This window comes from Callospermophilus lateralis, chromosome 1, assembly GCF_048772815.1.
Source record: "Callospermophilus lateralis isolate mCalLat2 chromosome 1, mCalLat2.hap1, whole genome shotgun sequence".
NCBI lineage: Eukaryota > Metazoa > Chordata > Mammalia > Rodentia > Sciuridae > Callospermophilus > Callospermophilus lateralis.
The window spans coordinates 98,685,649-98,757,737 of record NC_135305.1 but is presented as its reverse complement, the minus strand read 5'-3'; the positions used below and the strand labels follow the sequence as shown (position 1 = coordinate 98,757,737).

The window sequence follows — 72,089 nt, the reverse complement described above, 5'->3', positions numbered from 1 at the left end:
ACAGTTTTTGTTTGTGTACAATTTGACTCAATGAAGAGGCTTTTTAATCCAAATGACGGGAAATAGTGAAAAAACTCCTATTTCTACTTGAGAGTTACCATCTTTGGCTTTTATTTTTGGTAATTTTTTGGTGCTGGGAATTGAGCTCAGGGACCTGCATATACTAGGCAAGTGCTCTCTAAGCTATACCCTGGCCCTTTTAATATTCTAAATTTTGAGACAGTGTCTCACTGAGTTGCTCAGGCTGGCTCAAACTTTCAATCCTCCTGCCTCAGCCTCCAAAGTACCTTGGATTACTTGTGTGCACCACCACGCCCCACCAGGTGTTTTTTCAAGTTCACTTCCATTTATGTATATAGCATCTTTGTGGGTAATTCTGAACAAGCTGGAACTTGGTCATTGCAGTAGACATTGTCTTTCCTGTTCTTTAAGGATAGCAATGATGTGTGTTATACTTCCTGTATATCCTGTAATCACCGTGACTCAGTCTTGACTCCCATTAACTACCTCGATGATGTCCTGGATAATGCATACTGTCATTAGAGGAGAAGGTGACTTTTTGCCATGAGCCCAGTTGGAACAAGTGCCCCTAGCACATCCCATTAAAAAGAGCCCAGACTGGAGAAAGAGCTTTCGAGAACTGTCAGAATTATAGATGTGTGGAACAGTGTCCCAATTGGCCTTGAACTCTTAAAGGTTTTGATAAGCAGACATGATGGAGAGTGCCTTCCGCTGGGAAAAACAGCAAGAACAAAACGCCCAAGGAGGGCTGGGGATGTGGCTCAAGTGGTAGCATGCTTGCCTGGCATGCGTGAGGTACTGGGTTTGATCCTCAGCACTACATAAAAATTAAATAAAGATATTGTGTCCACCTAAAGCTAAAAAATAAATATTAAAAAACCACAAAAACACACGCACACACACACACAAACCACCCAAGGAGGCAGGCAGGAGCTATGTCTCAGAAGAAAGACTTCCAGTTTGGCCAGTGTTTAGGTTAGCTGTAAAGTAAAAGAAAAGGCTGGGAAGGTAGATTGGCCATAGTGTGAATGCCAGTGTTAACATTTGAATGTAGTTTGTGTCTGTCAGAGATTTTGGAGTAAATATTCTATTAACTGTTAATGAAGATTTCAGAGACTGAACTGTGCTGAATGTGTACTGACAGGACCTGTAGAACTCAGATAACTATCACAAATTTCATTGTCATTTGTTTCCATTTTCTAGAATTAGTTGGCTTTTGCCTCCAAATATTAGGTGAATATTAGTGAATATTCTCTATTCACTAACCCAGGGACTTGATAATACCTTAAGACAGGGTTTTATTATGCCCAGTTTTGGTAAAATTATATACCAAAGATGAAGCCGAACTAAATTACTTATATGGGAAACAGCCAGAACTTGACGCATGGTGTCCTTTGCTATGTAAGGAAGATACTCAAGCAGCAGTGCTCCAGGGGACTTTGAGGAAGCAAGCAGCTCTGGAAGTGGCCTTAGGCCATTGGACTACTTGTTTTTAGTTTGGTTTATCTATATGAAAAATATGAATAAACATTAACAAATCGCCTGCCTTACAGGTGAGGCAATCAATGTTTGCTTGTTGGATGTCCAGGCAAAAGTTGCTGTTTACATAGGAGGCTCACAGACTTGGTAGGGTGGGGGATTTCAGGGGGCAGAGGCTGATAGGAAAACCTCCAGGCTACTCCCACAGGAAGATTTTTGCCTCTTTAGTAAGCTGCTCCGTTCAGGCATGTCCTTTGGCCAACTTTAGCACAGTTGCTCAGTAGAAAGTACTGTCTGGAATGTGTGCGGAGAAACTCACATTTAACCAGCCAGGGTAGGAAAGTGGCAAGTGACAAATATTAAAAACATACTCCTAAGACACATGTTGGGTGCAGGTCTGTGAAATTTCGCTTTTCAGGAGAAGGTATTTTTCATTCCTAAATTCCTTCATTTTTTCCCCTCTTCTTTCCAGGAGAAATTTTCCAAAGGGACTTTTTTTTTTTTCTTTTTAAAAGGAAAATATTTTAATTTAGATGTAGTATAATATCAAAAGCCTTTTATTATTATTAAACAATAAGCCATCAAGGTACTTTTTGGGGGGGCGTGTACAGGGGATTTAAGTCAGGGGCACTACCTCTGCAGCCCTGTTTTGTATTTTATTTACAGACTGGGTGTCACTGAGTTGCTTAGTGTCTCGCTTTTGCTGGTCCTCCTGCCTCAGCTCCTGAACTGCTGGGATTACAGGCATGCCACTGGGCCTGGCAAAATACTTAACATTAGTTACTATGTGTCAATTACCTTGCAGTCTTACTCTTATGTCCAGATTATTTTTACCAAGTGAGAAACTATATAAACAGAGTGATTTCCCCTATGAAAGTTGATGGAAGAATTCTAAATAAAATATTAAAGCCCAATGACATATAAGTGGTACACTGTATTGTTTTTCACAGAATATTCTGGTTCTTCTTCTTTACATTGCTCAATCCTGTGGAGGATTATACATCCCTGCCTTGTTGAACTTATAGGTGTGACATTTAATTTGTTCTGTGAGTAGAAGTGACATGATTTCTAAGCAAAAGTTAAGGGAGAACCCTTGGTTCATAATATCATCTTTTCCTTCTTCCTTAAATAGGTAATGTTTCAGATAGCAGCTACTCAAAGGCCTTGAGTTCTGGAACAGCTGACCCACTATATGACATGTAGCATGAACAAGAAATAAATGCTTGTAAGCTCCTAAGATTGGGGGCTATCTGTTACCACACCTTAATCTAGCCCACCCTGGGTGTTAACAGGGACTAAGTGTTGTTTATTCCAGGAATGCAAGGGTAGTTCAATATTAGTAGATCCATTAATATAATTCATCATAGTAATAGAGCTTAGAAGGAAAATTGCTGTTGTTTTTTTAGATACTAAAAGACATTTGATTAAAAATTAAGTATATTAAAAATAATCAGAGGAGAATGGATAATTCCTTATGAGTATGATAATTCCTTATGAGTATGTATGGATAATTCCTTATGAGTATGTCTGGTCTCTTACAAAGCCACATGTATTAAATTATAGGGGTCCACCCTGATGACCTCATCTAATCCTAATCAATCTGAAAAACTGCCAGGAGCAACAGGGGTACAAACCTGTGTTCCTAGCTACTCTAGAAGTGGAGGTGGGAGACTGTTTGAGCTCAAGAGTTTGAGAGCAGTCTGGGTAACATAGTTAGAAACTGTCTCAACCAAAAAAATAAAAAACTCATAAAAATGCAAAAACATTCTCTTGAAAGGCAAAAAACCAGAACTGGACAAATGCAAAGATGTATCATGTTCTCAGATAGTAAGATTTTTCATCTTAAGTATATGTCAGTTCTCCCCAAGTTAAATTTAATGTGGTATCAATAAAAATATTAAAATTTTCAAGTTAGACAAGCTAATTATGAATTTACTTTATAAACATGAGTAAACAAAGGAAGACAGAATCCCTGCAAAGAAAAAAAGAGTGAGTCAATCTTATCAAAATTAAAAACAAAATACTGAGCTGGGCACCATGGCGAACATCTGTAATCCCAGCTACTTAGAAGGCTAAAGGAGGAGGATCCCAAGTTCAAGGCCAGCCTGGACAACTCAGTGAGACCCTGGGCTGGGGATACAGCTGAGTGGTTAAGTGCCCCTGGGTTCAATCCCCAGTACCTTGAAGGGGAAAAAAAAAAAAAATCTCTATGTCAGAGGCAGATTTGGATTCATTATGCAAACTCTAAAAGAATTTCAAATGAATCAAAGACCTAAATGTAAATGGATTATATGCCTAGACTTTATGGCTGATGTGCACCTCCACCTCCAGAGTAGCTAGGAACACAGGTTTGTATCCCTGCTGCTCCTGGTGGTTTTGCAGATTGATTAGGATTAGATGAGGTCAGTGGCTTTGTAAGAGACCAGACTGTAATATATACCTAGACTTTAATGGCTGAGCATCTCTAATCTGGAAATCTAAAATGAAACCATATAAGTACTAGCAGAAAAGAAAGTATGGATAAATTCTTTTGTAATCTGGAAATGAAAAAAAACTCCAGACCATGATTCAATGTTTAGAATTAGGAAAATTAATCAATTTGATTAAATAAAAAATTTCTGCAAGTATGATAGTAACAAAAGTAAAAAGACAAATGATAAATTATGGGAAATATTATCAATTTAAATAAAATATTCCTAATTTGCAAAGACCTACCAAAAATTGAGAAAAATAGCAATCCAAAAGGAAAATGGGCAAAAGACATGAATAAATTTACAGAAAAATGACCACAATTCCAGCATACTAAGAAGATACTCAACTTTGCATAAAGGAGATAACAGTTTTCTTCTGGAACTTGGCAGCAATATCTAAAATTTGACAACCTGTTTTCTTGGTACACTGTGATGAAACATATCCTAAAATTGTTGGTGGTAACAAAAAATGGTAAATCTGTGGAAGGGAATTTGACAGTATCTAGAAGTATTTCCAAGTGCACTACCTACCTAGCAATCTCACATGTAGGATTCCTTCCTAGAGATGTGCAGGCCGAAATATAAAATTCCATTTGTGCAAGATAATTCAATATAGTATTATGTGTAATAGCAAAAATCTGGGAGAAAAACCATTAAACATTTCTACAATATCCAGTGGTGAAGAAGTGGTCAAATAAACTTTGATACGTCCAAATAATTGGGGGGAATCTATACTTCTGAAAAGGGATTAAAATATACTTTACTGCTAGGGACATATAGGTTCTAGATTACTTATCCAATATGCTTGGGATCAGAAATGTTTCAGATTTTGGAATATATGCCTAGACTTTAATGGCTGAGCATCTCTAATCTGGAAATCCAAAATGCTACAAAATACAACTTTTGAACATATGTCAACACTCAAAAAGCTTTTGATTTTTGGCTCAGAGATGCTCAATACACACATGTACACACACGCATGCACACACACACACACATTTTAATTGGTTCTTTTTAGTTTGTCAGTGAATGGATAGATCTGGAGACTATCAATCTATATTTTTAAGTGAAGGGCAATGTGATTAGTAGGCAAACTTTCTCTTTTTAAAAAAGGGAGTTGTATGTTGGCTTCTACTTGCAAAAAGAAATAAGGGAAGTATAAAATCAAAAGTAGTTACTTTTAGGGAAGAAAGCAGGGGGAGTTGTATGGAATAGGGATGTTGAACTAGACCTTCCTAAAAATATACTGTCTTATGGTCTTGACATTGGGACCATGTTTACATAAGTTAAAAATGAACATTTCTAAAGTATTTGAAAAATTGAAACAAATGAGCCATATAGAGAAGAAATATTTCAAGTGACTGTGGAACTATTGACTTAACATGCTTGGTAGGATATATTCTGTAAGCACAAACTCCAAGAAACCTTCAGCTACATTCACTTGTCCTGTGTTAGCAAATATACTTAATAGGTTCACAAATACACACATTTGAGACCTCTTCTTCCCACATTCGAATGATAACTCTCTTCTCTAACAGTGGGAAACCTGGCTCTCATTATCCTAGGTATATGTCCTAGTCTGTTTAAGTATTATATATACAAAAGGGAGTTCCAGAATTGCTAACTGAAAAAGCAAAAAAACTATTAGAGATCAAAGTTTCAAATGTTTTTAAAGGTAAAATTTACATCTAGCAAGATGCACAAATTTGAGTATAAACAATTCCATGTGTTTTTACAAATGGTCGCACCCATGTAACCCATACTCTATTAAGATATTGATCATTTCCCTTTGCCCAGAAAATTCCCTTAGGCTCCTTCCCAGTCAGTTCTCTGCTTCTGCTCCACCACCGAGAGGGAACCACACATTTTTTTTTTTTTTTTCACTGTAAATTCCTTTTCAGTGCTTGGAATTTGCCTTAAAGTATTCCACACATCAATGAATCTAGAAGGCAATATTTAAAGTTTGAAGTTGGCCAATTGGGAGTTTATTTTACTCTTTTCTCACCTTTGTAAATTTCTGAAGCTTTCCATAAAAGTATTCTTAAAAAAATGTTAATTTTTCAGTGTTAATTTAGGGATAGTCTCAAATAATAGGCTACTAAAACTCTCTTTAAGATCCTCCATGAATTCTCAACATAGACCTATACTTTAATTAACAAGCATCAGGACATCTTAGGCAAAACATTTCTTTTCCCAATATCCTAACATCTTTCTCATCCTGAGATTTTTCTTATAAACCAAAATTTTATTTAAATCCAGAAGGATACTGTGGTAGAATTTACTTTAAGCACTTACTTTAATATGGTATTTATCCTAAAAATTCAAGAAAAGGTAGGGCTATAGCTCAGTGAGAGTGTTTGCCTAGCACATACAGGACCCTGGATTTGATCCACAACATCTCTCTTTCTCTCTCTCTCTCTCTCTCTCTCTCTCTCTCGCTCTCTCTCTCACACCACACACACCAAGAAAATATGCTTGAGAAAGTAGTAAGATTTAAATAATAATTAATAACTCAAGTATTAAGCATTTAAAATATATAATTGATAATAAACTACTTGTTTCAATTTTACCACTAACCCTTTACCAAGCTGGGGGTAGATTAAATAGGATAGGCCTTTTTTTTCCTCCTATAATTTCAGATGGATGATTAAAATGAGAATAAGAAATAAGAGCATAATCAGGAAAGATACTTTTAAAAGAAAATGACTAAGAGAATTATAGTACATTTTAAATGATACTTACAAATAACCCTTAACTAGCCAGGTACGGATGCCTGTAATCCCAGTTATTTGGGAAGCTGAAACAGGAGGATCATAAGTTCAAAGTCAGTCTGAGCATCTTAGACCCTGTCTCAAATAAAAATAAGAGCCCTTGCCTAGCAGGTATGAGGCCCTGAGTTTGATCTCCAATACCACACTAAGTGAACAATTGTCTTCACAAAAATATCTTTTCTTCTTACAGGTGAATTTTCCTCCTACTCTGTGTATCTGTCTCCTAGCTACTTCTCTCTGCTGTAAAGTTTGCTAGCCTTTTCCAAGTGGTCTCCTTCTGGGCTTGACTCATTTATTTCTGGTAAGCAACTCAACTGAGAATTCATGTTCTGGAAGTATGCTAAAAGGCTTGGTAAATGCATACCAGCAGCAGAAAGTTTGGAGTGGCTATCTGACATGTGAAAACTGTGATCTTATCAAGAAACCTGGCATATTCATAAGAAATTTCCAATAGCCAGCAGGTAAATACTTTTCATCTAAACAAAAAAGAAAAGCTGGTGTATTTCCCAGGTTAAAATTGAAATTTACTTTTTAAAAGCAGTTGTTCTCAAGCAGTTTCAAAAATGGAATTATTCTACCCCTAAGACAGCTTAGATGTAGGACTTGAATTTTAATTGGAGAGAAACACAAACCAGTGATTGCAAAACACATCCTTAGTGGTTTGACTGAACTCAAAAAACAGTATTTATAAAGGTATATAAAAGGTATGTTTACAAAAGTATAAGTGCAAAGTTAGCTTCTTTATAGGACTTCATTTCCAAAAAACTCACTGTTCAAAACAAAGTATGATGAACAAGATGGAGTGGGAGCACTTCTTCCTAATTCTTCCCTTGTGCCTCAAAAATAAACACAAGGGGCTGGGGATTTGGCTCAAGCGGTAGCGTGCTCGCCTGGCATGTGTGCGGCCCGGGTTTGATCCTCAGCACCACATACAAAGATGTTGTGTCTGCCAAAACCTAAAAAATAAATATTAAAAAATTCTCTCTCTCTCTAAAAAACAAACAAACAAAAAACAAAACAAAACAAAACACAAGATTATGTTGGAAAATGGAGAAAAAGCTGATGGGCTAGGAACCTCAGGACCCAAGGTATACAGCATTGAGTTCCCTGAGTTTTGTCTGTCTCCTATTTCCAGAACGGTGCTGGAGAAATACCAGCTCAGGAATGCCAAAAAGAGGACAATAAAAGCCACAAGAAAAGCCAGTTTTCTCTAGCCAAAGGACCAGGGAAGGGGCATCCTAGAAAGAATATTCAGATAGTAACCCAACACCATGGGAAGAAACCAGGACCCCAGCAACACACATCAGCAAAGCCAAGTGGAGGCCTAGACTTCCTTCCTTACCTGGCTGAAATGGGCCTCCTGGACTCTTGCTGGAGTGGTATCCCAGAAGGCCAAGAGAGGAGCCCAGACTCTCGCCAGCAGAGTCAATGTGCTCTAGTGAGAAGCAGCAAGGAAGCACACCTTGTGCCTAGAGGCTGAGTAAAGCCCAAACTTTTCCTGTCAGGCAGCAGTGAAGTGGTATCATAGCTCCATTTGTCCACTGACATGGTCTTAGAGGACGTCTACTAAAATGAGTTCAGTAAGATCCAGAGTCTTTGAACACTCCCCCACCCCCCCACCCCCTCCATGGAAGAAAGCCCCTCTACCACCTGTGCTTGCATCTGCCATTGCTCTTATTATACCATATGCATTGCTGGATGTCACTTGCTGTGTCCATTCCACTAGTCCCTTTGCTCCTAGACCTCATGTCACATGTGTTGGGCATAGACACTTCTTCCATGGATGCTAACTGAACATTACAGGGTGAAATGTTAACATCTGGCACTTAACAGAAGCAGAATTAACAAAATCCTAGAGTGCAAAAGGGTGGATCTCATTTGCTTTTCAGTTCTCCAATATTAAGGAAACTGAAAACAACTTTAATTGACTGGAGAAGAAAAGTGGGATCATTTCATTATTAACTGTATAGTTTAGAATAAAAAGAGGTCAAAGGAGTATTCACATTAAGAGGATAATGGCAACCTACAGCTATAACTTTTACTGAACAAAATAAAGTCATACAGTGGCAAAAAACAAAACCATAAAATCCAAATGCCCAGTATGATGGAAAGTCATGCTTTGATACTAAGAACAAGGCAAATTTCAACTTGAGTTAAGAAGAGACAACAAATGCCAATCCCAAGATGACACATAGATTACAGGTTTTTAGAACAGTCATTAAAAAAATAAAGTCCCGATGAGCAATTATGAACATTCTTGAAACAAATGGAAGTTTAACAAATGAAAAAAAAAAAAAAAAAAGAAAAAGAAAAAGAATAAAATGAAATGGTTCTGCAGTTTAGGAGAGGACAACAGTGAACCCAAAGGCAAAAAAAAAAAAAAGACCCAATCTGGCTGGGGGTGTGGCCTAGTGGGAGAGCACAAGCTTAGCATGTGAGAGGCTCCTTCAATCCCCAGCATCAAACAACAAAAACACCAACCCCTCAAAGGTCTTGGAACATCATGGAAAGAGCAAAACTATGATAAATACAATAGATTTTCCTTCTCTAGCTTCTTAAACTGTTTGATGGTGGGAGCAAAATGTATTAACATTGCTTGATGTGGATCTCACTGCATATAGAGGATATATTTAATACAATTAGGTTATAAATGGGGGACAGACAAGGGACATAAATTCTACATTTCACTCAAACTGGTAAAATGTTGACATTGACTGATCTTCAGAGCAATGACATAGTTCTCTAATTTGGCTGTGTTGGTGGGTACAGGAAGCTACATGTGATAAAATGCCATACACCCACATTACACTAATGTGTTTCCTGGTTTTGATATTGTATGGTAGTTGTGTGAGATGCATCTGTACTATCTTTCTAACTCTCAGTTATTATTTAAAAATTGAAACAGGACAAGGATAGGGCAAGAATGTGGCTTTAAAAGAGGTGGGGATGAGGTGATAATCTCCCTTTCCTGAATAATTCCCAGTTTTCTGAAGATTAAACATGCCTCTTCCCAGCCTCCCAAGTCTCTTGATTACTAAGCCCAGATTGATTTATGTTCTAGGTACACTTCTCTCACAATGTAGCAGAAAACTTGTTATTTTTAATAATACAGATAACTAAAGAGATATTTTTTTCACAGAATTCATCCCAATATATTGAAACTAAGAATATTTTTATGTGAAAAGATGAAATACTACTGTTAATATATTTGGTAAAAATAGCTTCTAATAAAATTCTCACTTAAGAATGTAATCAAAGTCATAAGAATATTCTGACATGCAAAATAAGCTATACCTCAAAGAATTGTGTTTATTAGTTTTATTTTTCCTCAGTACTGGGGATTGAAACCAGGAGCATTTTACCACTAAACCACATCCTCAGCCCTGCTCTTTTTTTGAGACAGGGTCTTGCTACTCAGGTTGACCTTGAATTTATAATCCCAAATTTCTGGGATTACAGGTGTACACCATTTTACCTAGCCCATGTTGGTTTTAAATAGAAAATGTCTCCCCTATTGTGAATATATTTAGATTAGAAAAGGCTGAGTGTTGTCAAGCTTTTTTCTGTAAAGGGCCATATGGTAAAACATTCAAGCTTCATGGGCCATAAGATCTCTGTCAGCAACTACTCAACACTGCAGTTTTAATGTGAAAGTATCTACAGACAAAATGTAAATGAAGAGGCGTGGCTGTGTTCCAATAAAACCTCATTTACCAAAGAGGCAACAGGGGCCACAGCTGCACTAGCCTAATCTTAGGTTACTTACTTATCCTCCACTTATTAAACAAAAAACAAAGGTAAATTAGATACAAATAAATTTTAACATATATTGTGTTATGGACATTAAAATGGAGCCAAAGGAAGACTTCATAGAGGCAAAAGCCCTTGACTAGCAGTCAAGGGTTTGAAACCTTCAAGAATTCTGTCCTTTGTTTTGCCAGTGACTAGCTGTAAAATCTTGGGCAGATCACACATTCCCTGAGATTCCATTATTTCATATGAAATTTGAAAAAATTTCAGGCAGGTAGTCTTTCCAGTCTAAAAATGAATTTCAGTTCAGCTGACTTATTCCCACTGTTTCCATCAAAAGTTTCAAAAGCAAACTAATTTCTACCTAAACAATTTAAAATGGTTAAGTTCAATGAACTAAAAATAGGCATTGAACGATTTGGAATATTACAATCAAACAAAAAAAAAAAAAGAAGGAAAATATGAAGCATCAAAAAACAAAGGATCTAAAATAAACAAAACAATCTTGAGAAAGGAATTAGAAAGCCTATTTTACCTGAGAGTTTAAAAGTTTTGACAAAAAGATGAACAAACAAATTAATGGGACAGAAAAGTCAATCCACAGATAGTTGGTCAAATGGTTTTATTAGTCAAAGACACTGAAACAATTTAATGAGGAAAGGAATATCTTTAAAAATGATACTGGAAATGAACATTCATACAGAAAGGTACTTGACCCCTACCTTCCTATGGGTCAAAAAAAATCAATTCAAAGTGGGTTGTGGTTCTAAACCAAAAAGCTAAAATAATAAAGTTCCTAAAAATAATATTTTCATAACTTTGGGGAAGGTGATTATACAGAAAACATTAAATTGAAAATTGATAAACTTTTTTTCAACAACATTAAAGCCTCCTTCACACTGAAAGAGACTGTTATGAAAATAAGCAAGCCACAGAGTGGCGGGGGGAGGGGAATAAGATTTGTAGCAGGCTGAGGTGTAGCTCAGTGGTAGAGTGCTTGCCTATACTGTAAGGCCCTGGGTTTGATCCCTGGCACTGAAAAAAAGAACTTATATGCAGAATGTATAAAGGAGTCTTATTAACCAATTAAAAAGGTGGGGAGGAATGGACAAAAGAATCATTTATAAGCACATGAAAAAAATGCTCATTAGTCATCAGGGAAATGCAAATTAAACCACCATGAGATACACCACATAACCAACCAGGAGAGTGGGTGGGATGAAAAAGATGGATAACAACAAACATCAGCAATTCTTTGTGCCACTCATACATTGTGTTGGTGGGAACAGGAAATAGTACAACCCTTTTAGAAAACTGTTGGGCAGTCTCTCAAAAAAGAATTAAATATGCGTTTATCCTAAGACCTAGTGATCCTATTCCTAGTTTTTCAATCTTAAAGTAACAAAAGCATGTTCATAAAAGTCTCTCTTCAAAAACATGTATAGCAGCTTATTCATAATAGCTCAAAACTAAGACAGTTCAGGGGTTCATGAATATAAATACAGATGCGTAAACAGTGGTGTATTCAAACAGTACTACACAGCAATAAAAAAGAACCAACCATCAATGCAAATGAATCTCACAGAGAGGCTGAGTAAAAGCAGAAGCGAAAGTCAAATAATTAAAAATAAATTTTATCAGTCTAATTCAAATTTCTTCAAATGTGAACTTAAAATGTATTTGCTGATACTCGGGCTCATTTTTCCCCACATAAAACTGTCCATATTGGTGTTCAATAAGGATATATATTACTTCTAAATAGCTGAGGCCTCTATGCACTGAGCCACACAGCATCCCACACACTACTGAGGACTGTAATTCACCTCTTGTCTAACAGAATCTAAGTGATTTTTATAACCTCCTCTCTAATAAATTTTCCTTCAAACTGAGGTCAGCTGAAAAAGTTTAAGAGAATCCACAATCAGCATCTGTCTTCCCTCTTGTAACAACTACAGAACAGCATTTTCTCCTACTTTGCATGGGAAAACGACGACAAAACACAAGAATAATTTTCTGGCTGGGTGCGGTGGCGCATACCTGTAATCTCTGGGCTCAGGAGGTGGAGGCAGGAGGATTGTGAGTTCAAAGCCAGCCTCAGCAATTTAGTGAGGCGCTAAGCAACTCAGTCAGACCCTGTCTCTAATAAAATACAAAATAGGGTTAGGGATGTGGCTCAGTGGTAAAGTACCCCTTAGTTCCCCCCAAAAAACTGTTGGGCAGTCTCTTAAAAAAATTAAATATGCATTAATCCTAAAATGAACCCTAGTTCCCCCCCAAAATCCCTGGTATCTGCCCCCAATTTTTTTTTCTAAATAAAAGTTACACATTTTACATTTTTCATAAAGATCTCATCACACTGAAGTATCCTGTTGTTAATTATAATTAAAACTGGGTTTATAAACTGTATCAATAAACTAACTACTGTTTAGTCCTTTATAAATTTGGTCATAGAAAAACAAGTATTAATAGCATTAGATGAATATAGTGCTGCTTGGCAAGTCATTAAGAGAAAGATTTTATTTGGTCTAATACGTGAAGGCTCTTCAGGCTCTCTTTGTATCATGCAAACCAAAAAGTACCAATATACCTTCATAAGTATATTCTGAGGGCTTTTAAAAAAAAGCACCATAAAACTTAAGGTACAAAAATAGCTAAGGGCTAGTAATGCCAGTGGCTCTGGAGCCTGAGATGGGAGGATCGCAGATCTAGGCCAGTCTGTAGCTCAGTGGTTAAGTTGTCCCTGGGTTCAATCCCCAGTACCAAAACCAAAAAGTAGCTAAGGATGCAAACTGGCTAACTAAAAGAAAAAACATTTTTTAAAATAAATGGAGTAATTACATTAAATATATTCACTCTGAATGTAATACCAAACAGTTTTTGAAAAAGTCCAAATGATTCTGGCTTCACAACTGGACAAATCTATCAAGTACATACAAGTGTCACTCAACAGCAATTTTTTTTTTTTTTGGGGGGTCACATATCCCCTATTTCTATGAAAGATATTTAAATATATTTGCCTCAAACTGTGTTTTACTTCTTTCAAGACTTACCTGAGTCTTAACTTTGTGACCATGGGTTTTCACTGAATGGCAGAGTTACATCTTTCCCATTTTAGAGCTTGTTTGGAGATGCTAGTTTCCTGCTGTGCATGGTGGTTCACACCTGTAATCCCAGAGACCCAGGAGGCTGAGGCAGAAGGATATCAAATTCAAAGCCAGCTTGGCACACTTAGACCCTTTCTCAAAATAAAAAATAAGAAAGGCTGGGGATGTAGCTCAGTAGTAGAGCCTGAGTTCAATCCCCCGTACTGGAGCAGGGGAAAAAAAGCTACTTTCCAAGAAACTATATAATTAAGCCAGTTTAGTGACAAAACAGAGCAACTGTTTGAACTACACAATCGATTTCATTCCAATGATGTCTAACAATACCAGGTACTCTGGCAGTTTTGCCTAGCCGGGCTAGATGAGATTATAGATGGTGTATAAATGTCTAGCACAATACACTATTATTATAAAACTGGAGCTTAGGTACTGTCAGTGTTGTGATTTTGACATTTGAGAAGTGCTAGGCAGAGAGCTTTGTGTGACACCCTAGTCAGACTACAAAGGGAAACATCTGAGTCAGTCCTAGTGTGGAGCACAGGTGTGGCTTCAGTGTACACAGTATACAGATGACAGACAAGCTGTATTAATGAGAATTTATATAAAACACTCAGCCTAAGAAAACATAAATAAGGACTCAGACGTTTTTGTGTGAGGATATTTAGTTACTTTAAGTAATACAGTATACACTTTTTTTACATTTCCATTTTTCATTATTTTTATTACTTATTTTGAGGTGGGGTCTTGCTCTGTTACCCAGACTGGTCTCAAACTTGTGGGCTTACATGATCCTTCTGTCTCAAACTCTATTGTGTGTCTTGTGTATGTATTCATATATATATATATATATATATATATATATATATATATATGTATATATATACATACACACACACACACACACATGGATTTTTTTCCCCCCTTTTTTGATCTTGAGGATTGAACCCAGAGCCTCACTACTGAGCTACATCCTGACCTAAAGTTAAGTCCTTTGGGATAAGGTACCTCCCTAATGACAAAATATCCAATGTCAGTTTTTTTTTTTAAATAAATGAAAGCAAAGGATTATAAATATTTTGGCATTTTATGTTTCCTGGTATAGTTTGAGGGCTGATAAACTCAACAGACGTAGAGGCTCAGTGACCATTCTGACTATGCTTTGTATCTCTCCTTTTTCCTCTTCTAGAAGATTTCATTAACTTTGGGATTAAAACAATATAATATCATCTTGTCACTGATCAGAGCAATCAAAGTGCTGATCAGATCACACTGATACCTGTGAGTGCCCAAAATTAAGTGATGAGTATGGGAGAGGGGCAAGGAGGTAGTAGGGGCATAGCCTGGGAGAGAGGACAGAAGAGAATGGTGTGACAACAAAGGGAATGGTTGAAGAGATGATACTTGTTTAGCATTCTTGGCTTACCAAGCCAGATCTTGGAGACCAGAATAATCTCAGAGGTAAAAAAAAGTCTCATATTGTAATGTTGAAGAGGAAAAAAAAAAGCCACAGATGGGTTATAAACATTAGGCAAAAACAGAGAGAAGCCAAATCAGGTCAATATAAAGTAATAAAACACAAAAATAAGACATTGTAATACCATAATGATGATATTCTATGTCTCAACAATTTAGAAGATGTCTATTTAAAATCTTGTCCTTCTATCCAAAGTAAAAAAGTATTTTAGTAAAGTTATCAACATATGTACATACAAATAGAGAAACACATGAATAATGCAAAAGAGATTTATCAGTGATGTAATTTTGGCACTTTTACTTGGATTTTTAAAGAAAAGTGAATACAAACATCTTTGTACACAAATTCTCATTGTAGAGAAACAGGATGTAGAATTAAAAGGTGCAAACATCTCCCTTCTTAAAAATAACATTGAAACAGAGAACTTTACCTGTTAACCTTCAGGTTGGCAACTTCTACAAATCTGGCTTGATTGATCTAACTCCACATGTTTAACAAAATTATTTTTGCTTATATCAGTGATACTTTGATATCCACTTCTAGTACATGTACCATTTGGCCAGAGGTCCATAAATAATAATAATGTTTTCAATGTAGAAATCTTAAAAGTTTTAAAGGGAAATACTGCTCAGTAAATAAATTCTCCTGGAATTTCTTGTAGCAAAGGTTCTTCAAATTTAAATCGTTTGGAGATGGCCTTCTGCTCCATTTTCTCTTTTTCAGACTGTCTGCATTGTCCTAAAGTATACGAAGCAACTACAATTAACTCCTCTGTCACAAGCGATTCCTCGGTTTCTGGTTTCTCAGTATCTGCTTTAATTTCAGGCACAGAATCACCTTGTTGGAAGGCATTTGCTTCTTCTAATGACTCTTTCGTCCTAAAAGAAGGATCTTGAATACTGCTCTGTGTCAACCATGGGTGTTTTAGACATTCTTCAGCAGTGGCTCGATCTCTGTATAAAGACAAACATTTCATACTTAAGACAACATAAAAACTTTGACTGAAACTCAGAGCACAAGGTTTACTGTGAATTCTGAATAAAACCAGAAGTTTTAAAAATTTGAGTACAACTGTCCATAATGTTGAAAAATAGTATTTTTAAGTAAAATAGTATTTTCTCTAAATAGTTCTCTTGAGAGACCAGGATCAGACAGAAACGATCTACTGACGACTGGCTGTCATTTCACTGTCAATTTCTACTAATGAATAGTGACACATCTGCAATAATAAAATTTTTCTAATTAATATTTAAATCCTAGTATAATGAGGTGTGCAGTACAGGTCAATATGTTATTCATTTTTATCAGTTTTACTTTCAACACATATATTAGGCCAAGAGTTCCATCTAGTTTCTTTTTTTCCTGTTTGTTTGTTTTACAATACTAGGGATTAAACTCTATGACTATCACTGAGATAAATTCCCAGCCATATTTATTTAGGTACCGGGGGACTGAACCCAGTGGCATGTTATCACTGAGCTATATCCCCAGTCCTTTTTATTTTTTATTTTGGGATACTGTCTCACTAAATTGCCAAGACAAATTTACAATCCTCTTGCTTCAGCCTTCCAAATGGCTACTGGCTTGCACCACAGTGTCTGGTTAATTTAACTTTATGTCTACATTTTTGTGTCTTCATTTTGGGATTTCAGTTGTTGGAATACTTTTGTTCAGAGAAGACTACTTAAAAATTGACAAAAATCAGGCTAGGGGTATAATTTGATGGTAGGGGACATGCTTATTAACATGTGCCACGGCCATGGGTTCATTTCTCGGCTTCCCTTCCTCCCACCAAAAAAGAAGATAAAGATGAATATTAATACTTACTCTGGTTTCTTAACTAAAAGTCTCTTGATGAAGTCAATAGCGGTTTCAGACACAATATCAAATTCTTCCTCAGAATAACTTAAATTCATCTGTGAGATGTTCAAGAATGTTTCCTGTTTATTATCACCTAAGAAAGGTGATATTCCTGTAAGCATGACATAGGTTAACACTCCAATACTCCTAAATCAGAAAGAAAATAAAAGAAAACTTAGTATCATATTAATTTCTTGAAACTAATTTTTAAAAAATATTTATTTTTTAGTTGTAGTTGGACACAATCTTTATTTATTTATTTTTATGTGGTATTAGGGATCGAACCCTGTGCCAGGTGAGCGCTCTACCACTAAGCCACAACCCCAGCCCCTCTTGAAACCAATTTTATCAATTTTTCTTTCATAAACAACTCTTACCACATATCTGTTGCCATGCTGATAGGATCATAACTAAGGATTTCAGGAGCTAGTATCAAAAACAGAAGAAAATATTTAGTTTTGTGGAAAAAATGCCTAATTTGCTCACAGAGGTAAAAAATTAAAGTAAGCCTTAGAAATTAATAAAGCACTATCGTCAAGGTTTGGGTTAAAACAAAGTAAATTAACATTATAATTCAAATTAGTATGAATTAATATGAAGTCTAAACTAGATGTTTGAAGTTAACTTTTCATATTTCCACCCTTGTGGTTGAGTCCTAGTATTTAAAAAATATTTGAATGCCTAAATACTGCAATTTATACTGACAATTTTTGAGACCTTTCTCTTCTCACACCATCTAATTGGGCATCATATTGTCTATAATAATAGCCTTGAAATCTCTCTCAGAGCACCCACACCTCTTCTGTCCCACTCCAGTCCATAGCACTTTCACCTCTCATAGCTCAGGGATAGAACATTTGCTTGAGCATCCACAAGGCCACCAAAAAAAAAAAAAAAAAGAAAAAGAAAAGCAAACTTTTTTAGTCTTATAGGAAAAGTATCACCAATTTGGTATTTTACTCTTGAAAGTGTTCCATTTTTAAATTTAATCCACAGGAATTAATTTTTTTTTTTGTGTGTGTGTGCAGTCCTGGGGATCTAATTCAGGGCCTTGTGCATGCTAAGCAGACACTCTACCACTGAGTCACATCCCCAGTCCAGGAATGAATCTTTGATGGAGGAATTTTAATATAGCAGATGGCTGGCCCCCTTTGAATGTGAGTTCCCTGATGAAGGCGATGCCTGATGTTAAACACAAAACCATCTCACTCTTTCAAATACTTACCCACATATTCAGGAGTACCCATAATTTCTCGTAGCTCTTCACTGTTCTTCATTATTCTTGAAAGGCCAAAATCAACTATCTTAACGTCACCCAATGGAGAGTCACTTGTCAGCAGAATATTCTGAGGCTGAAAAATATACCCCCCCCAAATATTAATAAAACCATGATAACACAAAACATGTAGTCCACACAACACAAATTTTACCTATAAAATTGAGACTGAGGAACTTAACAGTAAGAAGTCATTTGTGAAATAAATACTTCAATAACATACTTCCCATATGTAAGGCAGCAGCTTGGTACTCTTCCCTCTACTGGTTCTTCCTTAGTATATAAATATGCTTGTTAAATACAAACCAAAACCACTTATAATAACTATCCCTGATGACCTTGAATGTCTTCCTGGTTAGCATACTCTCCCTGCTACTCCCTCAAAGCTTAGCTTCTTGAAAGCATGGTCAAGTGCACTTGCTGGCACTCTTCTTTTTTTGTAGTGCTGGGGATTGAACCAAGAGCCTCGCTCATGCTAGGCAATTGTTCTACCACTGAGCTAAACCTTCAGCCTCCTTGCTATCACTTTTCATTCCAGCTAAATCTGTTTTGTGCCTTCTACTAAATCTGCCCTCATAAGAGGTCACAATAACTTTAATAACCAAAGACCCACCAAATTCTGTGCACGTCTTTCAGGCACTATTTGCATAAAATGACTGCTGCTTTTGGGTACTGCTGGTTATTTCTGAAATTCCCTTTTGTTTTCTCCCTGTTGGATCTCTTGTCCCTCTATAGATCCTTCACTATTTTCTCAGAACTTTTTCATCTTGCCCTCCTTTTAAATGTTGATATTTTCCAAGATCTTGTCCCAAAACTCAGCATTCTACTTTTGAGCCATTTCATCTGTCCCCAAAGCTTCAGGGGCCACTTACATGCGGATAACTTCCACTCCAAGCTCTTTCAATACTCAGATCTCAGCATGTGGCTGAATGTGACATCCTCAATTCCTTACAAGCCTTCTATTGAGTAAACATCTTGGAACAGAAGTGCAACCCCCAGCCCCAACAAACAGATTTCTCTCTTCTGTATTGCCAATTTCAATGCCCAAGTAAAACACTGGAAAAATCACTCTAAAGTTCTCTTTCATTTTCCACATTGCATGAGGTCACCCATAAGTTGTGCCAATTCTATTTCCTAAATCTCAATATCCCCATTGCTTAAAGTTTTAGTGCTCATTATTTCACATCTAGATCACTAAGATGGCCTCCTGTCTGTGGTTCTCTCCACCTTCAACCCACGCCCCATCATACAATATAGTACAGTTGTCCTTCAGTCTGTGGGGGATTGTTTCTAGGACCCTCTGTGGATACTGCAATCACTGAAATCTGCAAATGCTAAAGTACCTTAGTGTGAAAGGATCTAGTGTTTACAAACAACTAATGCATATTCTACAATAAACTTGACTTATAATGCCTAACACAATATAAATGTTACATAGATATACTTGTTACATTGTATTGTTTAGAAAAAGACTAGGAAAAAAAAACTGTATATGTGTTATGGTTTGGATATTAGGTGTCCCTTGAAAAGCTCACGTTAGGCAATGCAAGAATGTTCAGAGGTGAAATCATTAGAATATGAGAGCTATAACCTCAGTGGATTATCCATTAATAATTTGAATGGATAGTAACTGTAGATAGGTGGGGTGTGGCTAGAAAAGTATGTTGCTGGGGGCATGCTCTTGGGGATTATATTTTATCCCTGGTTTCTCTCTACTTCCTGGCTATCATGAGCTGAGCAGATTTCCTCTGCCATACCATTCCACCATGATGTTCTACCTTACTTCAGGCCCAGAGCAATGGAGTCAGGTGACCATGGACTGAGACCTCAGAAACTATGTGTCTCAAATAAACTTTTCCTCCTCCAAGTTTTCTTGTCAGGTCTTTTGGTCATAGAGATAAAAAGCCAGCTTACACAAAATGTTCAGTGCAGATGCAATTTTTCCCCCAAATATTTTCAATCTACGGTTGGCTACATCCATGAATAAGAAACCCTTACATACAGAGAATAGGCTGTACTCTTCCCATAATGCAAGTCTGGTTATGATGCTGCAAGTCACTACTATCACCAACAGATACCACACTCTCAAACAGAGTAGAAGTTAGGATGTATGTTGGGGTCAAGGTCAATGTTTTACCCAAGGGAAAACTGACTAAGATAATTTCACATAAAAAGATGAGCAAACTTATTATGGACTAGAATATAAAGTCATATAAAAATTTTTTAAAAAATTTTGTTTTCACTTCAGAAAGTCTGTAATTCCTGATTTTTGACAATAAGGACATTTCTGGAGGTGAACTGAGAAGCACGGGTACTGACAAATTCTATAAAACTTGCTCAGCAATCAGTGTTTATGATCTGGTTCCTGAGTCCTTTCCAGGATCAATCTCTTGTCATTTCTCAAAGGCACTCCGTGTTCCAAGTCAGATTGGCTATAATCCTGAATAAGACTCATGGTCTCACACCTCATGCCTCTGCACATGCGCTTCCTCTCCTTCTTTGACAAATTCATTTTCATCACTCTGTGCACAGTGGATCCATAAAGCACCCATTCCTCCATAAAGCCCTCCCACTTCTCTACCTTCTTCTCCCTCCTTCCAGGCAGGAGTCGAGGGTTGTCTCCTCTCATGCATGGCAAGCTCATTGCATTGTTTCCTTAAATGTTAATTTTTCTGTCTCCTCCATATCAATGTGGTTCTCTAGATGTACAAAATGAATGTTCACGCTTTTTCTTCTTCCACTCACATCCAACTGTTCCATTTGACTTCTGTTCTCTCATTCTAAGTCACAAAATCCAATGATATTTTCCAGGGCTTTCTTCAAGACTACTTTGAGCAGTACTTCACACTGTGGCCCATTCCTTCCTTGTTCACATTCATTTCCTCTTGGATTCCATGACAAAACAGTGCCTAGTTTCCTTCCTACCTCTGGCTGCTTTTTCTGTTTCCTTCCTACCTCTGGCTGCGTTTTCTGTTATCTACCATTATCTAGTTCCCTGAAAGATGGATTTCTCATGGCTTGATCTTGAGATCCCTTTCTCTTCTCATTCCAAACTCTCACCTTGCAAAGACTATTGCAACCAAAGCTTAAATACCACCTACAGCTTATGACTCAGAAACTTTTATCTCTTTCAGACTTCTTAACCAACTGCTTACCTAATCTCTCTTCTCTGATATCTCAAAGGCATCTCAAATTCAGCATGATCAAAACCAGACTCAATCACCCCTCCTATTGTTTCATATAATTAAAATTTTTATGGGTTTATCAAAGTCTGAATTCAGAAACCAAGAAAGGGAAGAATGTTCAGCTTCATGAGGGCAGGAGCTGCAGTACTGATCACTGTGTCAGCGCCTACTACACACTGATATTTGCTGGGTGAATAAAAAGGAGAAACATAAATATAAAAAAAAATGCAGATAGCCTATTTTGTCTTAGGGATATTAGTAGTATAAATATTACTAATAAGAAGTCCCCACTGTTGAAGAGTTCATAATTGTAAGAGAAAAAGAAGGATCTATGATGCTCAACTCAATCTCCTGTGTGCTGGGCTCTGACAGCAATATACCAAGTGCTTGGGCAATAAATATATAAAAGGGATTAATCCTACCTCGGAAAATTACAGATGAGGTATGTAAGCAGACCCTGAAGGATAAAAAGGACTTCATCATTTATTCAACAAATTTTTATTGACTGCTTTCTAAGCTAGGCCTTTGGAAAATAACAGAAAACAAGGCATGAGTCCCCTCTTGGAGCCTTACTTTTTTTTGGTGGCAGGGTAGGGAGTCCTGGGGATTGAATCTAGGACCTCAAGCATGCTAAGCATGTGTTCTACTACTACTGAGCTATAGCCCTTGCCTGGAGTTTTACATTCTAATGAGGACAAATAAATTCAAACATATAATTTCAGGTAGTTTGAAGTGCTATGGGGACCTCAAAAGTAGGGTGATTGGTGAAAGGGGATGTTAGGAGTGTGCACATCTCATGCTATCTTTTTGAGAGTCAGAGGAACCAGTCATGGCAGTAATCTTCAGGGTTAAATCGACAGGGGATATTCAAGGCAGAGGGAGGAGCAAGTACAAAGGCCCTAAGGCAAGGACAAGCTACTGGAGCAGGATCTCAAGAAGTCCTGTATAGATGGAGAAAAGCACAAAGTGGAAGGAGCAGCAGTAGTGGTGGGCATGAGAATGAAACCAGGGAAACGGGAATTACACGGTTTCATAGGCCATTCTGGGCCAAATGACACAAACCATATCCAAATCATAGCAAATGTGGCATACCTTGTATCATATTTTTTTATGTTACTCCTGCTTTCAAGTAGTAAACTGATGCTTAAACCATCAGTGCTTAAACTTAAATCCAAAATGGGAAAGTCCCAGCATCTAGTCCATTTTTAACTATGCACACAATAGGTGGAAAAGTTAATAACCAACACTGCTAAAAGACCAAACTAGGAAAAGACCAAAAGCACCAGATTTTAAAACTGAATTTCTTGGGCTATTTTTGGCCAGTCCTCCCCTGTCCTCTAGATTTACTAAAAGCAGGCCACTGTGTTGAATGAGTAATCCACCAAATTACTGAGACTATTTTGGAATGGTAGTTAGTGTTGTTCTGACTTTGCTAGAGTTACTGCTTCTCAGACTTGTCAGTCCTGCAACATGTTCTATATGTTAAATAATTGTGCTTTACCTTAATCATAGTTTTTCTTTTCCATTTTCGTGGACTTACAAACTTACACGTTCACAGACCCCTAAATCTCTCAAAGAAATTCCCAAGCTGATTTTAAGGTATTTGACTAAACCTTCAGTGAATCAGTGTTTTGAAAAATTGATAATTTTGAGGTCTGTACTGAAGCCAAATAATGTCAATTTTCTCATTTAAAGGGTTCTTCTAACAGAAAATTTCATTTTTAACTATAATGGAGACTAAATTGTAATCAAAGTTATAAAATATATTGGAATTATCAATTTCCACATAATTAAAACATAAGAAAATACATTTAGCTTTGAAGTAGTCTGGGAATTTTTTTTTTTTTTTTTTTTTTTTAAACAGCTTGGTCTTTTAAGCTCTTCCAGAGATACAGAGTCAACATTGTAAGCACCAATTCTCACTAGACAGATAGATAGCTGTTAAAGGTATAGGACAATAGACTCTTTGTCCAGACTCAACTAGAAATGACCTTTTGGCAGAAATCACTCCTGACTGCTGCTCCATTGCAACACCAACTCCATCTCAGCCATTCACTTAGAGACATGTTCCCTTCAGCAGTTTACTGAGTGACATGTTTGACTACACACATGCGAAGTGAGGGTGGAAGAAATGCAGATAGCTTCAGACCACACTGTCTTCTAGTTCTTCTGGGTATAGGAGACAAAGATAGTCTAGTTCCCAACATCAAAGGCCCATCATAAAGGCCTCTATTAAATTTGGCAAAGATTTCTACACTGAACGGCATGAGAGAGAAAGGAATATGATTTATATTGAAGGTATTGGGGAGAAAGGGATATAATTTCCTTGTGTAAATACACAGTTGAACCTGGTATTCAAGAACTTAATATTCACCTTGACTGCTTTCAAGTGACATCAAAGATCCATGACACATGGTGTTGGCAGCCTGTCTGACTTGCTTCTTAATTAGTTCCTGAATAATGGTCACAGATTGAGCTGTCATAAGTTGAAAGACCATTTCCTATAGGTGCAATGCTATTTAATTTGGGATTCTGTTCCTAGAAGACCTTTTTACATCATAAAGTTGGTAAAACACATGATTTTACAAAGTTAAGAGTATAAAGCCAAACTGAAAAAAAATCTATAGTATATAACATTTCTTTTGGGAATTCTTCTTCATGGCTAATATTAACTGAGACTTCTTATGAAGCTGGGACTGCAGAGGTCATATCTTCCAGGTCAGTATTCCTGAAGGGAGCAGAGGTGAGAATTTCCTGTAGCGAGGATCTTTGAAGTTCTTATGCATAAGAGACACCAAAGGAGGAAAGCAAAACCCTAGCTCCACCTCTAATGCTAGAAAGGGTTTTAACTAGGGGATCTGTAGCATTAACATCCAGGCACTACAGATTGGTACACAAATATCCACACTAGCTGTCAAAACAAGGTCATTGTTACTATCATATGGCTTCTGTGTTGTGACTGCTCATGTTTGCCACAGTACTAAAAAATGAATTTAAGTTGGCATCTTTCAAAAAAATAATAAGGAAGCTTCCCAAATCTTTTCTTTCCTTGGTGATTTTCTGTAGGAAACCAGTATGTAAATGGATATCTAATATCCTTCCTCCTGATTTCAAATGATACATTATCAAGGTTGTTTTAGAAGTCAATCTGCAGATTACACATACTTATATTTCTTCCCTCAGAGTGTTACTTCATGCACTGTTACTTACACACTATGAGGTATATATAAGGAGTTATGGAGTGTGTGCTATAGTGGCCCCTGGACCTGAAATATCAGTATCACCGGGTTGGACCTGCATCAGAATTTCTAGCACTGGTGGATGGCAATATGTTTTAACAGGTTCTACCAGCCAGTCTAATGCACAACAGAGTTGGAGAACCACTGTACTAAATAAAGCATCTACCTTCTGCCGAAAGGGAGATCATAGCAGAGGTCAAGGTGGATTAATAGATGATGTGGAGAGAGATGAGGTTGCCATTCAGGGGTCTAGGGGTTTCAGTCTTCTTAGACTGCCTTCCTCCTTCCTAATCCCAACCCCTCTGGATGGGGCTCAAAAGGCAGTATCTATGTCATTCCATTTTATTGCCATTCTCAGAAAGGTGAACTGAATGCGAGAGAAAACTCAATTCTGGTAACACTTTTTGAGCCCTGACTATGGTAGTAACTGAAGATAGAATTATTCCTAGACTTACTGCCAATAAAATTCCCTTTTTAGCTTACCCCAGTTTCAGGTGGCATTTTGATCACAGGATATACTGTTCTTTTTCTTTTTTTTCCTCCTCCATCTACTTCTTTGATTATTTATTTATTTATTTATTTATATGTATAGGGGATTGAACCCATGGGTACTTAACCACTGAGCCACAACCCCAGCCCCTTTTAAATTTTTTTTTACTTTGAGACAGGACCTCACTAAGCTGCTAAGGCTGGCTTGAATTTGTGATACTCCTGCCTCAGCCTCCTGAGCCACTGGTATTATAGGGGGACGTCACCACACCTGGCTCTTTGACAATTTTAGATGAGAGATCTATTTGCCTCCACTTTCTTGGATTCTCCCCACTTATTTTATTTACTCCTGCCTGCCTAACTTTACAGAACACTGCTTTTCAAACACTGCTACTCAAAAGTCCTCTCTTAATAACAATAGAAACTCCTATTCTTCTCTAATTACCTAAATCCTAACTTTAAAAAAAAAAAAAAAAAAAGTCTAACTCAAGTTCTATTTCCACCAGGAAATCTTTATCCACTCCAGCAATATTCCAAGTTCTGTTTTTTGAGACTGTACCTTGTTACCTAATAAAGCCCACAGTCTTGATACATATTTAATAAATTCCTGCTAGATACTTTACATTTGGAATGCCAGTTCTTATCAATCTCAAATTGTAAATAATTCAGACCTTACCTTCAAATCTAGATGAACTACATCATGAGTGTGTAAAAAGTGGACACCTTCTAAAATCTGTCTCATGAGTCTTTGAACATCTTTTTCTTTAAAAGCTTCTTCTCTGTCCGCAACACATTGGTTAAAGATTTCACCTCCAGCAGCACTACAGAAAGATAAAATTAAAATATTAATCATAAGAAAGGATGTGGTAAACATATACAACAAAGTTAGAGTAAATTAGCTGGGCGTAGTGGTGCATGCCTGTAATCCCAGCAGCTTGGGAGACTGAGACTAGAGGCATGAGTTCAAAGCCAGCCTCAGCAACAGTGAGGTGCTAAGCATCTCAGTGAGACCCTATCTCTAAATAACATACAAAAAATAATAATAATAATAATAGAGCTGGGGATGTGGGTTGGTGGTGCCCCTGAATTCAATCACTAATACCAAAAAAACCATAAACAAAAACCTTAGAGTAAATTAATCACAACCTGGCAATACTATATACTTGTAAAATGAATTTGATGACCTGAAGCAAAATACAATATGAGCAGAGTCAACTCACTCTCAAACATCTAGAAATGTACCATAATGCAATGTATCATCCACACAGCCTTTTGCACATACAAGCCACAATTTGCCAGTAACACACAGAACTATACTTCAATTACATTTTGTCTGAAAAAATTTTCCTAATCATAGTTTATTGTCATGAGTCCTCAGCTTATTACTACCATTCACAATAATATTCACTAGAGATCAATTTTCATGAATATATTTAAATTTACATAAACATACACAAATTAACAAATAAATTTACAAAATTACATAAATTTAAGAGAAATTTATTAATTCTTTCCAGTATGGTGTTTATCTACAACCTTAGACTTTTTGTTTTTTTATTTTTTATTTTGAGACAGGGTCTTGCTAAGTTGCAGAGGCTAGCCTTGAATTTGTGATCCTCCTGCCTAAGCTTCCCCAGTTGCTAGAATCACAGTTGTGTGCCACCATGCCTGGCTTATTTATTCTCTTTTAGCAAAGGATCTTCTCTCTGATTTCTCAAGAACTTAAGTAGTTCACTTGAACACAATATTAATATAACTATAGTTTTCTGAAAAACTTCAAGGATGTACTTCAGATGCAGAATCCTATAAAAGCTTTAAAAGGTGCCTTAGTTATCAGTGAAATTACACTCCTCTCAGTACAATATGAAATCATGTAACTTTTTTACGTATGTAAATATATTCTTAACCCATTAACTGAAATAATGGTAGGACCATGATCCTTGAAAGGAGGGAAGCAAGGTGAGTCCTCTTATTTCCTTGGCTTCTTACCTGGAGGCAATTTATGGACAGAGGTACAGGGTAGGGTAGGAACCCAAGGAAAATATGGCAGCCTTGTTAAATAGAGAAGATAGACTGTGAGTTTGACAAGGAAGTTGGAATTTGCAGGTAGAGTACCAAACAGGAGGGAGGGGACTACACAGAGAAAGATCTCCAGAATCTGCTTTGTAGTATTTTGAAGTTTTAGGCAAATTACTTACATACACATGCACAGAATTTAACTCTTCAAGGTTAATCAAGAACTGAAAAATATTTATAAACTGAATAATTCCCAGTGTTCACAGAGGACCAGGTCAGAATCTGAATTTTGTCCATTTAGAGTAGAAACATCACCCTAAACACTCAGGACCATCAACAGGCCTTCCCAAGAGGGCCATCTGTACTATTAAGGCTAAATTAGCCTTACAGCTGCCTTAACTAAGCTGACTCACATGTAAATTAACTGCCTGCCAAAAACAAACTTCACCATTCTTTAATGGAATGAAATCTACTCCATACCCTTACTATTCTAAATGTATGACATCCTACCCCAAATTTCTAGACATCTGAAAATACCACAAATTACAACCCATACCCAATACAATAATACAATAAAAACAGACCTAGAAATGACAAAGGTGATGGAAGTGGTAGATAAGGACAGGTATTACAAAGATATTATAAAGATGTCCAAGGATTTAAAATAAAATATAGATATAACAAAGAAGATATGGAGGACATGAAAGAAAGAACAACACATGGAATTTCTAGAGATAAAAAAAATACAGCAACTAAAATGACAAATTTTCTTATCTTTATAGATTAGACCTGCAGAAGAATCAGTGAATTTTAGGAGAAAACAGTAGAAATATCCAATGTGAATCAAAGAATACAAATACCCAAGTAGCTCAATGAACCCCAATCAGGATAAACACAAATAAAAAAGGATGTGATGCTTAAATTCTTGAAAATCAAAGATAAAGGAAAAAAAATCTCTAAAAAGGCACATTCATAGGTGGAACAAGGTAGGGATATCCCAAGCTTCTTGTCATAAAAAAAGGAAAAAGAAGATGGAATTATACCTTTAAAGTCCTGGTGAGGGGTAGGAACCATGGGCGCGGAATATGCCTAGAATGCGGGGTATGAAGATGCGAGAGAACTAAGAGCAGGGCATGGAATGAAAGCTAAATAATCTGAAAAATCCTGATAGGGCAATGATGGCTGATACATACTAAATGCTGCCTTCCCCAGGATGCACTTCCCTAACTGCCCAGAGAGTAAGGCAGCATGGCATACGGCCAAGAGCAGAGCAAAGACTTTGTAATGCACAGTACTGGACCAAACTGGCTCTGCTACTTGTATGACTGCAGGTTGACAATTTCTCTGAGTTTTTTTTTTTTTTTTGTAGTGGGGATGGAACGCAGGGGCACTCAACCACTGAGCCATATCCCAAGTCCTATTTCATATTTTATTTAGAGACAGGGTCTGAGTTGCTTAGCACCTCACTGTTGCTGAGGCTGGCTATGAACTCAAAATCCTCCTGTCTCAGCCTCCCAGGCTGCTGGGATTACAGGTGTGCACCAGTGCACCCGACTCGAGTTTTGCCTCATATAAAATGTTCCTTTTTTTTGGGGGGGGGTCCTGGGATTAAACTCAGGGGCACTCAGCCATTGAGCCACATCCCAGTCCTATTTTGTATTTTATTTAGAGACAAGGTCTCACTGAGTTGCTTAGTGCCTTGCTTCTGCTGAGGCTGGCTTTGAACTCGAAATCCTTCTACCTCAGCCTCCTGAGCAGCTGAGATTATAGGTGTGCCACACCGCACCTGAAAGTTTTGCCTCATATAAAATGTGTACATAATACATTGTGGCTACTATATTTCTTCTATGTTCACATGACATCTAATAAGAATTTCTGGTAAAACACCAATATTGCTGTGTCATTTATTTCTATCACCTTTGCTACACTTTTAGCACCTGAAGGAAAGGGGGCTGTATTATTTTCACTGTTATTATAATTAGCACATATTAGTATCTAGTACATACAGCAGTGCTATTGGAATGAATAAACAATACAGTGATCATAACCTGCCTGTTTCCATGGCATCGATCTATTGATGTGATTGAGAATTTTGGTATCTCAGTATCCAGAGTATATTTCTAAAACTTTCTCTTTAAACTAAAAATAGAATGCAATAATTTTGGGCCAAATTATACCAATTTTATTTCTAAAAACCTAATCACTGAAACAACCGAAGCCACTAAAGCTTCTAAACAAATGAATAATATCAGCACCTTTGTGTTTCTATTATCTATCTAACAGTAGTAGAAGGGTGTCCCTAGAATAGAAGCTAGAGCGATCAGCCCAGGGATGCTGGAGACTTAGTGATTCATTATATATGAGGTTAAAGGAGATAAATGAAGGATAGTTTCAAGATTTCTAGCATGAGCAATGAAATAAATGGGGATACCAATAGAAATAGGGAATAAAAGAAAAATGGGCATTAACAGAGCAATGCAAGAATAATGACCCTGAATTAACAATGATTCATGGTTGGGTACATATACACGTAGTATGCAGCTGAAGCTTAGAAGTGAGGCTGAGATCGGAAGATTTGGAAATAATTAGCGTGTAAATAATAGCTGAAGCCGTGTAAAATACTACCATGTGGAGTAAATATACAGAACATAATTGTATGACAAAAGTCAACACTGGGGGCTGGGGTTATGTCTCAGTTTTAGAGCATTTGCCTAGTATGTGTGAGGCACTGAGTTTGATCCTCAGCACCACATAAAAATAAATAAATAAAATAAAGGCACTTTCATATATATATGAAAGTTAATTAAAAGTGGAATTTTGGGAAACTCTTTATATAGGTTAGGGTATAACCGAGAGGAGAAAATTAAAAACAAAACAAAATGGAGCTGTTGAGAACCAAGAAGAGTGTAATTTCAAGAAAAAATGTATAACATTACATGTTTAAAGAGAGTAAGTAGTAGAAGGAATATTAAAATGAGGAGATTGATTTTATCAAACAGGAATGGTGACCTCATTAAAGTTTTAGAAGAGCAGATAGCATTTGAATGAAAGTGGATGAGTACTGGCATATGAACAGATAAATGGATCAATGAATAGAATGTAACTGATGGGAAGGTGAGGAAAATTATAAATTGAAACTATTCTTTAAGAAGCATGACAGTAAAGAGAAAGCCAGCACAATAGTTTAAGTGGAAGAGGGAGAATTTTACAAGACAATGAAATAACAGAAGACAGAGGGAAAAGAGCTACCAAAGGAGGGGGGACTGAAACTCTGAAAGAAGTTATGTAACTTATTAAAAATCAAAACACATGTCCAGAAGAGAGAGGATGAGAATTAAAGAACACGGACAGGGGTTTTAGCCTTGGCATAGAGTAATTGAATCTGTCTTCAAACAGATGGGAAAAAGTCTGAGACAGTAAAAACAGAGATACTCAAGAGGAGTAAGAGATGCTCAGGGGAATGTGTGTCTAATGGCCTTATTTTCTCCATCTAGGGACAATATTGCCAGGGATCTCACAAAAGCTGAGAAGTAGGTGACACAGTAAGCATGGTAAAGGTATTTATGAAGAACATCAATGAAAATGAACTGGAAAATCCTTTCTAGAGAACCAGACCCTGCACATTATTACAGAGAAGTGGCATCTCATAAAGGAAGTAGAGACCATCAAACAAACTTAACTGAAGGAAGACAATACTTACTATTCCAGAACCAAGATCATTTCTGATGGAGTTTCATAAACTTCGTGTAAATTAATGACCCAAGGATTGTCCTGTGCTAGTTCAAGTACAGCAATCTCATGAATAATTTCCATCCGACAGTCTTGTCCTTTTCTTCTTTTTCTCATGAACTTGGCTGCAAATTCTTTTCCAGAATCTTTCTTTATACATTTCCTCACCACTGCAAACTTACCCCTGGAATTAAATACAAACATTCATTGTTAAAACCAATAACTTTTCAGAGATGGCATATATTAATACAAATTTCTAAATTCCCATTATTGGATATTCAAATTTAGCTCATTCAATCACGAAGTAGCAATATCACTTGGGATATTGATTTAGATTTATGAAATAAAATATAATTTATAAATCTGCAAAAATCAACTACTGTGATTTGAATGTGTCCCCCTAGGTTCATGTGTTAGAAATTTAACCCCTTGTAATAAAGAGTTCAGAGGTGGAGCCTTTAGAGATAATTAGAGTATATTTCTAAAATATACACTGATAACACTATCATTGGAATGGGTTCCTGGTAAAGGAGTGAGTGTGGCACCCTTTACATTCTCTTGAGTTAGTGTTCTTGCCACTCCACCATGTAATGAAACAAGAAGGCCCTTGCCAGATGTGAACCTTCAATCTTAGAATTCCCAGTTTCCAGAATTCTGAGCCAAGCCAGAAATTATGGAGCACTACTGTAATTCCTGCTGAGACAGCATTTTTACAAGTTGAGGCCAACCTGGGCAACTTGGCAAAACCCTTTCTCAAAATAAAAACAAAAAAGTGATGGGGATGTACCTGTGTGTGTGAGGTGCTGGGTTCAATTCCAAGTACAGTATAAAAACAAAACAAAACAAAATCCTGAGCCAAATATGTTTCTGTGCTTTATAAACTACCCATTTTGTCGTATTCTGTTATAGCAACACAAAATGGGCTTAGATCATAATCAAATATTAAAGTCAATATTTTTTGCAGAGTTACACATAAAATAACTCCATTTTTGTACATTTATGCATAAATGATTTAATCTTTAAAAATATAAGCCAGGCACATTGGCGCACGCCTGTAATCCCAGTGGCTCATAGGCTGAAGCCGGAGGATCTGAGTTCAAAGCCAGTCTCAACAAAAGTGAAGTGCTATGCAACTCAGTAAGACCCTGACTTTAAATAAAATATAAAATAGGGCTGGGGATGTGGCTGAGTGGTTGAGTGTCCCTCAGTTCAATACCTGATTTATTTATTTACGAACCATAAATAAATAAATAAATAATAAAAATACATTTGACTTTTTAATAGAAATTGGCCACAAGATTCCTTAATATGAATTTCATCATCATCTAATTAAATGTGAAGAACAGTATCACCTTCCAAAATGATATCAATCATGATATAATTCTAAATATAGCACCAGCAGGAAAAGTCTCATTATAGAGACATTATGGCTCTACAGTTTGTCCTTAAACTAATAAGCAGGTCAAACAGGGGAATCAGGATAGCATATTGATTAAGGTTATAATCTCTGGACTTGCATCCCACAACTGGCATTTGACACATCTTAGGCAATTTATTTACCCTCATAAACTATCTTTTTTCTTATCTGTACAAGTGATGCAAAATCTGCTTTTGAGTTATGATAATTAAAGTAAAATCATTCCTTGATATCCATGCAAGACTGGGTCCAGGATCCTCTGTAGATAACAAAACTAAGGATGCCTTATATAAAATGGTGTCCTTAAAATGTGGTATACATACACAACAGAATATTACTCAGCCTTAAAAAAGAATAAAATTATGACATTTGCAGGTAAATGGATGGAACCAGAGAATATCATGGTAAGTGAAATAAGCCAATCCCCCAAAACCAAAGGCTGAATGTTTTCTCTGATAAGTTGTCAGTGATCCATAGTGGGGGGTGGGGGAATAAGGAAGAATGAAGGAACTCTGGATTGTGCAGAGGGAAGTGAGGGGAGGTGCGGGGCTGCAGGGATGGGAAGGACAGTAGAATGACAGACATTATTGCTGTATATACATGTATGATTACACTACTGGTGTAACTGCACCATGTACAGCCAGAGAAATGAGAAGTTGTGCTCCATTTGTTAATAATGTGTCAAAATGCACTCTATATCTTGTATAATTAATTAGAATTTACAAATTTTAAAGAAATCGTGTACTTTTTTGCATATAACCTATATACATCCTCTTGGATACTGGAATCATCTCTACATTGCAAATAATACCTAATACATAGTGACTATAGTTTTAGGAAAAACATCTATACATGTTCAGTACAGATTTTTTTTTTTTTGGTACCAGGAATTGAACCTAAGGGTGCTTAACCACCGAGTCACATTTCCAGACCTTTTTATTTTGAGATACGGTATTGCTAAGTTACTTAGAGCCTTGTTAAGTTGCTGAGGCTAGCTTTGAACTTGCGATCCTCCTGCCACAGCCTCTCAAAGCCACTGGGATTACAGGTGTGTGCCACTGCGCCTGACAGATGCATTTTTCCCTTAATCATTTCAGTCCACAGTTGGTTGAATCCATGGTTATGGAGGACTATATGTATAAAAATTGCATGTCACTTGTTTAGTATAGTCCTCACCAAAGGGTAAATTCTAATCACCTGTAAATATCCACTGAATCCTTAGCAACTTGGAAATCATACAGTTTTTACCTAATGCCAAGGGCCAATGTCTTCTTTCAAACTATGAGGTAATCTCTCTTGCCACTGCCACCTATTATTATTTTAATAATGTTTTCATAACAAGCTTAACCATGACTTCAGCTGAAGGGCTGGAGTCTGAGTCCTCCACAGAGCAAGCAGTACAGAATAGACTCCATTCTTTCCCACATGATAGTCTATCAGATATTATCTATCTAGGAGAAAGAGGACCTGTGGGGTTGAAAAGTCTACATTATGTTCAGGTTTAACTAATTCTACCATAGTTTTCCAAGGCAGTATTCTCACTAAACATGAATGTGTATTATTGATCATTTATTCTTTTTTTCTTAATAATTATTTTTTTTAGTTATAGGTGATCACAATATCTTTATTTTATTATTTTATTTTTATGTGGTACTGAGGATTGAACCCAGTGCTCCATGCATGCTAGGTGAGCGCTCTAACATTGAGCCATGGCCTGATCATTTATTCTTTTACTCATATCATACTGTCTAAATTAGTGTCTTGATATCTAGTAGTAAAAATAATCTTTATTATTATCCTTTGAAATTATATTTGCTATTTTATCCTTTTGCATTTCCATATAAATTTTTGAATCATCTTGCCAATCTCCACAAAAAATATTTGTTGGGATTTAAAATGAAATAGATTCTAGATTATTTTGGGGAAGAATTTATGTTTTATAATATGGAGATTTCTAAGTCCATGAACATGGAATATCTGAGTAATTTATGTAATTTTTTTGTTTTTTGCATATATTTCACTGGGTTTACTCTTAAAAGTTTAATATTTTTAAAGTAGTTGTAAATGATGTTATGTAAGCATTAATTTTCTAATCCTTTATCACTGTTATTCGGAAGTACAGTTGATTTTTTCATACTATCCTGTATCCAATGACTACATATTAATCTTAATAGTTAATTATAGACTTTCTTTGGATTTTCCATGCAGACATTATGTAATCAGTAACTAATGACAGTTCTTTTACTTCTCTCTTTCTTGCTTTCCTGTTGAGGTGAAATTTCTAGCTCAGAGTTAGTGGGTTGGTGACAGCACATACCTGTATCCAATCTCAAAGAGAAAGATTTCAAAATATCACCATCAAATATGATATTTGGTACAACTGATTTGTAGATCAGATTAAGTAAATTGCCTTACATGAATAGTTTACTAAAAGCTTTTTTTTTCCACATGAATAGATGTTTAATTTTGTTTAATTTTATACACTAACATTGAGGTATCCACTGAGATGATAGTATGATTTTTTTTACACATACTATTAATGTGGTAAATTACATAAATAGATTTTTTTAAAGGCTAAATTAATATTGCTTTTCTGGATTAAGCCACTTGATCATGAGGTGCTATTCTTCAGTATTGTTTTGTATTTTTATAGTTTGTTACACACATTGTTAAGTATAATTTCTAATTTTTTGTAGGAATATAGACTTGACCTTTTGTTTCTTTGCTGTCTTGTAAAGTTTTTGTGTAAAGGTTTTACTTGCCTCATATATTGAGTTGGGAAGTGTTCTCTATTTTCACTTTCTCTGGAAGAGTTTGGTGTGTTATTTTTCCCTCTGATGCTTGGCAAAGCATCTAGCCTTGGTTGTCTTTGTTAAAAGGGGATCCAGGTGGGAAGGAATCAGAACCTGTCTATAGTGGAACCAAGGACTGAAGATAAAGAGCTGAAGAGACATTGAAGGCCACAGGCAGATTGGTGGGCCTTGAAACTACCTGGTTCTCCTCTACATGAGCAAGGCTCAAGGTCTGAGGCTAGAGAATTTCCTCACCCTGTGCCCATGTGTGGCTTATTCACTTCCTACAGGAACCAGTACCAACTGTCAAGACTGTATAACGGTCTCACTTGCCTGTTCTAGTTCCTTTATTGTTAACAGTCACATAAGAGTTTAAATAAAGTCACTTTGAACTGAAACAATTTTTTTTCTATACCTACAGGTCAGTAGTTTCAAAAGAAGAGAAAGCTGAATTTGTAAAACAACAACAACAACAACAACAACAACAAAAAAACCAAACACACACAAAAAACGATCTGAAATGAAGTTTCAAAATATCATTAATAGCAATTGTGTTCCTGGTGAATTAGAAATGACTTAGTCAATGGCCCTCAAAGTATTCCTACATCAAATGCACAAATGTTTATTACTGCCATACCTAAAATTCAGAGCAATTCAGTTTTGTGCAGTAAATAAAATATTACTTATTATTTGCCTGAAAATATATTTTGAAGACCACAAGGAAAAATAAGTAATTCAGCAAGAGAAAATTGGATTCACATACTGCTAACCTGCAAATGCTGGGAACTCTGTTATAGCAACAGTCATGGCTAAATTCAGGGCTTCTTTGTCTGCCGCCACTCCTCCCTTTTTTTCACTCTCCTTTCACAGTAGGAGGGATGGAACCCAGGGCCTCATGCATGCTAGGCAAGTGCTCTATCTAATGCTGAGCTACATTCTTAGCTCTTTGACACAGGGTCTTGCTAAATTGCCCAGAATGGCCTCTAATTTGTGGTCCTCCTGCCTCAACCTGTAGCTGGGATTACATCCTTGTGACACCTCATCAAGGTCTCACCCATTTATTTTTCCTTTTTGGTATTAGGGATTGAAACCAGGGGTGCTTAATCAAGAAGCCATATCCTCAGCCCTTTTTGTTTTGTATTTTTTATTTAGAGACAGGGCCTTGCTGAGTTGCTTAGGGCCTTGCTAAGTTGCTGAGTCTGGCTTTGAACTCACAATCCTCCTGCTTTGGCCTCCCAAACTGTTGGTTTTACAGGTGTGTGCCACCATGACCAGCTGTTCTCACCCATTTCTTTAGGTATCAGAATACAGTTTCACTGCTCTCCATCCACACGAATGACTACTCCAACACCACCTTTGTTTTTGTGCTTCTCTCCCCAGTTTTAGGTTTATTCTTCTCTCCATCACGTCATGTACTATATGTATCAGGGATCAGTAAACTTATAAAGAGACAATAGCAAATATTTGTGGTTCTTTGGATAAGAAGGTTTCTATGGTAACTACAAGTTCACTATTATAGAGCAAAAAACAATCACTAATGAAAGGTAAATGAATAGATGTGGCCAGGTCCAGTAAAATATCATGGGCACTACAATTTGAATTTCATATGATGCTCATGGCATTAAATATAATTTATTTTTTTAATTATTAAAAATTATAAAAATCTTGCAGGAAAATGGATAGAACTAGAGACCATCATGTTAAGTGAAATAAGTCAAACTCCCAAGGTGAAGAGGGTCCTATGTTTTCTTTCATATGTGAAAGAGAGGAAAAAGGAAAACAAAGGCAGGGGTGGATCTTCTAAAAATCAAAGGGAGATCAGTAGATGAAAGGGAGCAAAGGATGAGTGATAGGAAAGGGGGGGGGAAATGCTGGGAATTGATATTGGTCAAATTATATTGTTATATGGTGTGCATGTATGAATATGTAACAATAAATCCCATCAATTTGTACAACTATAATGCACCAATAAAAAAAGTAAAAAAGAAGAATATCACGCTATAAAGTCCAAAAAAATTAGAAAAATTGAGCCACGTGAAAAAGAAATTTCAGAAAGCTTAAACATCCTTTTCTTCTAAACCCAACATTGTCCCCAGGTAATAAATATTGTTTACTTTTCTATTTGGGAAAAAAAATGTAAAAATCACTATTAGTCCATGAGGTATACAAAGGCAACTGGCCATAGATGGCCAACCCCAACACAACTCATGCTGAAGAAAACTCTTCCATTATTCTGATACTGCGTACCACTGAAAGGGACACAGATAGCAGATCACATGTATTGCCTTCATCTCTAAATTACTGGTGTAATAGGAGAAGGAACCTTAAAACCACTCAAGGAAGAGGAAGGAGGAGATAAAGAGATTTCTGGAAGCTGTTCTTTTCATAGAACCACAGTGTACAAAGAAATATAAGATTAGACATGCAAGATACAGATTCCAAGTAAACATTCTCAGAACTACATCATCATAGAGTTCCCCTAAATTACCTACCCCTAAAGGGTTCTAATATGCATACCCTACCATGGCTCTATGGGTAAAAATTGTGGCTGAATTTCAACCCCCAACTTTAGGTGTTGAGGCCTCTACAAACATGTTTTAAATATGATGTTTCTCAAACATTGGGGTCATAGTTATATAGAGAGACTTAGGGTCAATAAGATCCAAAAGGTAAAAAAATGTTTACTGCACATCTACTTTCCTCATTGACTTAAAAGCCAAATGTACTCCTATCTACACAGTTATAATTTTCAGAACTATTCATTCATTTCACGAACATCTATAGTTCACTATTATGCACAAGACTGAGAATTCAGGTTTTCATTAAACATTTGGAGTAAACAACTCAGTGATTGATGTAATTAAGAGTGGAAGGAAAGGAAAGATATATTGATATCTATAATAAGAGAAAGTGACATTTGAGTTGTATTCCCCATTCCAAGATCTCTAAGAATCAAGTCTTATTTTTCTTGGCATGACCAGTGCCTAAGATAGTATATAGGAAGGTGTCATGAAAATCTTCAGGTATGACTTACTAAGGAGCATGGGTCTTACGATTTAAAATGGGGATCTATTCAAATTCTTAAAATAACTGCTTAAAATTCATTCTCATTGTGTTGTGAAGAATGGATTGCCAAGTGATAACTACAACTGGGGAAGTCAATAAAATAATTCATGGCAGTGGGCCTGAACTTGAGCAGCAGCAGTGGAGACGGAACAGACAGAATACAATTAAAAGGTGTTCACAGTTAAGATTCATTAGCATTCAGTGACAGATTAAATTGCAGGTAGAGATGAGGATAGAAGGAAGGGAAAGGTGGAAGTCAAGAATGACTTCTAGATTTTTAATATGAGCACCGTGTAAATGTGTACCATCAACTGAAATAAAGATTGTAAAAACAGAAACAAATTATTTTTGGGGAAGATAATGTGTTAGGTTTTGGACAGAAGTCTGAGGTGCCTTTCTGGTAAAGATCATCCTAATTATTGGATGGATTCCAGATATAAGTTCAAATGGGGGTTACAGATAAAGATGTATAGATAATAGAATATATAAGGTTCAGGCAAAGACCAGAAAATGTAAATGCTAATTTAAGCAGTATATAGAAGAAACGAAATAAAGCGAGGTTCAAGTCCTGTTTATTTTAGATTATAATAAAGTACTTTGTTCATAACTTTATTGTTTCATTTATATCAACCTGAAATAAGTTGCTGTACTATGACTGTCTCTCCAGCTAGACTGTGCATCAGGGATCTCACTTATTATTTATCTTTACATCTCCATTGTACCCCACCCATGGCAGATATGTAAATACATCAGATACCACACTAAATGGACATACTCTTAATAGTTTGTTAAATAAATAAAAAGTTTTATGGCAATTTAACCTTATAATATTTAATACATTGGACTATTTGCCATTCTTTCTGCACTGAACTTTCCTATCATTGTGCCATATTTGTTTTACTGTCAATTCTAACATATCACCACAACCAAAATCCTATCCATTATTTATGGCTCCATACAAATGTAATTTCCTCCATAAGATCTTTATCTGACATTGTGCCTATAAAGAGAACAGTGCTTGATTTGTTACATTAAGGAATAAATTTCAGAATCTAGGGTAGTGCCTTATTTTATGTGCTTAATATACATTAGTACAGTTCAGTTATGCATCACTTGATTAAGAGGATATGTTTTAAGAAATGTGTCAGCAGGCAACTATAACAAAATGGTAAGCATTTGCATATTTAGACATAACTATACACTGAAAAGATACAGTTATAGTATTTTTTTTTTAAAGGGTATACTGTTCAGGGCATTTATCAAGAATGGACCTCAAGAATGATGAGTCAATGTTAATGCCTGGATATCACTAGAGTTTATAAGTGATAAAATTTAGATGTTGTAAGTATTATACACTTAGACTAAATTAAATTTATATACAAATTCTTCAAAAATATATCAATCTAAGCTTACTGTAACTTTTTTACTTTACAAACTTCTAAATGATTTTTAATTTTTGAAGTCTTTTAAAATAACACTTAGTGTAAAACACAAATGCTGCTGGTGATAAAAATTTTTCAGCTCCATTATAACTTTATGGGACCACTGTTATATAGGCAATCCAATGTTGTTAATTTAATTGAGATGATATCTTAAATGTAAAGAAGTTCCATTCAAGAAAGACCTAGAATAGATTCTATTTTCCTTACTTCTTAAAGGACCAAGAAAACTACAAAAAATATAAAGTTATCTCTTGACTCCAAGTGTAAAAAAATCAGTGAATACATTCAACTTAAGATATAAATATGAATGTTAAGAAAAGGTAAGGGCTTTAAAAGTTAATCTTGGGCCTGATGTGGTAGTGCATGCCTGCAGTCCCAGCTACCTGGGAGGCTGAGGCAAGAACATGGTTTGAGCCCACAAGTTTGAGACAAGCCTGTGCAACACAGAGAGACACGCTATTCCAAAAAAAAAAAAAAAAAGAAAGAAAAGAAAGTCAAACTTGGTTTTAAATTCTGGTTAGAAACTGCATTATCTTGGTCAATTTAGTCAATCTTCCTGAGCCTTGGATGCCTCATCTATAAAATGATGGTGATATCACCTACTTTACAGAGCAGTAAAGGCTAAGGACAATGAGATTTATAAACTACACAACATTCAGCACATTTTTAGTAATCAGTAGCTATTTTTATTGTTTTGGGCGCTAACTTATGATCTGTGATATAACTGAAGAAAACAATTTGTACAAAAAAAAAAAAAAATCAAGGAACTGAGAATTTTTGAAGGTTAGATCATCTCCCTGGCCCCAGTACTCGGGATGTAAACCAGTGCTTCACTCATGCTAGGCAAGTGCTCTACCACTGAGCTATACCCAACCCGCAATACTTAGAGGTGATTTAATTTGAACTCTACATGTGTAAATTCCCTGAATAAATCTAGTCCCTTCTTATATACCTTTATTTAAAAAAATTTTGGGGGGTACTGAGGATTTAATCCAAGGGCAATTTACCACTGAGCTAATTCCCCATCTCTTTTCACTTTTTATTTTGAGACAGGGTCTCCCTAAGTTACATAGGGCCTCACTAAATTGCTAAGGCTGGCCTAGAACTTGTGATCCTCCTGTCTTAGTCTCTCAAACTGTTGGGATTACAGGTGTGCCGCACCATGCCTTGCTCTTATGTACCTTTAGAGGTAAATCAATTTGGTTCAATAATCAGATTTCATATAGTTTTGTTATTTATAGCTTTACAAAGAGACTGAAATTCATTAAGTTTTAAATTCATGTATTTTAAATTTTTTAATATTTATTTTTATTTTTTAGTTGTAGTTGCACACAATATCTTTATTTTATTTTTATGTGGTGCTGAGGATCGAACCCAGGGCCTCTCATGTGCTAGGTGAGCACTCTACCACCAAGCCACAATCCCAGCCCCTAAGTTCATGTATTTTAAATTAAAATATAATTCTTAATTTACAGATGTTGCACAAACATAGCCAATTTTCTTTTATCTGTTTGGAAGTATCAGATTACCCCAAATTATTTGTAAATATAATTCTTCAAATAAATGATTAGTGGCCAAGAAATCCTATATAACTCTTTTCCTAAAACAAGGAAGTTTTTAAATGGATATTATTTAACAAGTGTCTTTATATCTAAACAAATTATAACTTAAAATTTATGGCACATGCTTAAGGAATTAAAAGGTTTAAACCTATAGTTGTTACTTACAGACATCAATCTAAGTAAAGGACATACAGGTCTAGAAATAAACTAATCCCTAAATTGACTTTCAGCTTAAACATTGTCTTATTCTCTGATAACAATCCTTTCTTGTCCTATTACTCTTAACTGCTCTGAGGAGAATGAGATAGGACAGGCCTATCTACTGTAAGGCCCCAGTGAGGAAGGAACGATTCTGACACTGAAACCTGTTAAGGTTTATTCCTATTTGGCTCTCATTAATATAGCCTCTTGTTAAATCTAAGGAAAATTGCTTTAGTTACATGATAGACTATGGATCATTCTTTTTAATTTTTTTTCTAGTTGCAGATGGATATAATACCTTCATTTTATTTATTTATTTTTATGTGGTGCTGAGGATCAAACCCAATACCTCACATGTGCTAGGCAAGCGTTCTACCACTGAGCTACAATCTGAGCCCTATAGATTATTCTTTGAAAAACATCCATGTGCAATGGGAATGATTTCGAAGTCAGGAATCCAAAGAGGCTCTGCGGTCTTTCAGAAGACCTCATCTCTGTCTTGGTTTTCTCATCTAATAAATAAGGCTTTCCAAATAAGCCTGTGGTGAGAACCAATGAGAAAATTCATGTAAAAGCAATTATAAAACTGTAAAACATATCCATTTATGAAGGACCTGTCCAGCAGGGAACTTACATTTGTAACTCATCCCCCCCCCCCGCCCCAGGAAAATCAAATCAAGTGTGTAATATAAAGGACAAAAGATGTGTTTTTGGTTTAAAACGTTTTTTTTTTTTTAAATATAAGATTTATAAATATATTAAAAGTGTTAAACTGGGGACTATGTAATGAAAATACATTCAAGGCAAATCATCCAATGTGAAATTAGTATAATATAAAATTTATAAAACCACCTTTCTGTTCCTATATTATCAATAAACTCAAGGGAAATCAATATGAAAAAATCCGCAGAACTCAAGGTCTTATGTCCTATGCCTCAGTAATGAAATCATTAATGTGGTTTACATTGGCACAAATCCCGACTCAAAGAGAGGGGTGTAGGAATACAAGTCAAACTTGAAGCAATAAAAGTTTTACATCATATATTTACACATTCATGTTGCTATGAACTCTTAAGACAAGGAAGAATGTGACATTTCTTAAAATGATCAATATCACATCCTGTATACTCTGGAATCAATATTGACCATTTTAAAAACTTCTCTTTGAAAGGTCATTGTATTGAAAGCTCTATATCTCTTATAAAATAATAGCAACACTTAAAAGAAATTGATTTTTCTTGAACAGTTTACTCTTTGAACCCTTCCTATTTTACTGAATGAAAGGCCATAGTATGAAGTGAATAAAACTTTTTATTTTTCCTCTATATCATTAAAATACAACCAAGGTGATATTTTAAGTTATATATCAGCATGAGATCAATTAGTTATATATCAGAAATGCAACCAGAGTTAACACTTGGAAAAATAGACAAGTTTTCTATCCTGTCAGGAAAAAGGTCATGCATAAACACATTCAACATATTAAAACCACAATCTACTCACAAAATTTATGAACCTTAAACAAGGACTGCTTACAACACAAAGCAGAACTTCTACCTCTGGAGACTTATAAACAATTCCTATGCCCTTTGTAGCAAGAGTTCATTATTTTTGCTAGAGACAGGCATATTTTGCAGTTGTGCAGGTTTTCTTAATTTTTTTTGTTGGTTACATTAAGAATAGTAACGTTTATTGAGTTACACAGTGAATTACATTTATTGAGTGTTTTCCCTAAGCTAAGCACAGCCTTAAGGCTATAGATGTGTTTTATTTAATTCTCAACAACTCTATGAGGCAATCAATGATTAGGTAATATACTCAAGTCGACGTAACTAATAAAAGCCAAGATTCTATCCCAGACTGACTGACTCCAAAGCCCATATTCTTAACTGTTACATTAAATTTCAAGATGAAAAAGGGGACCAAAAAGAAAAAAATAGATTAATTGTAGTTTTCAGTTTTAAGATCTTCTGTCAAGTATCTACATCTAAGTATTTCAGTTTTAGGCTCTTATGTCAAGAGCACTTTTCTGCTGCTTCAGGATTTATTCCTTTTATAAAGAAATACACAGGGGCTGGGGCTGTAGCTCAGTGGCAGAGTGCTTGCCTAGCAAATGTGCGGCACTGGGTTCGATCCTTAGCACCACATATAAACAAACAAAATAAAGGCATGCTGGTCATCTACAACTACAAAAAAAAAAAAAAAAAAAAAAAAAAAAAAAAAAAAAAAAAGAAAAGAAAGAAAAAGAAAAAAAGAAAAAAAAAGAAGAAAAGAAATATACACACCTATATAAGCAAAAGTAAGCAGAAGTCATCACAACCTAAAATAAAAATCCCTTGGAGGCAATCTGATTTTATAATAGGGCTTAAAACAAAAATTGAAAGAAATATTCATTGAGGAATTAGTTCCATGACACCTGATAGGGTGCAAATCAGTTTTTAAGATTAAATTATTTGTTATTAAATATATAAGACATTGCTTGACATCTTAAGCATTTGCAGACAACTCATGCCAATAATGGAAAATTTAGTTTTCTTTTATGTTATTGAGATTACTTCAGATTGTATGGAATTTCAATAAATTAGAAATACCTCGCTCAGCCAGTAGCTGTTCTCTTAGTATCATAATTATAGTGTACACTGAACCAGCCAATTAGTGTCTAGCACAGTGAAAGAAAATTTGTTCCTGAAAGGTATTTTCCTTTTGTTAACACTGGGAATATGTAAGATGTTAAGGCCCGCGCCCAGCGAAAAAACATTCTGAAAAGTTATCTTAATATTTGTAAAGCCAAGCCTTTTTTATAATTTGTGACCAATTCCTTTTCCAAGACCCCAGCTGAAGGCTATCCTAACTGTCAGGGCCTTTCCCATTACAACATGGAGGTATTTTGCAACCATTCACAGGCTTGCAATAAAGGTGAACATGAACGCTATGTGCCAGGCCCAGTGGTATGCACTTTCCAGGCACTGTATCTTCACAACATCTCCATGAGGTAAGTACTGTCGTTATTCCGGTTTATTGATGAGAAAAGTGAGGCCGAGGAGTCTTAAGTCATCCACCCAAAGGCAAACTCATGAGGAAGGGCAAGGATATGAACTCAGGTCTGACCTCCAACAACTTTTCTAAACTGTTCTCAAAAGAAGAGTCTCAAAAACCCCATAGAAATCGCTATATCACTCTTCTTAAACAAACAAAATGTAAAGCATCCAAACAGGCTTCGCTTTAACAATAAAAATTAAAAAAAAAAAAAAAAAAGGAAAGGAAAAAAGAAATCTAAGCTCTTCTTAACCCCCATAAAGAGCGGGGCAGGCAAGAGCCGGCTCACAGAAAAGTAGAAAGAGTGATAAAAGAGCCAAGACCCTACAGATGAAACTTATCTGAATTACCGAAATATTTAAGAAAAAAAAAAAAAAAAAGCACAAAACCAACCACGAAAAGGAAAACGATGAAGGCAGCAGAAGGCGGCTGAAGTTACACAGCAACCCTGCAAAGGAAGCTGTCACAACTGATGCTGCAGTTCATGAAGGCCACAGAGAGAGGTGGAGAAATCCGGAAAAGTCTAAAGGCAAAACCAAAGCTGACTTCATAAGCCTCTAGTTTTATTTCGGATCTGCAGTGTGGTTCACACACTAATCTCGCTAAATTACCATTTAAATCATTACAGATGGTGAAAAGGCGTCAGCAGAGGAAGGCGTCAAGGTTCGCGGTAACCAGAGGCAACGAATCCTCGCTCTTTCCTACTTTGCTCCGATGGCCAGCTGCTAGTCAAAACCACTCGCTCGCGGAGCTCACACCGGCTCTGCGGAGGGCAGCGACTCTGCCGCCCTAGTCGCCGCCAGCCCCTAAGTTTGTGCCAAGTCACCAAGCGCGTTATCGGTGCCCAACGCCACCTCCAGCCGCGGTACTTATCGGCGAGTACCTGGAGGCTCTGCGCCCGGCCGAGGTCGTCCCGCTCCCCGGCCCCCCTCCAGCCCTTACCTGCCCAGCTCTCGGCCAGGGCTCAAGGTGTAGCCGTCCTGGAAAGGCTCAGTGCGCACGGCGGCGCGGATCTCTGTCAGCAGCCCGCGGGTTTGGGGCGGCGGCAGCCGGCGCGGCGCGCTCTGACTCCGACTCGCCGGGCCCGAGCCTGAGGTGGCAGCCAAGGAGGAGCCACCGCTGCCCGGCTTCTCCAGAGGGATCATGGTGCTCGGGCGTTCTTCCTTTTCTGCCGCTCAGCTCGCTCCCGGTACCCGGCGGGTAACGGGCCCGCCTTCGGCTGCCTCGTGGCGGTCCGTGGAGTCTTCAGACACACGCTCTACCCGATGCGGAGCTCGGACTGCGGCCGGCAGGTTCCGGTCAGCTCCGCCCCGCACCCGACCCTGCCCCTCTCGCAGGCCTCGCCCACCGCACAGGCCCCGCCCCTCGACAATCTCCCGTGGGGTCCTGAGCGCCCGATGCCTCACGCGCGCCCTCTGCAGCCGAGAAAGAGAAGGTGCAGCCTGATCTGCTGTCTGGGCGGCATGAAGGCAATGCACAGCGCCTCCCTTTGGTTAGGAGGACCGACTGTGTCAGCTGTGTTGAGCACCTGTTGAGCATCTGGGAGTTCCAAAGCTGAATCTGGGTTAAGGGAAAGAAAGATCCAAGAAATGAAATCATAGAGATACCTAAAGGAATAAGGAAAAAATAAAAAGGGTTGATACGTGGCCAGATATGAATAAATATTAAACATATGAAAGGACAAAATAATGTCATGTGGGGTTTAAATCAGAGAACTAAAATATACACAATAATAGAACAAAAAGTAGAAAAGAGTAATTGGAATTAAAATGTTCTAGCATTGTGTGAGAATTGAGAAAAATACTTTTAATAATCAAGAATGAAAATTATAATCTCTAGAGTAAGAGTTAAAATAATAGAAAAATGAATAACAAGCTAATAAGATGTCAAATAAAATAATGAAAATATTTAATCCAACGGAGCAAGAAATAAACAGATAAGGAATTGACTAACATAAACAGATGGCAAATTCAAAGTTTTAAAAATTACAATTATGTTAAATATAAATGGAATCTATGTGTCTCCCAATTAAAAGTCAAAGTTTGTACATAACATTAAAAAATAATCTTAACTATAATGGTGCTTCTAAGAGACACCTTTAAAGGCAATATAAATGTTGAAATAAAAAGAATGCAAAGAATTATGTCATATGAATGGTACCTAATTGAAAGCTGCTATAGCTATAAAAATATAAGACAAAGTGAATTTTTAAAAAATATTTTATTTTTTTAGTTGTAGTTGGACACAATACCTTTATTTTATTTATTTTTAATGTGGTACTGAGGATCAAACCCAGGGCCTCACACGTGCTAGGTGAGTGCTCTACAGCTGAGCCACATCCCCAGTCTGACAAAGTAAATTTTAAAGCAAGAATTATTATTAGAAATAAAAATTCTTTGGATGAAAGCATCAACCCCCAAACATTGTAATAATTAGAAATTTGTATAATCTTAAAAGTATAGCACTGAAATATACAAACCCAAAATACAGGACTAAAAGAAGAAATATACAAATCCACACTCCAAACCTAGTTTTTTTTTTTTTTTTTTTTTTTTGGTACTGGTAACTTACCCTCTCTGTAAATGATAGAACAAGAAGACAAAAATAGGAACGATATACAAGTTTTGAACAATACAATCAAGAAAACTGACATAACTGAAATACACACATACATATATACTTAACACTGCAGAATACATTTTCTTTTGATGTAAGGAGAATATTTATTGATCATATACTGGTTCATAAAGCATATCTCAACAATTTTAAAGGATTAAAATTCTATAAAATCTATTCTATAATTTTGGTGGAATCAATCAAGAAACAAAATGTTACCTATCATTTTGATATATAACAACCACAGTCAGAAGCCCTATAAAATCACAAATGCATGAAAATTAATTAATTTGCTTCTCATCTATGATGATAAAAATATTGGAACAACATTGTATACTATTTGATGTCCATTCATGATTAATTTTAAAAATTAACAACCTAGAAAGAGAAAAGTATTTCCCAAACTTAGTAAGACCTCTCTCAAAACCTACAGAAGAATTACTCTTGGAATCCAGGCATAGTAAAGACACCAGCTCTTACCACTTCTATTCAGTGTTCAGCAGAGAACCTAAATAATGTAATAAGATTAAAGTGGCATTAATATTGGAAAGGAAGAGTTTAAATGGTCAGAAAGGAACAGATTGTTAAATGTCTGCAATTCAAGTACTCATCTAGAATATCCAAAAGGGTCAACTGGAAAGGATGAAAATTAATAAATTTTACAAAGACAATTAAATTTAAAATAGATCAACAGCATTCTTATGTAAAGCAATATGAGGCATGAAAGAGAATAGGGAGATTACTCCATTTGCAATTGAATGAAACAATTCAATTGAATGAAGTATGTAGTAACAATCCTACATTTCATTTTGAAAGACATAAATATTCTAAGAGACATAAGAGAAGACTTCAAAAAAATGGATATACATGATATGTTCTTGAATGAAAAAAATAGATTCTGTAATTCTTTGGTAATCAGTCAATAAACTTAGCAAAATTCTTTTTTAAAATATTTTTTTTAGTTGTAAGTGGACAGAATGCATTTATTTTGTTTATTTTTATGTGGTGCTGGGGATCAAACTCAGTGCCTCACGCATGCTAGGCAAGTACTTTACCACTGAGCCACGACCCCAGCCCCAACTTAGCAAAATTCTAATAAACCCCCAAGAGAATTTTTGGAGTTCTTTTTTTCCTAATTAATAATTTTATTTATTTATTTTATTTCTTCTTCCTAGATATATATGAAAGTAGAGTGTATTTTGACATATTATATATACATAGTATAACTTGTTCCAATTAGAATCTCATTATTGTGGTCATATACGATATGGGGTTACATTGGTCAGTATCCATATATAAGGATAGGAAAGATATGTCCAATTTATTCTACTGTCTTCTCTCTCTTTTTTAAGATAGAACTTAAAACACACACACACACACACACACACACACACACACACACACACATATATATATATATATATATTCATATACCTTTATTTTATTTTTAAAATGTGTTGCTGAGGATCAAACCCAGTGTCTTACGTGTGCTAGGCAAACACTCCACCACTGAGCCACACTCCCAGCCACACTCTACTGTCTTTTCCATTCCCTTTCTCTTCCCTTCATTCCCTGTTGTCTAGTCCAGTGAACTTGTAATCCTCCCCTCCCTTTTTGTGGGGTTAGCATCCACATATCAGAGAGAACATTCTGCCTGTTTTTTGGGGAAGGGGAACTGGCTTATTTCACTTAGCATGATATTCTCCAGTTTTATTCATTAACTGGCAAAATACCACAATTTCATTCTTCTTTATGGCTGAGTAATATTCCTTTGTGTATATATACCACATTTTCTTTATCCATTCATTTGTTGAAGGACACCTTCCTTGTTTTCATAGCTTGCCTATTGTGAATTGAACTGCTGTAAATGTTGAAGTGGCTGCGTCAGTGTAGTATGCCAACTTTAAGTCCTTTGTATTGGAGTTCTGGTTAAAATTATCCCAAAGTTTGTCACAAAGAATGTTCAAATGAAAATAGGTAGAAAAATTTGGAAAAGAAAGTTGGAAAGGAGAGAACTAATAGGTACTAAAATATATCATGAAATAAGAATGCCCAACATAACAAAGTGGTTTTGAAATAGAGTTGAAATATACAAGAAACCAAAAACAGGTCTCAAATCCTATAAATTATTAAATATAAAAATACGGTCTTAAAATATGGAAAGAAATAACAACTAGCTGATTTCTGAGAGTAGTAATTTATAAAAGGTAGAGCAGTGGGAAAAAACTCCAAGAGACATATTTGACTATGTTATTGTTAACAAAATTCTTGCATATCAAAAAATGTTATGTATCAAATTAAAAAATAGACAAACTGGGAAAATATTTGCAAAATCTACTTTTGTGTTATAGACAAAATTATATCCTAAATAAAGATCAGATAATCAGAGGTATGCCAAAACTGTATTAGAAATTATTCAAGAAAAATATAAAACAATTTTTAAAAAGACAAATATAATAAATCCACATAAAATACTGAAATTTGCCAGAAATAAGGAAATATAAATTAATCATTTTTTTGCCAGTAAAATCTGCAAAGATTTTTAGGGTGATTCAATGTCTAATGTGAGTGATAATGGAAGGAAATACTGGAAGAATAAGAACACAAGTGCTTTTTATTTCCTTCATTTGTTCTGATCTATATTTTCCTGTAATTTTCCAAAAAGTTAGATATCACTTTCTTTAGGACATTACCTGGGTCTAGCAGTTTACCTGGCCCACCTGCTTCCTTATCAACTTGAGTTTATCTAATTGCATTCTAAGTATATTTGTTCCACTCTTCCTAGTTAGATACGACGGGAACCACTTATTTCTGTATCTTCAATGTGTATAAGTGACACTTCATAAATATTGATGTGTAAATGTGATTAAATATGCAACTCTTAACTGTCTCCCAGGAAGGTAATTGTCAGATGAATTATGATTTATTTTACCTGATAGAATATTAAGCAACAGTTTTACAGGTATTTAAGAACACTGGACTATATAATACTTGTTCTGCAATGATAACTATAAAAAAGAACTATTTGAAATTATTTGTACTTTGTATTATAATTTTAAAAGTGCACTTAAAAGAGATGACAAGGACTTATATCACTCAGTGATTCTCTTTAAGTTACCTTTTTTAATTTTTTAGTTGTAGATGAATATAATACCTTTATTTATTTTTATGTGGTGCTGAGGATGGAACCCAGTGCCTCACACATGCTAGGTAAGTGCTCACCCACTGAGCTACAGCCATAGCCCATGACCTGACTTTTGTTAAGCAATTTTCTGTACTTTCCAAATGTCCTTAAATGATTATACTTTGCTTTTATAATTGAACAAAAAAAATAATTTAAATATTTGGATAATTGAACCAAAAAAATTTAAAGCTTTTTTCCCCCCACATAAATACTGTATTTATTTATATATAAACACAGCCAGGAATGGAGTATGATTATTTGAAACGCAACTCACACCCAATCTAGCTATTCACTTTCTCCATTTACTAATCAGGGCTTAAGTCATACCCTCTCTGCCCCACATCATTTCAAGTTGAAGCTTGCCTTATGTCTAAACCTCTGTTGTTTTAAAACATCAGAGTATTCTCCTGGGAAATTATGTGCAAGGTACAGATCTCAGCCCTTCAAGGATAAGCATGACTTTGAGGTCAACAGTTCAACTAAACAACATCATTTCTTTTAATATCTGCTGTCAGAGAAAAAAAAAAGTTGATTTTTTTCCTTCACATTCCCATGCCAAAGTTAGCATTTAGGTCAAATATAAGACTGGACTTTTATCTTTCAGTGACTGTTTTTCAGCATGTAGCTTAGAAAGAAGCAGCTCACTGTGGTCAACTCTTCTCTGTTACCCTTGTCATTTAACCTTTCTAAACAAAGATGACATTTGAAAGAATGACGATTCTTTTATCAGAGCTATATACAATAACTGGTGAGAGTTGTTCTGAAATGAAATAAAAATTCCCTGACACATCTGAGTGTCAGGATTTGAAGTCACAGTGATCTGATCGAACAATAAGCCAAACAGCTATGCCATGTCAAACCATAGCTCTTGGTCAATGTCCTGGAATCCAAGGAAATGATAAGCCTACATGCTTTGAAAAGATTGATGAATGTGTGACTCAGTTCCCAAATTAAAACCTCCCACATTGTGAGACGTTTATTGATTAAAAAAAAATCTTAATATATTGTATTAGTCACTGTTCTCCAGAGAAGCAGAACCAATAGCATAAATGTAATTATAAGAGGGATTTTTTAATACTGGTTCACATGATAGAGACTGAATACTCCCACAATGGCTGGCTGCAGTCTGGAGAGCTCGGGAAGATTGTTGCTGCTTACTCCAAGATGCCAGAAGCCTTGGAACAAAGGGTACAAATGATGCACCCCAATCTGAGATTAGAGGCCTGAAGGACCCTTAGAGAGCCATTGGTGCAAGTCTTCATTCAACACTAAAGTATCTGGAGTCTGATGTCCACAGCAAAAAAAACCACACCTGCTCAAGAAGGGTTGCACATGCCCATGGACAGACTTCCTCCTTCTTCTCTGATATTTCATTCTATCCAGCTCCCCAGCCTATTGGATAGTGCCACCCAAGTTTGGAATGGGTCTTCCACTCTTGGTTCACTGAAACACATGCCAATCTTCTCTGGAAACATCCTCACAGACACCTCCAGAAGTGTGCTTTACTAATTTCCTAGGTGTTCCTCAATCTGGTCAAGTTGACAACCAAATTAACCATCATGTAAATGAAAAGTATAAGAAATATTTTCATGAATTGAATAAAATTTTCTGAAATTTTTGTTGTACAATGAAAATAGTTAAAGAAGAGCAAAGAGAGAAAATGTGGATGACTTTGGATTGGATGAAAATATACAATTATTGGTATCTTATTGTCACTAATGTTTGAAGTATTGATTTATTGTTATGCCAAATCTTTGCATAAAAGGGCAAGGGCATCATGAAAAGAGTCTAAATCTCTAATGAAGTACCAACAGCATAGAATTTCTCTCCTAACTTTTTAAAATAGTTGAGAAAGAGATGCTTATGGAAATACCTACATGAACTCTGCAAAATAAAAGGAAAAAAAATCAACCATATCAATCAACTTCAGGGTTGGTTTTTACAATTTATAATTCTGAAGTCTGTCTACCAGATTAGAAAACAAGATTCACACACGAGTATGCTTGGGAAATTGTTTCTGATTATCTCCCCTTGGGAAATGAGAGGAAAGTAAAGGTCAGTCTTTTTATATTCTGCAAAGATTATGGTGACAGGATAAGTAATGGTCTTGCACTGGATTTTACTGGTTTTAACACAAGAATGTTTTAATTCTTAAATTCTGTTTCCTATTTAATAAATAATAGTCAGAAATAACAAATGGTACTTATTAAATCTCTAATGTCTTCTAGGCATTGTTTTTAATACTTTTTGTATTTTCTTGAGGGCTTCAGAATAACACCATGTCAATCTGTAGATTCAATACAATCCTGTCAAAATCCCAGCAATTTATTTCATAGCTATCAACAAACAAATTCTCAAGTGTATAAGGAGAGGCAAAAGACCCAGAACAGCCAATGCAATTTTGAAGGAAAATAAATTTGAAGGATTGTCACTTCAAAACTTACTATAGAGCTACAGTTATCAAGATAGTGTGGTATTGATGAAAAAAAAAACAGACATAGAAAACAATGGAGGGGCTAGGATTGTGGCTCAGTGGTAGAGCGCTCACCTAGCATGCATGAGGCACTGGGTTTGATCCTCAGCACCACATAAATATAAAATAAAGATATCGTATTCATCTAAAACTTAAGAGTAAATATTAAAAAAAACAATGGAACAGAAAAGAGTACAGAAATAGACCCCCACAAATATAGGTGATTGATCTTTGATAAAGAAGCAAAGGCAATACAATGAAGAAAAGACAGTGTTTTCAACAAATAGTGCTAGAACAACTGGATATCCACAGGCAAAACACTGAATCTAGACACAGACCTATAGCCGGCATCGAGCCTACTGGACAGGAACATCTGATTTCTGGGAATAACCAGTGGACGTTTCCTCTTATTAACTGCCCTGACATATTGTGAATTTCTATTCCTCTCTGCCATGTCCACACACCTGAAATGGGTGTGACCTGCTAAGATGCTAATCAACCTGCTGACTGCAAGACATCAGGAAGCAAGACTCCGCCCTTGAACCTTACCCCTTCCTTTGATGTACCCCCTTAAATAAACCTCTGGAGCCATCTTTCCTGATCCTGGAAAGTTAGGCTATAAATGAGAGGTCTTCCTGAACAATAGAATACAGCTCATTAAACAGGAAAACAAACCTTGAATATAATCCAAACCATAATCCCAGATTATAAAGCAAAACAAAACCCCACATTTGACAATAAAGGTGCATATTATGTTCTGTGTGAGTAGACTTTCAGTTTGAGAACTTTAAAGATCTTAGAAGGTGAAAAATTCGAATTTATTTTGACTCAAGCAAAAGATGGGATGGGAATGAGAGTGAAAATTCAGTTTAAAAAGGTAATTTAATTTGTTACATACTGTTCAGAGAAACAAGCAAGATGCAGGATGGAATGGTGTGCTACCTTTTGTGTAAAACAAAGGGAAATTAAGACAATAAGAATAGGGCTGGGAAAAAGAAAAAAAAAAAAAAAAGAATAGGGCTAGGGGTGTAGCTCAATAGTGGAACATTTGCTGTCACCTGTAAGACCCTGGGTTGAATCCTTAGCACTTAAAAAAGAAAAAAACAAAGGGGGAAAAAAAGCTTTCAAAAGTCAGAGAAAGAACTAGCATGGAGAAGAGAGGAAGGGATCTGTTATAATTAAATACAAACAGAAACAAATGTCCTAACTGCATATGAAGAGGGTTATATAACTATATAACAATATAACTGTAACCTAACTGCATATGAAGAGGAAAAAATACACAGAAAAAATAATTATTTCAAGTAAAAGTTTGAACATGGTCCATGGCTAGAGGGTTTTATTTATTTTATTTTACTTTATTTTATTGGTACTGGAGATTTCACTCAGTGGTACTTTACCACTAAATCACATCCCCAGAACTTCCCCCTCTTTTTGAAAATATTTTTAGTTATAGATGGACACAATGCCATTATTTTATTTATTTATTTTTATGTGGTGCTGATCATAAAACCCTGTGCCTCACATGTTCTAGGAAACGCTCCACCATTAAGGGACAACCTCAGCCCCCCAGGTCCCTTTAAAAAAAATATTTTGAGACAGGTTCTCACTAAGTTGCTTAGGACCTCACTAAATTGCTGAGGCTAGTCTTGAACTTTTGATCCTCCTGTCTCAGTCTCCGGGTTGCTGGGAGCATGCCACGGAGCCTATCCTGAGGCTTTTATTTTAAGGTAAAGTATAGAAAAGGAAATTTGAAATTTTCTTAGTAATTTCATTTTTAACAGTATTTAATTAGAATTGGTAGTCTGAAAGTATTTCATGTATAGTTTAGGAAATACAAATAAATGAATCTTTTGTGTGAATCAATATTTTTAGTGGAAGAAAGAGATAGAAATTAATAACGTTGTATTAAAAAGCTCTGGGTTGTTATTGCATTGGCTAAGACCTTGACTAAAAAGTTGAATAGAAGTGGTGATAGCAGGCATCCTTGTCCTTTTCCCAAATTCAGAGAGAAGCATTTAAATATTTCATTGCTATGTTTTACATTTGTGGTTCAGTTCTTTTTAAAATTTTTTTTTAATATTTATTTTTTAGGTGTAGATGGACAAAACACAATACCTTTATTTTTATGTGGTGCTGAGGATCGAACCTGGGTCCCGCCCATGCTAGGCTGAGTCACAATCCACCGCTGAGCCACAATCCCAGCCCGGTGGTTCATTTCTTGTACATACTTTTGTTTTAATTAGATGAAGGAAGTTTCTATCTTTTAAAAAATTATAAATAGATGTTAAATTTTACTAAATGATTGTTTCTATTAACATGATCATGCTCACAAAATTATTCTTGTCTATTATAATATTACCGTGAACATGTCAGTCAGCTTTGCGTCATCACTGTGACAAAATACCTTCATAAACAACTTAAAAGGAGGATAGAAATGGGCATGGTGGCACACGCCTGTGATCCCAGCTACTCAGGAGTCAGAGGCAAGAGGATCATAACTTTGAGGTCAGCCTGGGTAACTTAGTGAGACCTTGTTTCAAAATTAAAAAAAAAAAAAAATTTAAAAACAAAGGCTGAGCAGGGGCCAGGAATGTAGTTCAGTGATAAGAGAACTTGCCTAGTGTGCACAAGGCTTTGGGTTCAATCGCCACCACCACCAAAAAAAGAAAAAAGAAAAAAGGATGAAGGTATTTTGGCTCATGGTTTCATGGTTTCAGAGGTCCACAATTGCTTGACTCTGTAGCTTTGATCACATGGGGATGTAGTATGTCATGGTGAGAGTGAGAGGTGGGGAGGCCTATTCACTTTAGGACATCCTGGAAGCAAAAATAGAGCGGAAGGGGCTGAGGTACCAATATCCCTTTCAAGTGAACACCCCCAGTGACCTAATTTCCTTTCACTAATCTCCATCTCTCAAAGGTTCTGCCACCACCTGTTAGCACCACAGCTGGGGACACGCCTTTGACACATGGGCCTTTGGGAGACTTTTAGTACATAGAACCAACATTCTGGGCATCAACTTATTCCTTGATGCTCTGTTTATGCGTGTGTATGTGTGCGCGTACGCTTGTGCTCGTGTATCACTTTTGCTTGGTTTGCTAATATTTCATGTGGAATTTTTGAATCTGTGCTTATGAATAAAGTTGGAATGTTTTTGTCTTGTTTTGAGACAGGGTCTCAGTGTGTTGCTGGGACTGGTGTTGAACTCCTGTGCTCAAGTGATCCTCCTGCCTCACCCTCCGGGTAGCTGAGACTATAGGTGTGCACCACCGCACCTGGCTGTTAACTCTTTTAATGTTCTTTTTTCCCCAGGTTTTGGTTATCAGGATTATGCTGTCCTCATAAAACTAATTGGAAAGTGTTTCTGCTTTTAAACTCTCTGAAAGCACTTCCTAATAAGGCTACCCAGACCTGATATTTTCTTTGTGGATATTTAATAATCAATTCAATTGTTTTCATAAATATTAGACAAATAGATTTTCTATTTCATAATATTTCAGTTTTGGAAATTGAATGATTCTAGGAATTTGTTCATTTTACCTAATTATCAAATTTATTGGCATAAATCCTCTTGTATAGACTTTTATTGTATCTTTTGTTTTTTGATATTGGTTACTTTTGTCTTTATTATTTTTCTTAATCACTTTATATTTTATTAATCTTTTCAAATACTAACTTTTGGTTTTAAGATGTTTATTTTCTATTTAATTTCTGTTTTTGTTTTTATGTTGAACTCCATCTACCTTTTAAACTTGCTGCTTATTTTCTTACTTTTTGAAGAAGATGCTTAAATTGTAAATTTTTAGTCTTTTTTTTTCTAATTTACATGTTTATTTCTATAAATGGCTTTCATTATGTGCCACAATTTTTTTTTACATGTTATATTTTCATTATCACTTGGTTTAAAATATTTTCTAACTTCCATTGTGTAAGTTTTTGAGAGAGATAACTTACTAAAGTTTTGAAAACACTGTTCTCCGATTGATATTATTTTAAAAATTAATCCCAAATAGGTATTGAATATTATAAAATGTTATTTCTCCCACTGTGTATTAAGCTAATATGTCTATTTTTTGCCTTTCATTTGAACATGTAGTGACTCTCTTTCTATTCCTGGGTTAAAATCTACAGTCATGATATATTTTTGTTTTGAATACATTGCTTGAGTGAATTTATTTTGATTAATATTTGTTTGCTCATTTCCCCCCTTGGTTTAAGGTTTCAATAACAGAATTAAAAAAAATGAGATATAACTTTAAGTCACTGTCTCAGTTTTGAAAATGCACACAACCATGGAAGCCACACCCTGTAAGGAAATAGAACATTCCATCACCTCAGGAAACCTCCTTCTTCTCCTTTGGGGTCAGTTCCTTTCAAATTCATTCCTGTACTGGTTTCTATCATCATATATTTGCTTGTGTACTTTCAAAGGAATCTTTACCATACAATTATAAGAGAGTCTCCTGTATTATCCTGTGGTTTATAGTTCAGCTTTTAGGTTCATGTGTACTATCTATCTCAAGGTAATTTTTGTGTTTGGTATGAGATAGCTGTCACTATGGCTTGTATGTCCCCACCCAAACTCATGTTGTATTCTCCATTGTGAGGTATTATGATATGGGACCAGGTGAGACCTATAAGAGGGCAGAACTCTCATCCATAGATTAATGAATTCGTGAGCTAATGGGGTAATAAGTTATTGCAAGGGTTGAATATAAAAGCCAGTTTGGCTCTGTCCCTTACATGTGCCCCTCTCAACATGTGATGCTCTGTGCTGTCTCAGGACTCTGCAGAAAGTCCTAACCATCAAGAAGGCCCTTACTAGTCTCATTCTCCTAGCCACCAGTACTAAATAGCTGAATAAACATTTATTCTTTGTAAGTTATAGAAACTGAAACTTTCTTTCTTTCTTTCTTTCTTCCTTCCTTCCTTCCTTCCTTCTTTCCTTCCTTCTTTCCTTCCTTCCTTCCTTCTTTCCTTCCTTCCTTCTTTCCTTCCTTCCTTCCTTCCTTCCTTCCTTCCTTCCTTCCTTCCTTCCTTCTTTCCTTCCTTCCTTCCTTCCTTTCTTTTTCTTTTTTTTTAAAAAATAAACTTACCCAGGTTTTTTGGGCAAATTTGGTGGAAATCATTTCACTATGTTTTTAGGTATCTTTCTGGACTATTTCTGCACTGTTCAGTATAGTGGCTACTAGCTATATGCAACTATTTAAATTAGATTTAATTCACTAAAATTAAATTAAATAGCCACATTCAAATGCTCATTAGCTATATTTGATTGATAGATATCATATTAGACACTGTAGATATAGAGCATTTTATCATCTCAGAAAATTATATTGAAAAGTGATGTTCTAGATTTCCTCTTATTTATCTATCATTTCACTGTCTTTTTTTTTTTTTAATTTTGTGGTGCTAGGGATCCAACCTAGGACCTTGCACATGCTAGGCAAGTGTTTTACCACCAAGCTCCATCTCTAGCATCTCTTTTCACTGTCTTGATTATTTTAGCCTCATAGGGAGTCTTGAAGTCAAATACATTCAATCTTACATCTTTGTTGTTATTTTTCAAGATTTTTTAATCTTTTTTTAGGCCCTTTGAATTTCTATATCAATTTTAGAATCAGCTTGTTGATTTCTACAAAAATCCTCCTTGAACTTAGGTTGGGATTGCATTAAATTAATTTAACTTGACATCATTTTAAAATATATTGAATTTGACCCATATTTTTCTTAGGCCTACCTTCTCCAGTTTTGATATCATGGTTATGCTAGCTTCATAAAGTGTGTTAGTTATGTTCTCACTTATTTATTTTTTTACACTCTGTATAAAATTAATGCATTTATTTATTCAGGAAATATCCAGTGAGTGAGTATCTACTCTTAGCCAGAAATTATTTTAGACTTTGGCATTTTTGTAATGATAAAAACAAACAATATCTGTGCTCTCCTGGAGTTTAAATTGTTATGGAGGAGATATATAACAAACAGTTATATATATGTGTGTGTGTGTGTGTGTGTGTGTGTGTGTGTGTGTGTGTATGATATGATATCAACTGATCAACTGGAGATAGGTAACATGAGAAATCATGAAACCAAAAAAAGAAATTATGGAGGGACTGGAGGATGTATTGAAGAGGAAAAGTCCCTCTGAAAAGTGACATATAGCGAGAGTGCTTCATAGCATATAATTAGTCATATAGATATACTGAAAAGAGCAATCCAAGCAGAGAAAGTCATGATTGTACAGACTGTCATGTGAAAATGTGTGTGGTTGGGAGAAAGAGCTAAGAGGTAAGAGAAGTAGTCATGTGCAGGTCAGGTAGGGATTTGTGAGCTGATGGGAAGCAATTGGAGGGGTTGGAGAGTGACATGATTTAACACTTTCTGTAAGGATCGCTCTGGTTGTAATATGGAGGGTAGACTGAGGGTGGCAACACTAGATGCAGGAAGGCCATATGGGTGACTGTGACAATAAGTAAGAAATTATTGTGGCTTGGATTAGGAAAGTGACAGTAGAATTGGTGAAAAGCAATGGAAATTTTTTTCAAGGTCAGGCCAACAGAAATTGCTGGTAAATTAGATAAAAATAAGTCTAAGCGAAGAATCTGGGCTGTTTCTCTGAGCCCTGGGTCAGGTGTGTGTGCAGCTCCAGGAAAAGCCAACTTTTTCAGCAGGTCACCCACATTTTTGAGATTGGAGGCAGTGAGAAATAGTGGTTCTAGGTTGTTCTCAAGGGTTTCAATTTATCCTTGTGAGATTCATTTGTCCTAGTTTTTTCTAGCTTTATATTTCACTTCTATTCCTGAAATAGGTCAACCATCAGAGGCAAAAATTTCCATGTTTATTCACCAGTTTCCACAATGGTGGAAGGCTTATTCCTAGAATGAATTCTTACTCCATATCACTCAGAATTGTCTTACCTTTCCTGATCAAAACCCTAGTTGATTGAAGTTCAATATGTCTATTAGCCCCCTGAATAGAGACATGTACATTGCACAGTTGAATATGTAATTCTTAGGGATGAGTTAGTTGTATCCATGAATTATGGACTCCTAATTTTTGCTATTGTTTTGTGGTAAATTATTTCTATCCTATTGTCTTCCAGTTTCAGAGAATATGGGATTTTAAAAATTTGGCATTTATTGAGACACTGTATCCTAAATGTAGTAATTTTAAAAAAGTTTCATGTGCTTAGAAAGAATGTATATTCTTTGTTTATTGAGTGTAAAGTTTTATGGGTGGGGTGTGTACCCTTAATAACCCTCAATAACCCAGGAAATGGTATGTTAGATATCACTGGGGCTTAAAAAGGCCATTGTAGTGGCACATGCCTATAATCCCAGTGACTCGGGAGGCTGATGCAGGAGGATCACTAGTTCCAAGCCAGCCTCAGCAATTTAGTGAGGTCCTAAGCAACTCGGCGAGACTTTGTCTCAAAATAAGAAATAGAAAGGGCTGGGGATGTGGCTCAGTGGGTTCAATCCCTACTACCAAACAAAGAAGAGCATTATATATTTGTAACAGAAACAAGCCACCAAGGAGATGTATCATTAACTTATATGCACATACCACAGACTCAAAGTATTCAAAAGCTTACTGAATTACAATTCAAAGAATTAAAATTGGGAGAGGGGTGAAGAATTAATCCATTTTATGTGATCTACCACAGCCATTTAAGTTTTCCTACTGAAAGAGTAAGGTTGAAAGAAGGTATTCTTTCCATAAAGAAACATTAAAATCTGGACAAGATAAAAGTCATGACCAATTTTTATTACATTTTAAAGTGTTAGGAGTAGGGTGTAGTGGCAATTCAAGCTACTCAGAAGGTAGAGGCAAGAGAATTTCAAGAATTCAATAAATGATTAATTGAATGAGCGTAGTGTGTGGTAGCGATTGAGTGCTAGGCCCCGGAACCACTACTTGTACTTGTCTATTGCATTGACTAGTTATGTGAGTCTGGGCAAGTTAATTAACTTCTTTATGACTTTTTTTTCCCCAGTTTAAAGTGGGGACTATTTCTTGCTTTATTCATCTATTTATTTGCAGTACTGGGGATTGAACCCATTGGTACTCTACATCCTCAGACCTAAATTCGCTAAATTTCCAAGGCAGGCCTTGAGCTTGCAATCCTCCTGCCTCAGAATGGTTCTCTTGGGATTATAGATGTGTGCTACTGCATCTGGCTAAGGTGGGGATCTTAAAGTAACCATTTCATGGGGTGATACATGTAAAGTGTTAATTATTATTAACTATTCCTTTTGGAAGCTCTTAAGGTGGTAGGAGGATTGAATTATGTCCCCCAAAGAAGATAAGTTGGAGTCCTAACTCTTAGTTTAGTACCTCTGAATGTAACCTGATTTGAAGTCATAATTTTTTTTTTTTTGTATCAGGAATTGAACCCAGAAATGCTTAACCACCAAGCCATAACCCTAGTCCTTTTTATGTTTTATTTACAGACAGGGTCTCACTAAATTGCTCCGGGCCTCATTATGTTGCTGAGGCTGTCTTTGAACTAGTGATCCTCCTGCCTTCAGCCTCCGCAGTCACTGGGATTATAGGTGTGAGCCATTGTACTTGGCTGGAGTTATAATCTTTATAGGGCTAATCAGGTTAAAGGTCATTAGAATGGGCCCTAATCCTCCATGACTGGTGTTCTTATAAAAAGGGGAGATTTGGACACACACACATACACACACATTCATATGGCAATGAAGATAGAGATCTTCAAGCCAAAGAACACCAAAGATGGTCAGCTGGCCATCACCAGTGCCTAGGAGACAGGAATGAAAAGAGAACTAACCCTCTGATGGCCTTGATCACAAACGACTAGACTTGTTTAAACTATCGATTTTGAGATTTTGAGTTACTTTGTGACTGCAATCCTAGCATCCAGAGGGGCTCTCTGAGAGCAAGCAGTCCACATTCTTTGGTGACTATACACCAGCTGTGGATTCCTGGTGTCCAGATGGCACTTTCTTGGCTTCCATCTCTTCTTCCACCTCTCCTTTCTGGCCAAGTTCCTAATGGTGATACCAGGTCCAGAAGCCCAGGACCCCAAAGGGTATTTTGTGACAGAGCATCCTGTCACAAAAGGCCTTAGTGGCCTCGATCAAATCAAATCTCCTTGTCTCAAATTCCTCGTTTCCAAGATAAGCCAGAAAAATACCTCCATTGATTCCCAGGTACAAATGTGATAACTTCTAAGCACTAATAAAGGTCTACTCTTCCGTCACTCCATTTATCCTGTTGGAGAGCCGTCCTCTGTAAACATATTTAAACTACATTTTGAAAATAATATATGTCACCTTTTTCCCTCACAGCATATAATCAGTGAGCATCAGTCATAGAGATCAGGAACTCTGAAATCTAATCTTGATTTCAGAATAATGATTGGATTAAAACAAAATGATATAACCTGCTCCTTTTGGTAAATTATGGTCTAGGCTAATCATTCTCTTCTACCTGAAGAGAAAAAACAGTTTCAGTTAGAGGAAAAAATCTAAAGCAAACTGAGCATGCATGTCAAAATGTAATATCAAGATAATCAGTCCCTCAGATTTTCCTTTCTCAATCCTGCTCACACTGTTTTCTAATAAAAAAATATTATTCCCCTGACAGAATAAGTCAGGTTCTGACCACCCGGTGAGAACCATATGGTTGGTCTTTTGAATGGTAAGTTGTTACCATTTTGATACTGGGAATTTGTGATAGGTACTATAGGGCACACGTTTGCTCATGGAACCTCTTGTCCCAGCACCATATCGGGTGTCAGGCATGAAGTCTTCCTAGATGCATCTTAACAGGTAGGTTATCATATGAGCCACTCTTTGTTGGAATAACTTTCAGTTTACAGCTAGCAGCTAGCAGCTATGAGCAGCTTGGAAGGCTTGAAGAAGCTACACTTGTTCAGGCCTGATAGGAACGCCTGCAGGATGGGATGCTCTGCTCTAGGGAGCCAGTAGCAAATCTACATCCTTAGCACTTGTGGCTAGTGTTGCCAAGCTGCCAGGCTAGGAAACTGATATCCAGGAGCTTCAGGCATGGAACTACTAACTTAGAAACCCCCTCCCCTAGGGACAAAGACCCTTCCTGATGATAGCAATATTTAGAGCATCCTCATAGTGTGGTTACATTAGGCATAAGATGATTGGCTTATGGATACTATCTATGATTGATGAGCATGCCCCACTCGACCCCTACAACAATTGTCTGCATTCCAAAAATAAACTGAGCTACTGGAAGACGACCTGAGGTGGGTCTCCAGCCAGTTCTTTCACCAGCTCTAGGAGTCTGAGTGTTGATTCCTCATCTCTACCCCCACGACAAGGTAGCCAAGCAACTAATTTACCAGAACCAAAGCAACTGTTGGCCTGGTTCAGCCTAAAGAACTCCCACAAATGAAGCCCATGTGGTTTGAGTGTAGCTCTAATAGGCACACACAAGGAACCTGTTACAAAAGCTGTTCCTTTATTTCATGGATTTGTGAGCATATACTATGTTTGATAAGGGATTTTATTTTTCCTGAGGATTGTTTATCAAAATAGCTGTTAGCTTTCTGTGTTGTTTTATTACTTGCATCCAGTCAGGATACAGACAGGATACAAATTGTTATGCGTTCCCCTAGACTTCCCTTTGCAATAAAGCGCATACACAGTGCCATACCAAAGTGAGTTTATTGACATTCCTTGAACGTTGTATGATGGAAGAGAAAGCGCGGCCTGAGTATCACGTGACATTTCTCTTGTCGTTATAAGCAAAATCAGCCCAGTAATGTGGACTGCTCCTGCTATTGACTAGAACAAAGACTTTTTAACAAAATTGTTAATAGACATTTTCTTAGATAAATTGGAAGCTGCAGGAAGTAGGCTAATGGAACAATATTTACTCTATATTCTACCTCTAGGCACCTTTTTTCTACTAGAACAAAGGGACTACATGTCACTAACAGGAAAATAACACTTTCTCTTTTGGACCTTGTGATGGCTGGAACATCCATCCCAGATTTTTATGATATAGTATTGCAGTAGTTTTAATAATGAACACTGAAATACATAATAATAATAATAATAATAATAATAATAATAATAATAAAGCACCACATTTGTTATGTAAAGTTCTAACTTCTTTCATCTGAAAGTGTTTCATCTTGACTGGGAAAACATTTGTGGCAATTGAAAAATTTTCTGAACCCAAATTTCAGACACATGGTTTGACCAGGGACTGGTGATTCACTTGATACAGGATTAGAACTTGCCTGGAAAACTCAGCTCATTGGCTTGCCACACAAATATTCTCACTATTCAAAGACCTATGATCACGCATTTAAAGGAAGAAGATTGAAATCTTTCATGTTTGCAGCCTGCCAAAAAAAAAAAATCATCTCTTTTTCTTACTTTTGTTACCACCTCCCAGCAATTTTTGTGCTACAATAGCGATGGTAGTAAAAAAAGTTTTCACAACTTCAACAGTTTACATACATAGGAAGTCACAAAGAATTTAGTACATCTAGACTTCTCCCTCAGATCCTGCAGAGTCAGCTTCTATTTGGGGGATAATCATCTTTGTATTATAGAATAAAACATTTGTGGGCTGGGATTATAGCTCAGTGGTAGAATGCTTGTCTAGCACATGTGAGGGACTGGGTCTGATCCTCAGCACCACATACACACACACACACACAAATAAATAAAATAAAGGCATCATGTCCATCTATAACTAAAAAGTATATAAAAAATATTGTCATTTAAGAAAACATTTGTGGTATCCATGAAATTATTATTATAATCTCTTATAGCATTTAAAAGCATTTTTCAAAATTGTAACATGAATTTTCTCTTATTTATTGTTCTTTTTTCTCTCCCAATAAAACATATTACACCCTTACTAAAACTAGATCTAAAAAAGTCTTGTTTGGGAGGGGGGGTTGTGACTAATTCTGAAATTTGCTTCCATGGAGAAAACTTATGCTTTCAAGCTAGAAAAAAATTATGTATGGTAACAAATAGATCTTCCTCACCCATTGAATTATATAATTCAAGGTGGTTCACATCTCTATCTGGTGAAATTTAATAGCAAAATTCAGTTCTGTAGCTATTTGTGGTGAAACTAGGCATAATTTCCAAATCAGCTTCATGTATGAGATAGAAAAGATCTTTCAACGACTGATTTCTGAGCTCACTTCACTGTGATGTCCTTAGAACAAGGCTGTAATGGAATGCTGGGGCCTCATTAAGCAAACTTTACATTTTTTTTAGGTGACATTGACATCAGTATCTCTTTATGGCATTTTGCACATTTATGAAACACTGTGATGCTAGGTGGGACACATCTAGAGCCAAGGCATTGGTGGGAGAGGTGGTAGATAAGGATGTTAATTGAGGAACCATCTATACCCATGTTATCCATTTATATATAATTTCCAAGATAACTTATTCCTTTTGTATAAGGGTAGAATAAATATTAATTAATCAAATTAATAGATTAATTAGATATTTATGTAAAACTCTAGGAGTAGGCTTTATCTTTTCCTTTCAGCTTTCTTTCCAACAAATAATATAAGTACTAAAAAAAGAGTAGAATGCTTGAATTAATGAATATTTGTATATGCATAACACCAAATTTTGAAAATGAAAGATGCCCCTGTATTAGAGTTGCTTTTCAAAATATTAGACTAAGCATATGGTAAAAATGATTTGAGTAATCCTTATTATTATTATTTTTTTTGTACCAGGGATTAAACCCAGGCATGCTTAACCACTGAGGCATATCCCCAGCCGTTTTTTATTTTATTTTTTATTTTTTTGACAGGGTCTTTCTAAATTGCTTAGGGCTTCACTAAGTTGTGGAGGCTGACTTTGGACTTGTGATCCTACTACTGCCTCAGTCTCGAGTTGCTGGGATTACAGGCATGAGCAACTGCATCCGGCAATTCTTATGTTCTGATTTCATAAATAAATTAACAGCTCCAATGGAATCCATTACTTTCAAATTCTGTATCATATAACTTATATATTCCATCTCATCTTGCTAAGTATTCTTTTTAGACCACAAGGAAGGGTAAATTTAACACATATAACATACTACTGATTGACAATAGTTATACAACATGAAGGGATGCTGAACATTGTAAATAATTTCTACTAAGAAAATGTTTTATTTTAGAATGCAGGGAACACAAATAATGAACTGCCCAGACACAGTATAAGGAGCCATAAGGCAAGGCTTGATCTGAAATCAATGTTGTCTTACATTTCTCCCTGTTTTAATACACTGAAAACAATGTGACATTTAAATATTTGGGTCTCTTTAGCTCTTCTTTTCCCAGTGAAGAAAAACACTTTCATTTATGACATATTTCAGACAACATGGATAACAAGGTTACAAAAATAGCAAATGACCATTATGATTGGGTTTATCTCAAATGTAATCAAGAGGTGAGGCTGTCTTTGGAGCCTGCAACTGCTTTTCTGAAAACCAAAGTTTTCTGAGATATCTTTTTATTGAAGGAGAAAAGAAACTGGATATTTATTTTGACACAAATCAACGTGCCTTTGGAGGATTGCTATGGATGAAGGAGAAGTACATATTGCCCTTGATCCCTAACAAGCACCATCACTCTCTGCAGCTTCTTATTTCATATTGTCCCTGTGGACAATCAGATGTGAAGGAACTTGATAACCATAATTTAAAAAAGAGAAGAAACAAGTATGAAAAAATCAATACCAAAGTTAAAAAAAAAGTTTGCCAAGTAAGTAAACTTGGCTTTAACGAAAGTCACAAGATTATCTATACATGTTTTTTTCTTTTGTGAAGGAGAATGGTAGCTAGACTGAACAAAACAGTGTAGAATTCAGATATTCAATTCAATGTGATATGTCTTTTTCTTTCTTCTGTTTGCTTTCCCACATTCTATACAACACAATGGGGTTGAGCCTCCTCCTTTGGTCTACATTAATCAAAATATCCTTCTTAGACATGTGCACAGGTTTGTGCTTCTTATGTGGTAAGTGTTCACCAAGAGTGCTCCCCCTCTAGACTTCTCTGAACCCAAGTTGAGCCCACAATCCCCACAACCTTTGGGATGCACTGCATCTCATCAGTAGGACGTGTATTACTTGCTGTGGGTAATTGTTGGGAGTGTCGTATATGCACCATATGGCTAGGCTAGTTCCAGCTGATGGGACTGATGCCACCTGTAAATCATGAATATATAAAAATTTCAGTTTTGCCACTGCTGTCCTTTGAATGGATAATATGCACAGAGTAAAGCAGAATGGGAGGAAAACAAAGAGTTGATCAACTTCTAGGTTTGGAGTTGGTTGTTAGAAATGATTAAAAAAAAAGATGGTTCTGCTTAGAAGACATGGGTGTATAAAAGCTTGGAATGCTTAATGCTCAAATTTTCTCTTAAATGATAGAAATGGAAGTAAACATTTATTACCATTTGGTCAAGTGTAGCGTAACTTGCATTCGTATTTCATTGTTAGTAATGGAGGTATGTGGAGATATACACAGACCTTGAGACAGCTGTTTTAATATTGCATACAGGCTAGCAGTTCATTGAAAACAGAGGAGATAAGCCTGAAGGTTAGATCTTAGAAGAAGGCAGTTCTTCATGCACAGCTTTTGTCAATCCTGATTTGGTTTGAAAATAAAAATCATGGAATACCAAAATCAAAGGAGAGTTGATCAAGGGAAAAGGAAAAGGGGTCATCCCAGAACTGGGTGATGTCACTGGCCAGGAAAATGTCAGGTGAGGTGCCATTTTCTCACTCAAGTCCAAAGGTGCTGGTTTCTTCTACTGCTGTTAAAAGCTTTTCGTACAACATAGAGTATGAGGGATATGGTGGAAGATCCAATCGGTTGAAGCACGTGTGTGCCCTGAATGGAGGAGAAAAGATTGGTGAGATTGTTTCAATGATATAACTGTTTCTGGATATATCTATGACTTCAGAATGGAATCAAAAGTGAGCAGGACCATAAAACATTGCAAACTACAAACCATAGCCTTCTAGACAAAAACAAACCAGTAAAGGGACTGGAACAACTAGAAATGAGTGGTATTTGAAGTGAACTACACTATACTAGGACTACACTAGCAAACCATATATCAACTCTGTCGTATCACTCTGATTTTGTAATTGAGATATGAACTTCAGTGAAAGAGGCAGAAATAGAATTTCTGTTAAAGGACCGTAATCCCAAGTATTCTCGCCTAGTCCTGATTTTTGGGCCTCTGTAAATCATGTGTAACAACTGGAAGGAGTCCATAGTGCTCTGGAAGCTGAGATCCAATTCTTCATTCAAGTCAGGTGTGCCCTGGGGACAAGTCTGACTCCTCTGCCCTGGTAGAACATGCATCACCTAAAGCTGAAGTGCATTTCTGAGAAAAGCTGAACTGGTGAGATGGCCTTCTCTCAATGCCTGGGACATCCTCAGACCACTGTCCCATATTCTGCTGTCTTCGTTATGTGCTTCATCCTGCAGGCCTATGCTTGCCAGCATCTGCCCTAGACAGGAATGTCTTCCCTACCACTCTGCTAACACACGGGCCAGGAAACACCCATACGGGTCTCCAGCAACGAGTAGAGAGGAGTACACAAGATTTCTCCTAGTCAGGTGATCTGATCTGAGATTCAGATCGCCTGACTAGCTGCTTCCTGTTCGAAGTTGCTTATCTGAAGAAGCTTCTGTTGATCTTGAGTCTTGTATCAAAGTGGGGAGAAAGGTGACTAATACAGCCGAAGATTAATTTGAAATCTTTTTCTCCCTAGAAGGAGTGGTGTGTTGATCTTCTTGTTTTGTGACACCAACCAGCATAGAAATGTAGTACTCAAAATAACATAAAACAAAATAAAACCATAAAACATACATACAAATAAGCAAAATTAAACTTCTCCCATTAGAACTTTGTTTGGGACATTAAAAATTGTAAGATCCTTTGGGCAATTGTCTGTTATTTATTCCTTTGTTTTGTAATATATAAATCAGAGTATCAGATCATTGTGCAGGCTAATGCAGTACTCAGGGTATGAGGAGATTATGTGAGATGGGGGAATGAAGAAGGAGGGAAGAGGAAGAGGGTAAGATGAATTTTCCTGTATGTCTGGCGAGGATGCTGGTATTTTTGCTGTTGTTGTTTTGTTGTTTGATTTTGTCTTCCTAGCATCCATTTGTCCTTCTGGTAACAGCTCCCTTGTTGTCCTTGGGGAATTGTACTTCACCTGATTCCCCTTCTCTGCTCCCCCATAGCCTCTCAAACTCTGAAGATGGGCACAGGACAATGCAGTATCTGACCTTAGGCCTTAAGGACTTAACTGGGAACAAACCAAAAATAGCAGTGTTCATTGGTTATTACCTAAGATTCACGCAGGCCTAGGTTCCTTCCTTATTGAAATGTTTTCCTAAAAGAGAGTATTTGAGTACTTGAAAGTGAAAGGGAAGTCAGCGAACCAAGTAGGACAATGAGGTCAACGATTCTTATTTATCTTCAGAAAGATTGAAACTAGAATATGCTCTGGGCTAACCAAGTCAAGTGGGGCAGAAAAATCCCGAGTGTGCTTTTGAAACTAGATGAATTAGCCAGGAGTGTGATTTGAACAGGCAGACATCTTCTTGGTTTTCCTCTGGTCATTTTAATGGCACTTGGGGACAATTCTCCACCCAATTTGTTTTTCTCTGTAGCAATACTACAGAAAAAAAAAATCTCATATTTACAAATCAGTTGGAATCAAATTAATCATGATTAAGATAATTCTGAGGAAAAAGCAGAAAGCACTGGCAAACAGAACTTAGTCTGAATGTCCATGGTTTCTTTACTAGTTAATTGTTATTGTATTTATCAGTAGCTTTGGTTCGCTCTCTTAGATAAATTCTAGTTTGTCCTCTAGAATGAATGGATGCAATCAAGTCCCAATTCAATTCAGCATTCCCATGTGCTCGCAACCCTCCAGGTGTGGTTCCAATAGCACCAGCACTCGCTTACATAAGTCCCTGTGCACTGGACCAAGTGCTGCCCGGTGGGTGTAGGGAAATGGTTTGGAAAAGCCTCTATTCTGATCCCAGTCAGCCACTAACCAGCTTTATGACCTTGGAAAATTCAGTTAGTTTTTCTGAGCTTCAGTCTTCTCACTTGTGCAATGGGGATAATAATATAGGCTGTAGAGGGTTTTGGGGAGAATTGAGGATAGAACACCCATAAATGCCTTTCTTCACCCGTGAATCATTATTTAAACATAAGACTCTCTTAATAATGTAACTATGATTGTCATAATGGTTTTAGGAACTGTGTCATACTGTGGTGATTTAATATCCTGGTGTTTTACCCATGACCTACTGCAAATGAGTCACCTTCATCTCATAATTCATGCTTTGAAACTCCACAAGGATCTTTATAATCATGCCATATTAAATTCCATTTAAATTTATGTTGATGCCAATCTAGGGTTCCAAAACTTTGGGAAGATTTTGGATTTGGACTGTGCTGCACTTAGTTTACTCTTCTAATTTGTGTCATCTGCATAGTTGATCTCTTTGTCTCCTCTAATGTTTCCAATGTTAACATTTTCAATGGATAAATATGGGCAGTGTCAAAGAAAGTCTTGGTCCCACCCAATAGAGACCTTAACGCTGGTCAAAAACAAACAAAACTCCAGACAGTCCAGTCATTAGTCCTTGCTGCTCCTTGCTTAGCCAGTTGTGAGGCCAGTTGTGAAAGTGGTGTCTTTCCTTCAGGCTAATCTTCTTCCCCTGCCTAACTATAGCCTCATTCATTCGGATGGGCATTGTCCTCATTCCTGCTGAACCCATTTTTTGGTGGGGGATACCCGGGATTGAACCCAGGGGCATTCGGCCATTGAGCCACATCCCTAGCCCTATTTTGTATTTTATTTAGAGACAGGGACTGAGTTGCTTAGCGCCTCACCAGTTGCTGAGGCTGGCTTTGAACTCGAAATCAATCCTTGTGCCTCAGTTTCCCAAGCCACTGGGATTACAGGCATGCACCACCGCGTCCGGCTGAACCCACTTTTTCAACTTTGTCAATAACTTCTTGATCCCCAGAAAGTCTGTACTCTACTCCCACCAGCATTTGGTTGCTTTTGCTCTTGAACACCTCTCCCCTCTTGGCTTCTCTTTGGTTTCCCAATGGCTCCCATTTTCTCTCCTGGGCTCCTTGATGGGGCTTCCTCAGGACTCCTCTGTCAGTTCTCTTCTAGTCTTAGAGGAACTCAGAGCAGGGTTTCTCACCTAGGCATTATTAGCATTTTGAACTTGATAATTCTTTGTAGTGGAGGCTGTCCTGTGCATTTTAAGATATTCTCATAACCCCCAAAGTCTTCAGACATGGTCAAATGTTCCATGGGCTCTGCAAAATCACCTTCACCCCCATCTTGAGGACCATTGCTGCACAGTAAGCTAACTACTACCAACAAGTTCTTGGCCTGGGTTCAGTTTACATCCACAGTAAAGTACATTAGAATTTCCTTTGCAACTTTTAGGTCCATTGATCCACTCATGACTCATGGCTCTGATATCCTTGGCTCCTGACTCAAATGTAAATTCCTTTGGTTGTCACCTCACTTTTATGCCTGGGGCTATGTCTGCTCTAACCTATTTTCTATGTCCCCTCCTTAAGCTCTTGATCAAAGCAAGAAAACTCTCCAAGTTCCTTAAAGTCTTTCAAGACGTTCCAGTGTCCCTTCTCCAGTCCTTATGAGGAGATACCGTCTAGTGTCCCACATTCTGTAATGTAGATGAGCATTCTCACTCCTTACTGTGAATTCCAGATTATTACTTTGCAATCCTTGATCAAAAATTTCTATCTTTAAAACTCATACCATTTAGATCTGTTTTTTTTTAAACTACAGATTCTTACACTTTATTTTATTAAAATAGGTGGAGTAGAAAGTAGTATGTACTGCAGGTAATAAGCATAAAATCTTGATTTAAGGAAATTTCAGATATACACATACATACATGCAAACCAGCACATATTCACATACTGAATTATGATGTAGAGAATTATTATTTTTTTTTTTTCTGTAGGCTATGTCTAAAATAGTCAGTGATCTAGATATACCTTCTACTCCTTCTGGCTCTCTGAGTTTTTAGATATTGCATTCACTAAAATCTCTGGTACTTATCTTAAATCTTCCTTTCCATTTCAAGTTCTCCCACCAAACTGTGTAGCAGGTAAGTCCATACGGATGACCCGTTAGGCACCCAGCCTCCGAGTTCCCTGACCTCAACCCCAGTGCCGATTTTACCTCTCCTACGTAGACTTCAGCTATGGCTGTAAACAAAGGTTTTCCACTGGAAAGAATACTAAATTTCTTCCTAGAAACGACTACCTTCGAAGTCATTTTTCCTTAGCCTCATTCACTTTTTAGAAGGCAAAGACTTGGACAGATGCAAAGGTTTTATTTAGGCTGGATTAC

At 36.5% G+C, this 72,089-nt stretch overlaps 2 protein-coding genes across 2 annotated transcripts in view; both read right to left on the bottom strand.

Moving 5' to 3' along the window:
* Positions 1-15,349: 15,349 nt before the first annotated feature.
* Positions 15,350-45,679, bottom strand: Stk17a (serine/threonine kinase 17a). The gene is made up of 7 exons (XM_076864236.2): positions 45,320-45,679; positions 30,833-31,045; positions 25,793-25,937; positions 18,153-18,279; positions 17,305-17,353; positions 16,895-17,074; positions 15,350-16,020 (listed from the first exon to the last, which is right to left on the bottom strand). Exons 1-7 carry the CDS (start codon positions 45,520-45,522, stop codon positions 15,696-15,698), a joined length of 1,242 nt encoding a protein of 413 aa, XP_076720351.2. The 5' UTR covers positions 45,523-45,679; the 3' UTR covers positions 15,350-15,695.
* Positions 45,680-67,421: 21,742 nt separating this feature from the next.
* Hecw1 (HECT, C2 and WW domain containing E3 ubiquitin protein ligase 1) overlaps positions 67,422-72,089 on the bottom strand; it is a 240,400-nt gene continuing 235,732 nt past the window's right edge. Inside the window, exon 27 of the mRNA XM_076864225.2 lies at positions 67,422-67,533. Within this exon, the coding sequence (XP_076720340.2) occupies positions 67,422-67,533 (112 nt within the window). The remainder of the gene's footprint in view (positions 67,534-72,089) is intronic.

Coding starts and splice junctions, on each gene's coding strand:
- Stk17a (XM_076864236.2), bottom strand. CDS start 45,522: ATGATCCCTCTGGAGAAGCCGGGCAGCGGTGGCTCCTCCTTGGCTGCC. Junction 31,046..45,319: donor CCTGGCCGAGAGCTGGGCAG/GTAAGGGCTGGA, acceptor ATTTAATTCCAG/GGGTAAGTTTGCAGTGGTGA. Junction 25,938..30,832: donor ATGATCTTGGTTCTGGAATA/GTAAGTATTGTC, acceptor ATCTTTCTGTAG/TGCTGCTGGAGGTGAAATCT.